This window comes from Adiantum capillus-veneris, chromosome 22 (assembly GCF_014529385.1).
Source record: "Adiantum capillus-veneris isolate H3 chromosome 22, ASM1452938v2, whole genome shotgun sequence".
Taxonomy (NCBI): Eukaryota; Viridiplantae; Streptophyta; class Polypodiopsida; order Polypodiales; family Pteridaceae; genus Adiantum; species Adiantum capillus-veneris.
Window position 1 is genome coordinate 8823006 of NC_140952.1, and position 72089 is coordinate 8895094.

Consider the following 72089-nt stretch of genomic DNA (forward strand, 5'->3'; position numbering starts at 1 on the left):
TCAAGGTGACTTGTGTATTTTGAGTTTCTATCGATTGATCTTGATTTTAGAAAGTGTTTTAGTGTGTTTTTCATTGCCAATTTTGTGTCCATTGTAAGAGGGTATTGTGGTGAGAGGTCTCCCACACCCTAAGACAGTGTGTGTGTGTTTTGGCAATGATTAGCAATCACTAAGCATTGAGTGAGTTTTTGTACAAGCTCTACGATAGCATCATAACAAACCATCTCCATTTGCAAGTCACAAATAAGGTATTACGCAAGATCCTTTTCTCTCTCTCTTCCCTTTGCTCTAGCTCTCTCTGGTCCATTTTGTGTGTGTCTTGGTGTGAGGTTGCTTGTATGTGTTGTGTGGTGCATCTTCTTGGTTGTACCAAAATCTCTCTTGCGTCCTAGTTCGCATACCATAACTAGGTGGTGCCCCTATCGTATTTGGGTTTGGCTGTGGGTTTGCTGTTTTGTTGTGCTTGTGGTTGCCCCAGCCCCAATTGAGCAGCACGGGAGCCTTGAGGGGTGTTTAGAGGTCGCCTCTCTTGTTGCCCGCCCCGTATCGCCTCACTGCCTTTGGCTTTGCTTTTGTAAAGTGTCAAATTCCAGATTTATATGCACTTCAGTGGCTTTGAGATTTGCCCTTTCACTTTCTGAGGCCATTGATTGGGCTCTTATCTCGGTTAGCTTTGTCATCACCACATTCCAATCATTGGTGGACGAGTGCAGGTCCACTGTATCAGTGGCCATATCCTTTAGCTCTACTAATCGTATGCTTTGCATTTGCTCTTTGTTTCCCATGCTTGCCAAGTCAAATGCGACTGTGGCAGCCTCTTCTTTTGTGTATCCGGATGCTAGCAGGTCTAGAAATGTGTCGTATGACTCATTTGGCTATGGTTCCCCACTTTTAGGCTTAGCCTTTTCCTTTGGTTCCTGCTCCTAGCTTTGCTCTTGCTTGGCCTCTTCTTGTTCTTCTGGTTTGTCTTGCTCCTCTTTGTCTTCTTGTGGAGGGCTACAAGGAGGTGGTGAAGGTGGTGGGCTGGACTCAGGGCTGGCCGGTGGAGTTGTCGGGTTTTTCTTGAAATCTCTGTCTGCCTTGGTCTTCCTTTCTCTCTCTTGGCCCTCCTGCTCTTCTAGCAATTTCTGTCGGACATGCTCCACTTCCTCTTCTGTAAAGGGCACATGTGGGATATTCTCTGTTGTGGCATCAAGAACCTCAAAATTCTTAATGTAATCATCAAATCTGTCTCTGTGCATCCTTCGGGATGATCCCGACATTGCTTCTAGAGACGGCTTCCATAGCTCGTCTAAATCTCCTTTGAGGTCTCTTTCTGCCCTGAAGCTTTCCATTAGCCGCTCTAGTCGTACAGCTTTCTGTGATTTCATTTCTTTTCTGGCACTTGGGGCAGATTCTTTCTTTCCTTTCTTCTGCTCTGGTTGCTCTTATTGCACGGTTTCTAACCGGCGTTTCAAACGGGTTGCCACCCTTGGTGCTTTTGGTTTCTCGTCTTCTTTATCTTCTTTGAGCCTCAGCCAGTCGTTTTGTGATGGAGGGTCAGGCCATCTTCCCTTGGCGTGCAATGCCCCATAAATCACCTTCGTGATTAGCTCACCCGGCATGATGTATGTGGGGTTCTTGTTGCCCATCTTCACCAAATTATCATGTACATAAGCTGCATAATTGATGATCTTCGGCTTGCTTTTCTGCATTGCCCAGGTGAATGTTGTGGCAATTTCTGCGGGCGGCATCCTGTACTTTTGTGGCCGCTTTGTACACATATGGAAATATTGATTGTATAGCTGGCTCATGATTGCCACTTTGGGGTTGGCAACATCTTCAAAGGTATAGTTGGCTTTCTTTTCAGTGTGCACCTTTACTTCGTTTCTTATTTTGGTTACAGTATCCCCCTTGTTGGAGAGGTCTAGTGCAGCTACCACTACTCTTTCTGTGATTAGAATCTCGGTGCCTGGCTTGCCCTGCAGATCTATTACTCTGGCCACTCTATCTTCTTTTATTGTTGTCACAAATTCCCAGACTCTTTTTATGTCAATACCTGACGGCACCGCTTCAAAGTAATTGAGGAGATCAATCTTCTCTAGATACTCTGTCATCTTGCTTCTGACAAACTCATTGAGTTCTCGCGGTAACATTGGTAGCTCTATCACGTTTCCGTCGGTGTCTTTGAACACGCCTTGGTAAATCTTTAGATCATTGGATTCCAAAAGATCTTCTTGGATCCATGTGCTTGTTGACTTTAAAGTTCCTTCTGGTATGACGAAGGGATCTACCTCTTCTAGGTAATCTTTTATGGTCATTCTTTTCTTCTTTGCCGGTGACTTTGCGGCTGCCATAGATCCTGTTGCACTCAGTAGTCTGAAGTTAGCATTTTTTCCATATTAGCTGATAAACTGAGTTTTATCTATCCAAATGACTTGAAAATTAAAAATAAAGCTTAAAAGGAACTTGTGAAACTGTGCATGTGCTCACAGTGCAATTTTGGCCAAAATTTTCCTTTTAGACATCCTACGCGTAGGATGTCTTTTTCATCAGAATTGGGTGATACTTGACATGTTGGTAGTCCTTGGCCTGTGGAACATGCCTATGTGCTTGGATTTGGATTTGGGCATCAAAAAGTGTATTTTTGGGCTGATTCATGCTTTAGGTCACAAATTGAGAAAGTCCATAACAGGTAGCAAGTGATGTCCAAATGGGTTAAAAAATGATATATGGGCTCATTGCACCATGGTATTGGCTCCCATGATGTCACTCTTTGCACAGAAGGTCAAAAAGATGCTGGAGACATCCTACGCGTAGGATGTCTTTTTCATCAAAATGGCATGGGATTTTTTCTGGGGGTAGTCCTTGGCATATGGAACATGTCCATGCTCTTGGATTTTGATTTGGACAAGAATTGATGCTGGTAAGAGCTTGTGTAGTGTTTTTGGGCTCAAAAAGTGTATCTTGAAGGTGTTGGGGGTCAAAAATGATTAGAATGGCTTCAAATTTAGTATATGAGCTCTTGAAGATGATGTGATTGGATCTGGAATGGACAAACACCCTCTGTAGGCCAAAAATGTCAAATAGACATCCTACGCGTAGGATGTCTACTTCATCAATTTTTGCTTCTGACCACACAGATTGGTTGGTTATGTGCTTGTGAATGTTTTGTGCAAGTTTCATGTGATTTGGACAAGTTTTGGTAGGTCTATGGCCCATTATTGCCTCTATGCCCTAACTTTGTGTTTTTCATGCATATGAGGTCAAGTTTGGTCCAAATGTGATGAAACTTGGTGGCTAGCATGTAAAGGTCATTTAGAAAATGTGTGTGATGAAAGATGTTGGGATCTGTGCCCAGAAATTCCCTTGAGACATACTACGCGTAGGATGTCTCCTGATGATTTTTTCATGGAATTTGTCACTAGTGCCTGCCCTTGGTCCCCCTGAGTCCCTTTTAAGCCTAATTTCAACAAAAAAGTCAAATGGATAGAAAGTAACTCCCTGTGTGGATTTAAGAGCCTTTGAGCCGTTTTCTGACTTTTGGAGTGCTTTTTGGCTATGAAATTTCTCGATGTTGGTCTCCATAGCTTCCGGATCCCTTGGGGATCCTTGTTGTATGGTTTTTGTCGACGTTGGCTTCATCGGAGCTTCATTTGGCAATTTGTCGCTCTAGAAGCACTCGTGGTTACGTTTACAGCTCTTCGATGATTTGTGGTGGTCTACCACCATAGGACTTGGTTGTTGATGGTCCAGGAAAGTCGCTCGTGATGTTTGGTGGAAAACGGACATGCGGTTTGGCCGCGAGAGCTATTTGACGCTTTCTGTGTCTGATGCTGTTTCTGACATTTAGTGCCGCTTCGGGTCACCTTTTGGTCAGGTGTGCTACATAGACTTGTCGAGCATGTCGAGATGCTCCTACCCATGAATTTTGGTAGCATTTGGGCGCCTTTTCGCCGATTTCCCATTTGGTGGCCTCTTGTAGGATTCTAGGAATTAGGGTTTTTCCCAATGGTTTTCTATTGCCTTTGGACATCCAAGACTGGTCTCCTATGCTAGGGTAAGCTGCTGATGAAGTCTCGTTGCTTTTGGGTTAGCCGTTAGGTAGCCGCTTCTACTTGTAGGTCTCTATTGCCGACTTTGTGTATGAACCCTACGCTAGTTTTCATGACAAAACGACAAACATGCGCGAAAAGCTCAAGGTGTTGAGCCTACCTCTCATGTCTGAAGCCCGTCGGGTACTCGTGCATGTCGTAGAAGCTGCTGGAAGTTCAGCTCGCTCTAGGTGGCATAAGCTCTCTCTCAAATGTCAATAGTGAAAATGAGGTGAAAATTTCTTATAATGGAGGTCCTCGAACCACTTTTCATGAAATTTGACATGTGCTCCCAACTTCTTGCGAGATACGGTTTAGGCTCAAAAATTTCTTGATTTGGACTCCATTTGCTCTGTTTACCAGAAATTTGGCATTTCAGTCAGAATCTGGTCAAAACACGCTTTCCGCTCCAGTCTCATAATTGCACTCCCACTGTACCATAGGTTTTCCTATAGTCACTGATCATCCCCATATTTTTTTTTTCATTACGATCATTTTTCACCTGCTTTTTGTATTTTTGAATTTTTTCTGTCGAAAATTAGCAAAACTAAAAGGAAAATAGTCGATCAAACCCAGAAAATCCCCAAAAATCACAAACATCACTGCAAAACATTATATACACTCACTTGCAATTTTTATGGCTGGATTTCTCCGTTTTACCAATATTTCGTCCGAAAAATGGCTATTTCTACTTATATACACACACCTAGGGGCTTGATTTGGTGTTTGACCCCATATACCTATAGATACATGTTGTATAAGGGCATATGTACTTGGGTTAATCTAGAAAATTTTGCAATCAAACAACAACCCTTAAAATAGTCAAAATTCATGCCCTTTTTTCTCTTCATGCTATTGGTTCCGCATTTGAGAATGCCTTCCCCCCTCCTAGTCGGAGTCCTCCCGGACGACCACGTATCGCCTCGGAGTATGTGCCGTGCATAGGCTGAAAAATTTGTGCTAATGCTTGGCCGATTAATATGGCCCTTATTTATGCATACTCGATCAATGCATGAAAAAAATTAATGATGTGCAAGAGAAGGCTATAAGCAAGATGCTTATTGACATTCGCCATCGAGGTTTCTTGTTTTCTTTGCAAGTAACAGCTGTAACTCTACTGTTCTCTGTTTAATTGTCTTTCTTGCAGAAGGAAGTGTCTTTGCCGCTACTGTTGATATAGCCCTAGTTGTTTCTGTGGAGAGGATTGGTTTGGCCGGAATGGCCGTGGACCGTATTTCTTTTGCTTTGCATTGGTAGCTTGTTTTTGCCGGTTTTTGTAGGTGTTTTGCTACTTCCTGTGTTGCCACTGTTTGGTTTCTGATTGGCATCCACATAAGTCGGTTTTCCTTTTGCAAATGCAGCTGTCTGCCTTTTGATGTTGCTTGTACTGAAGGGAGTTCCTTTTGCGTTTGTTTCGATATTCAAATGTGAGTAAAATTTGGATAATTACTGAGCATTTTCTTTGGGATCCATATTTGTTTTATGGCCGTGGTTTTTGGTTGAACTATCTGCTTCGGTTGAATTCTTTCATTGCATTGTTTTTGGTCTGCCATGTCATTTCGATCCTTCCGCATCCATACTTATTTCCCTTGTTTTGGTAACATAGATCTTTGCACTGCGGTCAGTGAATTCGTATGTGTGTAGTTAGCATGGTTGGCTTTTACCTGTTTGTGAGCCTTGGGTATAATCATTGTTCTTTAGTGGCACTGTTGCTTTTGAATCTTTTTCCTGTGATTGCATTGCTGGCATCTGATTATTCCGGTATTGTTGAGCAAAGGCTATTACCTGTTGTTCTTGTGCATGCTGAATTTTGAATGCATTCGCATTCCAATCTATTTGCACATTGTACTCTTTTTTCCAAGGTTGTCCTAACAGCATTGGGTGTTGTGTGCTTTCATCCTCGACTACATAAAATTTGTGTGGGTAAATATATTGATGTACTTGTACATGCAATATAGTCCGGCCCAATGTTTTCAACGAGTGTGATGTACTACTTTCCAGCATTTGAGGAGTAGGATGAAGTTGACCTGTGGACTTGAGTTGTTGGTATAATCCGTAAGAGATCAAATTTGCTTGAGCTCCAAAATCAAGCAATGCCGTCGATTCAACTTGATTGATCTCCACTTTGGCTGCAATTATGGGCTCCACTGTGTCTTTATCCAACATCGTTAGTCGAATGGCATTGATTCGCAATGGTGCTCCACCTTGTTGTTGTTGTCGTAGAAGTCTTCGTTTTGCAATGCGTTCTTTTGCTTCCGCTTGAGCTTCTTCTCGTACTCTCTATTTCTCCTTCATTCGTTGTTTTCCTTGATGGATTTGTTGAAGCATCTCCTGTGTGAGTGGTAAATGATATTTCTTCAATCGACATCCACTAATCCAATTGGGCATTTCTGCACCAGCTAGTGTAGAAAGCTTGACAACTCCACTTTGCGATAGATCATTAATCACAAAGGTTCCCATCCCTCGCTTTTTAAGTTTCTTGGCATGTTGCTTCAAAGTATAAATAAGTACATAATCACCTGTTTGGAACTCTTTAGTGCGCACATGCTTGTCAAAAAACTCTTTTCGTCTTCTCTTTTTAGCATAGATCGAAGCTACAGCTCTCAAGCGGAGTTCGTCTAGCTTTTCAAGATCATCTATTCTTGAAGAGAGCTCATGCCCTGTCCATTCTAAGCGTTTTGCTACTCGTAGAGTTGGAATTAAAAACTCAATGGGTAATATAGCATTTAGGCCAAACACCATGTTGTATGGTATCGTTCCTATCGATGTTTTGTACGCTACCCTGTATGCCCATAGTGTTGAGTGTAGCTGCTGATCCCAATCTGTTCTTGACTCTGACACAATTTTAGTGAGAACCGTGCATAGTGTTTTATTTGTGGCCTCAGTTTGTCCATTTGCTTGTGGATGGTATGGAGAAAATTTCCTATGTATGACCATGAATTCCTCTAGCAGATATTCAATGACTTCATTAAGAAAATGTGTTCCACGATCACTGACAATTTCTATTGGTAAACCGTATCGTACAAAAACATTCTCATACAAAAATTTTGCAGTGGTCCGTGCATCTGCTTTTTGCGTTGCCTTGGCTTCCGCCCATTTTGTGAGATAGTCCGTAGCCACAATGATATATTGGGTATGGGTGCAATATGCAGGGGGTGAAATAGGTCCCACAAAATCAATGCCCCATTTTGCAAATGCACTTGCTCCCGTCATTGGCCGTAGTGGCATCTCATCTCTCTTTATTGGCACCTTGGTGCGCTGACATGCGTCACAATGCTTTACAAACTCTTCAGTATCCATGTGCAATGTGGGCCACCATATTCCTGCAATTAAGATAATTTTTTCCATCTTGTCGCCCGAAAAATAGCCTCCACTTATACCTCCAGGTGCATGTTCTAGAATCAGCAGGTATTCACTTTCACTTGCACAGATTCTAAGTTGATTGTCCTTTCCTCTCTTATAGAGTTGATTCCCAATTAACTGAAAGTCGCGAGCTTCCAGTTCTATAGCCCTTTTCCGTGCTCTTGTTATGTTCTCAGGAAATGTCCTTGTGGTTAAGAAATCAATGATATATTGACTCCATGCAGGTGCAATGTTTACCTGAAACAATGTCGCGTGATCCACGGGTGGTTTGGCACGACATATAGTACAATTGGTAACATAAGAATGTGTGTCCCCATACATAGTTGGCCAATAAATCCCTAACTGTTTTAGTCTCTGGTGTGTTTTCACTCTTGAACAATGAAATGCACAATCCTGGATATGTGCTTCTTCAAGGTAACACTCGAATTCTTCTGGATTTATACATAATCGTAGGATTTGGTCCGATCCTAAATGATATAGCCGTCTTGCTATCAACTGGAAGTTTTTTGTTTGTCGAATTGTTTGTTGTTTGGATCTATATTCCCGTATGATCAAACCTACTGCCTAAGGAAAGAATGCTAACAATTTCCTTAGACCATTTGGGTATCATTTCAATATTGAAAAGATAAGCATTTGGTATGTCATCATCTACTTCTTCAGGAGCTTCCCCGTTGTGTATCCTTGAAAGATGATCCGCTCGTAGATGGCTTTTACCCTTTTTGACCACCACTATGAAATCAAACTCTAGCAATATAATAAACCAGCGTACAATTCTCCCTGTATTGCATGGTTTATTTACCAGATACAAAAGAGCTTGATGATCTGTGAAGAACACAAATTTGTTTTGCGAGCAAATAATGCCGAAATTTCTTTATAGCATAAATCATTCCTAACCCTTCTCGTTCGGTGATTGTGTAGTTCTTTTCCTCACTGTTTAACTGTCGTCTTGCATAACAAACTGAAAAATCTGGTGCTTTAAGTACATGTGCTGATACAAGGTTTTCCTTCAGCGTTTGGAATGAAGTTTCACACTCCTCGGTCCAATCGAAATTGACTAGCAAACAATATAGAGGTTGTGCGATGACCGCATACATGTATATGAATCTTCGATAATATCCACAGTGTCCCATGAAGGATTGCACTTGTTTCGCATTAGTAGGCCTGGGTAGGTCTACTATGACTTTGACTTTGTCTAGGTCAGTGGTTACGCCATTTCTTGAGACAATGTGTCTTAAGATGCGGCCTTGCTTAACCATAAAAATACACTTTTCCGTCTTAAGACAGATTCGATATGTCCTGCATTTTTCAAATACCTTTTGCAAATGGTCAAATATGTTCCTCTCGTAGAGGAGAGTGTACACAAAGATCATCCATGTATATTTCTAAGAATATTCTCAGGTATTCTTTGAACGCATGCATCATTAAACTTTGGAAGGTAGATGGGGAGTTAGTTAAGCCAAATGGCATAACTCGATACGCATAAATTCCCCATTCTGTGGCAAACGCTGTTTTGTGTTGATCCTCCCTTGCAATTGCTAGTTGGTTGTATCCTGAAAACCCCATCTAGAAAGAAATAAGCCCGTTTCCCGGCCACCCGCTCAAGTACATGTTTTGTGATTGGCAAGGGATAATTATCCCTTATGGTGGCTGCATTTACCTTTTTGAGGTTTACACACACTCGCAGTTTTTTGTTCTTTTTGGGAACTACCACAATGGGTGACACCCAATCTATATGTTCAATTTCATAGATGAATTCAGCTTCCATCAGCTTGTCAATCTCCTCTTTTGATTCGTTTAGCAAATGTATCATTATATGTATAAGGACGTTGTTTGCTAGGTTTTGCATCTGATTTCAAAGGAATTGTATGTTGGCATATAGATGGATCAACTCCTTGGAGGTCTTTATAGGACCATGCAAACACATCTTTATACTTCTTGAGAAGTTGTATTAGCCGTTCTTCTTCTTCAGGCTCTAAATCGTTTGCTATATAGACCAGCTGAGGCTTTTCACCAGGTTCCGCGAGGTCTATCCTTTTTGCATTTTCAGGCCCATAGTAAGATTCTTGGTTGGTTCTTTCCATGACTTCTGGTGTCATGATGATTTTTCTGTCCTGGATGGTAAATTTCCGATAGTGTGATGGTACATTCATGTTTCCCTTCTCTGACTCCCCTTTACCATCACTATCTTCTTCAGTAGTCCATATCTCACGTAAAGACCATTTCAGTTCTTGGTATTTCTGTTTACATTCCAGTTTGGTCCACTCTTGGTCTTTGGTCGTTTCTTTGTTTGATTTTTGAGATTTTTGTGATTTTGTTTCTGTTTTAGCTTTTCGTAATTTTTTTATTTCCTCTCGTGTTATTTCCCTTCCATCTTTTGAGAATCTTCCTGATATTTGATCTTTACACAATCCTCTGCTTTTACAAGCATCAAATAGTGAGTTTTACCGTTTATCCTGGGCATCAGGTTCTCTCTCACTTTGTTTCCTGCTCGTTTTCTCCTATAGTGTTCCTGGCGTCTAGGGTGCTGATTCGCAAAATCATAAAACTTGCTATTCTCTGTTTCCCCCCCAGGCTCACTTGAGTTTTCTGAACACTCATTATCTGCATCATTATGTACTTCCAGATGTTCAGAGGAGTTATAAAACTCTTCTTGTTCTGGTGGTTCTATCGTCTCATCTCCTCCTGGTATAATGCTTACCATGTAGTAGGGTAGCACATCATAGCCATCCTTTTCGCAAAATTTTGTTGTTGGACTATCTGTAATGGTACAGACATCAATGTTGCTAGTATGTGTTCCCATTCTAGAGATTCCAAGGCATCTTCAGGGAAAGGTTCCGGAATATACTCCTTGTCCTCAATCGCTCTTTCTAAGACGCATTCCTCTCTTCTTAAGCTTACACAATGTGAAGCTCCGTACATCCATAGCTCTTTTTGTTGCCCTAACCATGCTGAGAGTTTCGATCCTGCTAGTGTAACTGAATCAAACTCTTCCACACGTGTTTGGTTCACATCCTTGTAACTATGGTCTTTCAAGTGTATTTTAGTTGTTGTCTTGCCATGTCTGAGGTATATGTGGTCGTAACCCCAATCTTGGACCATCTTCAATTGTCGCATGAATGGTCTTCCCAAGATGATCTCATAAATGTTCTTTTTGTCGAAATCGACTATGGCAAATGTATGCTCATACGCGATTCCACACGAAGTGACAATCACTTTTTCTAAGAGTCCTAGAGGCTTCTGCATGAACCCATCTGCCAATTGCAATTCATTCTGGTAGCTCTTAAAGCTGGTTTTCCCCATTTTTTCCAGATTTCCTTGGTGGCGATAGCAACTCCCGCTCCACTATCAAGAATAGCTTTGGAAACTACTCCTTGGAATTCTACTGGTAGCATGGTGTTTCCATCTTCTCGCTCGCAATACTCTCCAACCTTGTTTAATGGTATTGGCCTAGTGTTTAGTGGAGGCATGTCCAACTCTCTAATCCCTTCCTGGAGCCTCAAGGTGGGTCCTTTCACTCCAAATTTTTCTAGGCATTTACCTATTGTGGTCCACATGTTTGGTCGTAACCTTAGGAGTTCGGCTAATGTGATTGTGCATGCCACCAGGGTGGACAATAACTCAATCAACCCTTGTGAATCCATCACTTTGTTAGAAGAAAGTCTTTGAGATGGGATTGCTTTCACTTCAGACTTGGCTTCATATTATCCTAGGTAAGAGGGTAAAGTTTTCAGCGAGTCTAGTTGGCTATGCCCCGAATTAATTGATCCCTGGTCTCCCCCTTGTGAATGTATCTCAAAGTTCATTTGTGACCTTGCCTCAAATTATTCAATAGGAGGTAAGATCACATTCTTATCTTTTCTCGTGCTATTCATGTGGTTACTCATCCTGTTAGCCTCGTTGGTCTCACGGATTTTCTTCCATAGATCATCTAGACCGTTACAGTCCTTATCCATTTCTATCAATGTTTTAGGCTAGAACTCGTCACTTGCCTCATGTTTTGTATTTGGCACTATGATAGGCTCTCCTCTGGACTCATAGGTATTCATGAGTCTTTCTTTCATTTCTACTTGTTCCTCTAAAGTTGGTTGGATAGGGGTTGGAGCTGGTACTTCATGCCCATTTGCAGGTTTACTCAGCGGGTCTTCCATCAATGATTTAGCTGTTTCAATCATCTTTCTACACATTTCCAACCTTTGTTTTTCTATTTCATCATATGGATAATTCAACCAACTTTGCTCCTGGGTTTGGTTCTTTTTGAGTCTAGCTTCATAAGCTTTCCAACTGCTCATTTACCTTGTCTGCCAGTACAGATCCTCCTGATCATGCACTTTTGGGCTCTGCTATTTCCTTGGGTGCTATGGTTTCTATGGTGTGTGAGCTTAAGCTAGCTAGATCCTCTAACCGCTCTAATCTATCCTTTGTATGTTTTAACTCCTCGGATAGAGCTGTTTCCTCTCATTCTTTCCTGGATTTTATACGCGCCTTTCTATCTTTCCAAGTGCTTCTTTGATTTTTCATTTCTGAACTTTGGGCATCGGTTTTTGGCTCTTCAATTATGGATTCGTTCGTCATTCTTTGAGCTTGGGCTCGTGTCACCGCCTGAATAGGTATGACTGTTTCATTTTCTAACCCTCCACTGGAAGGTACTATTTCTAGCATGTTAAAGGTGGTTTTTGCTCCTTTGCTCGGGTTTTTAGGGCAATCGAGAATCAGATAAGTAACTCCACACTCGGTGCAATATGCGTTGACCCTAATGATTTCCTCATGAGGACAGTCTCTTAGCCAATGGTCTCCACCACACTTGTAGCAGGATCCCTTGGGTTGTTGAGGTGCTCCTTGAGCTCCTCTTTGTTGGTATGCATGTCTCTGTCCACCCATGCCTCCATTGGCTATGAACAACAATGTTCATTCATCTAAGCTATATCTTCCTTCTCCAATTGCCTGTGCAGTTGTTGGTGGTCCTGTACTTCCTATCATGCTCCATGGTTCTGGTATCGAGGGTTCTTCCAGTGGATAATAGACAGAGTTTTCCGCATATCCATTGGGATCTTCATAATATGCATGCATAGGCACCAAAGCCTTTTCCTCTGATTCGGTTACGGTTGGTGTGTATCTTATACCGACTGGTCGTAATCCTGGTAGGGGTGGTTGTTTCCCCAGCACCGGTTGTGGTCTTTCTACACCTACAGGTCCTAGTAGGTTGCCTGCTTGATACCTAGGCATTGGTGGAACTTGAGGAGAAGCTACCTGAGCTTAGGGAGCGTAAGGTCTTCCTCTCACATATCCCTTGTTATAATAACATTCCTCTGTCCCATGGTTTGTCCATTTTTGTTCAATAGCACACCACTTGGGCTGTTTAGCCTGGGGTTGGCATACAAGTATACTTTTTTAGCACTTCATCTACAAGCAGCTCTTGGTTCACAACTACTTCTCCTTTTGGTGTTGTCTTAGAAGAATTGCTTCCACTTTGTTGTGAAGATGATCGTCGTCAAGGTCCTTGAACTCCCCCTCTTTGTAGACCGTGTCCACAAGGTAAAGAGCCTCCTTGGTCAACTCATTAAACGTCGTGCTCCTCTTCATATGTAAGTCTTTCTAGAGATCCGTATTCCTTAGTCCTTGGATGAATATAAGCATAAGTCTGGACTGAGTTGGTAGTTCTTCCACAGGGCAGAACTTAACATATCTTTTTAGTCTTAGGGATGCCTTTTGTACAGATTCCCCATCTTTCTGTTTGAATTTATGGATTTGTGAGACAGTATTATGAGCTATCCCCCTTTGTGAGAATTCCTCGATAAATTCGTCAAACACTTCCTCCATAGACTCAAAGTATCTACGCTCTACAGAGTCAAACCAAGTAGCAGCGTCATCCTCTAGGGTTAGTCCAAACCCTGCAAATTGGGTAGGGAAGTCTAACACCTCTTCAACTCTAATTACACGCACAGAGGCTGCTACATGATCTCTTGGATCTCTTTTTCCTGTGTATTTCTTGTTTACCCATTTTTGCACTTGAGAAGGTCTAATTCTACGATGGTCTACAAATCTCATCATTGGATCTCCACGTCCTAATCGATATACCTCCTCAGGTCTTCTGTAGTAGGCTGGTTCCTCTCCCAGTGGTGCTCCTAAGCCATAATTTCTAACAGTTCTTGCCATAGATGGTTCATCTCTTCGAACCCGTTCTATGGGTGGTCCTCTAGGCTCTGTTGACCCTTGAGTCTTTGGCTTACTCTCTCCTTGATACCTTGAATAGAGTGGTGGTTCTTGAAAATCCATTAGCCCTCGTGCGGCTTGATAACTATCTCAGTTTCGGTCTTGTTCCAATGTTGCACTCTGTCGAATCCATGCCTGCAATGATGGCTCAGTTGCTAGTTGGTTTTGATTGTTGACGTCTGCAGTCAGGTAGAATGTGAGGTAGCATCATAATCTTCTGAAAAGGGATTCGTCGACTTGCTAGGGGTGTAGGTGACTCTTGGCACTTCATCTGGGGAATATATTGATGCTCCTAGAATCGTCACCTTTTCTATCTCCTCTAGGAGAATACATTGGTATTCTCGTCCGTATCTATCAACAAAAACTATACCCTTCCCCATAGCAGTTTCATAAGAGAATAAGTAAAGAACCTTTTCCTTGCTTAACTCATTTAAGTATGGTTCTTTGCATCGAAAGTAAGCGACTATTCCTTCACTCTCATGCTTATAGATTCCCACATTCTCATTATTAGTTGAAACCCTGGTTGTTTTCTTATCATACATAAAAATTTCTCCAGGTCGATCAATGTTTGGTGGCGGTTCTTGAGCTTCTGAAACCATTTTCCCTTTCGCCACGTTATCTCCATATCTGTTGTAATCTTCAGGGTTACTGACTATTAGATAGTGGTTCCCTTTTTCGTCTCGGAATCTATCTCCATCATCATAGACTCAAATTATCTCCAATCTCTGATCCGGCCTTTCTTCGATACAAATGCACTTGCGTCCTCGATAGTCGGAATAGACTAGGGCTCCCCTCGTGTTTGTTCCCTCTAAGAAGATCACAGTGAGCTTGGAATCATTCAAAGGATTTAGGGAGGTGCTTCCTCCTGGCATTGGTCCGTCATAGGTGAAACCTCCTGATTGTTGACTACCCATCATGAAGAAAGATTTGTCTGACGAAGTATCAGTATCACTACCTTCCTCAATAATCGGTGCTAGTGGATCTAGCCTTGCCTGAGTTACACTCTCCTCGGTGGACACTAAGCTACCTTGGTCACCTGCCACCTTGTGGTCTCTAAAAATGTATCTTCCTGATTTTAAATTCATCAAACTTATCAATGCAATTTACCACAAATCCAACCACTCACCTGGCAAAGGATCAGCCTCCGCACAACTTCTTGCTTTGCTACTAAATATACCTGTACACAAGCGTTTAATTTCGGCAATCGAATCAAAGCATTTATTTGCTAGAGGTTATCTTAGTAATGATTGGTATATTTGGAGAGTTAATCTCAATCACTACTTATTTTATACACTGCTGATGTTCTGGATTAGGTCTGCTAATCTGGAACTGTACTCCCCTCGGATGTTGGTCAATTTACGTGAAAAATTCTAAATCTAGTCTTTGCTCCGTCAAATGGACAAACAAGGTCCAAATTCACTTCTGAAAGAAGTTCTGGAATCCTTAAGTGAAATGGAATCTCTCTGTCTAAGCCCAGTCAAATTTTCTCTCCAGTAGGCCCCAATAGACATACTACGTGTAGGATGTCTCCTGCTTTGTTTTGCCTGGATTTTGCACTATGGATTCCCTTGGATGTGCTGAGTCCACAACTGTTTTTACTTTTGATTTGGACACCCATAAGCTGGTCAATGGATCAGAAATCTGTTCTGACAGCCTGTTTTGCTGATCTTGATCAGTCATATCAACTCCAATGTGGACCAAAATTGACTAGGAGGCTTGCCACAGGCTATACAACACCTTGCTATGCCCACAAACAGTTTCTGGCTTCAATTTCTCGCGTAGGATGTCTTTTTCATTAGAATGGCTTCAAATTCAAAACACAGGCTCCCCTTGAGTTGTTGATCACTTTTGTATGCTCAAAATTAGGTTTAGAGTACAAAATCACAAAGAAGATATCCTACGCGTAGGATGTCTTTTTGGCATGTTTGACCCCAGACTTGACCCACAGATTCCCCTTGATGTCAGCAACCCAGTGGTATGCTTAGACTTTGGTTTGCGACTTTGGTTTGGATTTCAAAAGTCCCCAATTTTAGCTGTTCTTGCCTTTTTCAGTCAAAAGTGCTAAGTCTTCTTTGAACCCAATTTTCTCACCCAAATGAGATGAAACCCCTCTCAGTCACTCAATATATCATGCATATCATGCTCATATAGCCATCATATGGTTTTGGTCTTAAAATAATGCTTTGGCACAATTTGGGTAGGATGTCTGGCAATTTCAGTCTATCTAGCCTTATCCTGTCAAGATATGGTTAAATTTTCACTTTCCAATTGTAAATGGGGTAAACCCCACCTTCTCAATACACTGGTCAACTCAAAATCCCAAAATTCTGACGAGATTAGCTTGTAGATATCCTACGCGTAGGATGTCTCCTGGCTTGAAATTAATTTTTTTCCTAACAGAAATGCTCCTGATGCTCAGCAGCTCTATCAAAAACACTCACAGTAACTTTTGGACTTCACTTCAACTTTCAAACACACTTTTGCGTCTTTTACAAACTTGTGATGAATTTACCAAGCAAGTATACATGCATGAAGTGCTCTAGATCCTGAATCATGATGTCCTACTTACTCTACTCCTACTCATCATGTGAAATGGTGATAATGGTGTTTTGGTTGCTTTCTGGCCTCTCTTGCTACAAACGAGAACGTGGAAGGCCTGCAAAATACATAAAATAACACGTTGCAACCACAAAGCTGACAAATCCGCATACCTGACGAGTTTCGTAGCACGGAATCGAAGCCATATGCAAACAGAGAAAGAGGCTGTGAGCGAGAGAGTGTAAGAGAGTGTGCGCACACGCACCTCCTAGAGCGGAGTGCTACGCTTATACACAGGAGAGGAGAGGAGAGGAGAGGAGAGAAGAGAAGAACAACACAAACATTGGGTGCAATATCCCCCCGTGCAAGCGTGAGCATTTTCCTCTTGCACGTATTTATTTTATAGATTAGTGAATGCTCAAATGAATACATATTGACCGGACGGGCAATAATTGGCCATGGCTCATAAAGAGCACTTAAATGATAAATTATATTATCCTTTTTCATAACCCTTGTCCTTTTCCACCTGTCAGCTGCATAAAATATCAAAATATCAATTCCATAACATACCTCTCCGTTGGAAAGCAATTTTCCTCAGTTGCGAAAAAATCTGCAAACAATACTTGTCAAAAATAGTGATTAGAAATCTATTTTGAAATTATCACAAAGAAAATTTTTATAAAATTAGACATTATTGTTTATGCCTGTCGTCATCCACATACTACCTATTCTAGTGTCCCATACCACTAGAATAAGCAGTATATGTCATACCCTGATGAATCAAGATATCATTGGTCACACTCATCATAATCAATTCTCATAATGTCAAGTCTCATCATATAAACACTGCCGTAATAAGCAGTAGATACCAAATCCCAATCCAATTCCAATTCCACAATATAAGTCCAAATCCAAATCAATTTCATGATGTACCCGGGTAACAAAATCATACCAGTTACAGTGGTGGCCAGCCACTGTAGCATGATTTTGTGATAGGTGTTGCCTAAATCGACGAATCTACACCAATAAGACGTGCTGCCTAAATCGGCGAATGTGCACTAATGATGCCTAAATCGGTGAATCCGCATTTGATATTAAAAATTTGTGAATCTGCAGTTTGTTGGTGTGCTGCCTAAATTGGCGAATCTGCACTAGGATGAGCATTGACACACTACCTAAACCGACAAATCTGTGTGAAAGTGACCAATGGACTAGACTAGACATAAAATAGAAAACTATTTACTATCTGTTTGACACAAAACTGCATTATTCTTAGGTAAAAAAAGTACTTACAAATGGTTTGTCTAGTATCCCAAAGCACCTTAGCTCTCGTGGGAGTTGTACAACTTAATGACAATTCATCTCGATAGAAATTGCATTCAGTGTAAGCAGAAGACACAATGTTAGTGATGGTCAATTTTCACATGTCGTAAAAGAATGTAGAGAAGCAAAATATCCTTGTTGCAAACTCTTTCAGCTTATTCGGTATATATACAAAAAAAGAAACATCTTTCAAAAGAGTTGAGAAGGTGAATATTATCACAGTACTATAATAATCAAGTACATTGCAGTATGAGCAGATGAGAGATGATTTATAATGATGAGATCTTAAAGCAAGGACAATTAAAATGCTGCAGAGAACATTGCAAACAAAACTGCTACCTGGAGGTTCATTGATATGAGAGTACGGTGATTAGCTTTATAAAGAAATGAGGATCCTTAGACATGTGCACCTTGAGACGGGTAGACTCTCAATAAAATCAAAATTCCACTGATGTATGGAACATCTATATTCATGACAAACTCTAGAATTATTCAAGCGGTTAAGTACCACTAACTTCACGAAGATCCTTCTTGTCTGGAAAGAGGTTTATGAACAATGGCATCATCACATGTAATAGAAGGAACATGCATTATAAGAATGTATATCTATCTATCTATCTATATATATATATATATCTATATATATATGTGTGTGTGTGTGTGTGTGTGTGTGTGTGTGTGTGTATATATATATATATATATTATAAGTATATAACTATGTTTTCAAACCAAATTGTATTCTTGATCTCTAGGCTACACGAGCTATTTGTTTTGTACATTTTAATTATTGATGACCTTTAATTTGGGTTTGGTATTTCAAGCCCTAAGAGAAGGATGGATTTATCAAGGCAACCGTTATGCCAAGTAAAGAAAATTTAAAGAAAACTTTTATTTAAAAACAACATATATCAGAGATATTGGTCACATTATAGAGAGATTTTATTAGCGATAGTAACAAATTTTGAATGGGGAGCGAAGAGAGAGAGAGAGGGAGAGGGAGAGAGAAAGAGAAAGAGAAATGAAAGGAACTGTTATATTAAACGTGGACAAAATCCAAAGTGATATAGGAATAATGAGACCAAAGTGATACAATCCTTGTGGATCGACTCCAATGTGTGGGTGCAAAAACCAAATGAAGTAAAGGATAGTTTTAAATTAAAAGCTAAAAGTTGTAAGGATGAACGACAATATTGTCATCGACAATGCACGTGGGTCTCCGGCATTGGAGAAAGTATTATAGTGGGCGTCGAAGAGCATCCTCAATGTCTGCCACTGGAACGAGTCGTAGTGGGAGGGGGAAGAGAGATAACAAAAATGAAATGTTATATTATTGGTCTCCAGAAGACCGTGGGATCAAACTCACACAGTCCTGATGGATCTAATCCAATGTTTGGATACAAAATAAAATGAAAGACAATAAAATACTAAATGTAAGAACACTAAAGCTACAGCCCGAAATAGACTTAATCGCCAATATCATCACCGTGGATGCCCGAGAATGCACTACAGCGAGCGGCTTCGCAGAGAGTATTGCAGCGGCCAGGGAGGAGCTTCAGCAATGTCCACCTCTGTAAGCAGGCCACTTGGGGGAGAGAGGTATTGATTACACGAGGATCGAGCAGGGTCGAGACAGTGGTGGACATGCGATAAGTGGGTACACAATGGAGAGAGCTCTGGAAAGGAGGGGGAGCTAAAAATGAGAGTGCTGGCCTTCTGTTACTTTTTAATGCTGCTCCATGCACTTGTGCCACTGATGCTTGGTGGCGTCCAAAACAACCACCTCAGAGCCATCGTGTAATCGAACAAAATCTGCAATTGACGTGTCCAATGCTGCAGGTTGATAGTGAGGTAGAGGGAAGAGGCAGAGCTCTCACTAATTTTGTGGGTAACCATGGTCTGACAGTCTGACAGAAAGAGGCATTTGTGGAAATCCTTAACATGCTTGGAGAACATTGTGGAGTAGGAACGAGATGCTGCGCTTGGGAACGGGGTAACTATGAGGCACGACATTGTGTACCCTATACAATGTTTTTAATTTTTTTTTGGTGAAGTGCAAGCACAATCCAACGGCAGCCGCAAATGGAGCAATGGAGAAGTAATCCAAGCTTTGGCGTATGACGTTATACCAAAACTACGAAGACCATAAGCCTTCGGGTTTGGAATGCGAGGGCATCTGCTAATGACTTTGACCTTTATGCTTTCAACGATGATCATCGTGAAAAAGCAACCCACCTACATTCAAGGGCTTCAGGCTTATCAGACTTTTAGTATATTGTATCCTGGTGATACCACAGAGGACGGAAAGGTTTAAGCAACAGTACTTCCTATGCAACGCATCCCCAACACTAGCCATTCCTAAGCTTATGCGCCGAATTTCGATGGACATTGAAGACTTGGGATGGGATGAAGCTTGGTCCTTACCAGTAGCACAAATGGTGTCGCCAATTGAGAAGCAGAGTGAGGCGCTAACTGCTCCTGCGTAGACACACGCATAGTGAGTTGGGGTTGAAAGGGGGGGGGGGGGGGGGGGGTGCATGGCGGACTGCTTGTGGTGGTTGCGGGCAACTGAGTGAGAGCACGAGGTTGGAGAACTCCGAGAGACTGAGTAGGCGGTAACCATGATGGCTGGTCGGCATCAACCAAGAGTTAGAAAATAAAACAACTGAATGTCAAGTAAGGGAGAGAAAGTCTGCGTGCCCAATGAGTTGGTGAACAAGAAAGGGGTCGTCAGCAAAAGAGAGACAGAGAGAGACGGATTCCAGGTGGCGGCCAAAGACAGAGAAACAAAGAGAGAGATTGGGTGGTTGAGGTAGGAAAACGGGAGTCGATGCATGAGCATTGAGAGGCTGTGACTCGCATGGCCTGAGAGAGGCGGTTGTGCATGATTGGTGTGAGGGAGTCGAGCAAGGAATATTGAGAAACGACCCAAAAGGAATGGTTGGTGGCGGCTGCATGAGGAGAGAGATTTTGAGGCCCGTTGGTAGCACGAGTCGAGAGAGACTTAGTTCTTGATCACAGAGAGTTACTGCCTCGTCCACTGCTTGCGTTCTCTATTATTCTTGGCTCGCCAAAACCCTCCGTACACACACACGCTCAATAGTAGCAGCACGTGTGCTATCTCTATAGCTCGCTTGGCAGGTGGCCATTGACTGCTAGAGGGTTGGGTGTTCATGCAGCGCTGGTGTATTTTGTCAAGGTCAACTACGGCCATGCTGCATGTGAGCTCTGTCTGCCATGCTGCTCGCAATATTATGCATCTGCTTGTCACGATGGATCTTCTACGTTTGTATTACAAAAAATACCCTCCTTAATTATAAATTTCGGACCTAACCGGGGTAGATTCCCAAGAGAAAATGCGAATAGGCTAAATTTTATGTTATTTTTTTTAATTCCTCCTCCTACCTATGACAGAACACCTCCAATCCTTCTCCTACTACTGTTCTTCGTCATCTACTATACAGATCCTATGACGATATTTATGGTGCTTATTAATATATATATATATACACGTTAATATTGTGTAAACTTTGCTCATAGTATAAACTTGTCATTCCAATTGTCTGATTCAGATATCTTCCACTAATTACAAATTAATAAGGAATTAATGTCAGATTTTTATAAAAACATAAAAAATAATGTAAAACAAGGACATAGAATTATAAATTTTGAAAACCAAAAGGAAACAAGAGCACTTAGCTTTTGGTTATCCGAATCTGCAATCTCGGGAACGTAGCCGTAGCTCTGATACCACTGCTACAAATGAGAGCGTGGAAGGCCTGCAAAATACATAAAATAATACGTTGCAACCACAAAGCCGACAAATCCACATACCTGACGAGTTTCATAGCACAGAATCGAAGCCATATGCAAACAGAGAAAGAGGCCGTGAGCGAGATAGTGTAAGAGAGTGTGTGCACACGCACCTCCTAGAGCGGAGTGCTACGCTTACACACGAGAGAGCAGAGGAGAGGAGAGAAGAGAAGAGAAGAACAACACAAACATTGGGTGCAATCTCCCCCGGTGCAAGTGTGAGCATTTTCCTCTTGCACGTATTTATTTTATAGATTAGTGAATGCTCGAATGAATACATATTGACCGGACGGGCAATAATTGGCCATGGCTCATAAAGAGCACTTAAATGATAAATTATATTACGGATTCAGATTCAGAGTACTGAATACAGAGTAAGTGTAACTGGAATATCTGCCGTGATTGGAATTTCAGATAAAAGATTACAGTGAGTATGATATGATTTACAGAGAGAATACAACCGACAACAACTGCCAATGATTGACAACTCAAGTACAAATGCCGCCAGAATGCTAACCCAAATGCCAACCCGATTACAATGTAATGGGCCCTATTTATACACCTTGGGTTTACCATAGTAATTACCGGAGTAATTGCTGACTAATTCATTGTCCGTCTCATAAGAGAACGTTCCCACTTAGTGAAGCTGTCTCAGCCGTCTACAGAGAAAGCATCATGAGTTTTTCTTCCATGTAGATTTTCTCCAAATCATTCGTGACCCTACTAGAAAAGTAGATGGATCGCATCCTCGTACTGTGGGGATCTTGTTGCATAAAACAATGCCAAATGTTTCTTTCCCAGGTCATCAGACTAAACAAGTTTGACTTGCTGTGTTAATTTTTGCAAGGGATGAAGTAACTCTGAGTACAGGTGAATAAATCAGGACGTATACTTCACCTTTTGAATGAATGAGATGACCTCCTTTGAGACTTTTGGGTGATGGTTACTCAATGAGAACCTTTGCCTTCGAAGGATCCACCTCAATGACCTTGTAGGAAACCCATTGACTAAGTAAGATCACTTCATCCTCACCTATGTGGAATTTTCCAGGATTGAGCTGACCTCCCGTGTCGTAGAGTTTCTTCAATCCTTCTTCTATCCTTTGTAGATACAATGATTTTGAGCTATAAATGCAAAAATCATCAATGAGCACCCTAATTGACTTTCCAAAGAATGCTTGAAACACCATGTTCATGAAGCATTGGAAAGTTGCAGGAGCATTGGTTAGGCCAAATGGCATGACTCTAAAAGAATAACAACCCCAAGGAGTGATGAAGGTTGTTTTCAATTGATCTTCTAATTAGATCCCTATTTGAAAGTAGCCCAAGTAGCCATCACACACGGTATACTTCTCATGACCCGCTACCTCATTTAGTATCTCATCCTAAAATGGGAGAGGAAAGTGATCTCTTTTTGTCGCCTCATTGAGTGGACGGTAATCCACACACACCCTCTACTTTCCATTCTTCTTGGGAGTGACAACAGCGAGAGAGACCCACTCTGAATTCACTGAATAAATGAAACTTGCTGCTAGAAGCTTCCCTACCTCCTTGAGTAGAGCTTGTTCCTTGAACACTCCTAGCCTTTGTAGCTTCTGAGCTTTAGGTGTGGCCACAAGCTTTAAATCAATCTTGTGTTTAACAACATCTACTCCATGCACATCTATGTAGTCTTTAGCAGAAAGCCTAGGAAACTTCCTTAGCACACATTTGAATTTCTCTCTTTCGTCCTTTGTAAGTGTTGTAGACAACATACCTTCTAGCATTCCTTCATCTTTCACATTTTGGTTCTCTTGACGACCTGCCTCTTCCAAGCCTTGACAAGAGGTCTCTTGGTTTCTTGGCTTAAATCTTACCCCCATGACTTCTATGGAAGACTCCTCTTTAGTAATTTTGCCGCTAATTTCTTCTTCTAAAGTGCTATTGGCCTAGTCTTCTTCTGTCTCACTTTGAGACGATTCTTCATGGAGCTCCTCTTGGCGTTGCTCCTTCATACCAAAGACAACCTTCTTATGATTGTCATTCCTACAAATTAACTTTCCACTCTCCAAATCCTGCAAAGCTCGCATTTTCACTAACCATGGAAATGGGTAACCATTTCCTCTGGTAGATATAACATAGAAATCCACTTCCTTCTTAATGCCAAAGGCATCCCAAAAACATTTTTACAAATGCCTATGCACCTAGCCTTGCTATTGTTTTCCATTTTTACTTAGATTTTTGGTGTCTCATGGATGTACATGCCCAGTCTCTGCATGAGTCCCTCTATCATGATGCAAAATTGTGCACCCCCCATCCACTAGACCTTTCCTAAGTAACCTTCCTTGATTAATTTTTGAGCTATATCTTTTCGCAGCTCTTTGGGTGGAAAACCATTAACTAAGAAATTAACAATCTTTTCACTCTATTCAGGCATTGTCTCAACAATGAACAAAGGAGTATCAGGTAATTCATCATCAACCCCCGTAGGAGCTTCGCCATTAGGGATACGAGATAAATGATCCGCCATGACATGTTTCCTCCCAGGCCTCACAACAACGGTGAAGTCAAACTCAAGAAGAATTAGCAACCATCGTGTAATTCGACCTGTGGAACACGGCTTGTTTACCAAATATAGCAATGCTTGATGATCAACATAAAACACAAACTTGGTAGCAAGAAGGTAATAGCGAAATTTCTTTACTGCGTAAATCATAGCTAGACCTTCGCGCTCTGTAGTAGTGTAGTTCATCTCGGCATCATTTAATTGGCGACTTGCAAAGCTAATAGGGTAGTCCAATTTATGTTCTCTTGGTTGAGTTAGAACACACCCAATAGCAAAATTTGATGCATCAATATGCACATGAAAAGGTACATTCCAATCAGGTGTTCGCAGGATGGGAGCACTTGTTAGGGCCTTCTTTAATAACTCATAAGATTGATGACATTCTTCCATCCAGTGAAACTCGATAAGAAGCTTGTACAATGGACGCGCTATCTCGGCAAAGTTTAAAATAAACCTTCGATAATAACCAACATGGCCCATAAATATTTGAACTCCTTTATAGTTCGTAGGTGGTGGCAAATCGGCAATGGCTTTAATCTTACTCTCATCTGTGGATATCCCGTTCTCGGACACTATATGCCCTAGAATGACTCCATGCTTAACCCAAAATTGGCATTTGAAAGGGTTCAATGAGATGCGATAAAATCTGCACCTTTCAAATATTTTTCGTAGATATAACAAATGCTTCGCCCAAGAAGAATAAACACAAAGGTCGTCTAGGAAAGCTTCACAAAACTCCCTTAGAAATTCTTTAAACGCAGTGTTTATTAATCGTTGGAATGTAGCAGGGGCATTTGTTAAGACAAAAGCCATAACACAAAATGCAAACACTCCAAACTCTGTGATAAAAGCAGTTTTAGCTTGGTCCTCTAATGCAATTGTGATTTGATTGTAACCAGAGTACCCATCTAAAAAGCTATAAGCTTCCTTGCCCGCAACTCTTTCAAGCACATGTTCTGAATATGGCAAGGGATAATGATCTCTCCTAGTAGCTGCATTAACTTTCTTGACGTTCACGCACACTCTTAGTTTCCCATTCTTTTTTGGCACAATGACTATTGGAGAAACCCATTCTAAGTGCTCAATAGGGTATATGAATCCACATTGTATAAGTTTTTCAATCTCCTCTTGTACAATTTTGGCGTACTTAGGATTCATTGGATAGGGTCGTTGCTGGACGGGTTTAGCAGTGTTGATCATGGGAATTGTATGTTGCACCACAGAAGGTGGAACGCCCTTCATGTCATGATATGTCCAAGCAAAGATATCCTTGTATTCCTTGAGGAGCTCCTTAAGTACAGCCTCTTCAGTTTCGGTAAGGTCTTGAGCAATAAAGACTGGTTTAGACTCCTCACCTGGTTCTGCTAATTCTATCTCTTTAACTACCGCTGGACCATCATAGACTCCACTGCTTCCATTGGTAGGTATTCGTTGGGCTTTTTCATACACAACCTTTCGCTCCCCCGTGGTATAAGATTTAAAATGTTCAGGAGCCGTATGTAAGTCAGCAGGCTCTTGTCCTGACAGAGACCTTTCTTTTAGTTCTGCCTCCTTTTGTTGTTGTGCTAACTCTCTAACAATGAAAGTCTGCCTTACCTTGTGTCCCAAGACCTTGATCCTGAGATCCTTTAGCATTCCAATAGGCGTAACAATAGATCCATTAGCCATTTTTACCACTACGCTTGTGGCTTCAAGGTGAGGTCGCCCCATAGACTCCCAACAACTCTTTATCACCATGCTGACTCCCGCACCACCGTCAAGGACCCCCTTTACAGTTAATCCTTTAGTAGTGATTGGTAGAGTAGCATTAGATTCATCACCTTCAACGTATTGCCCCAACTTGTTAACGGGTACTTCAATTACAGATTCATGTCCTTCTAGGTCAGATGGTGGTGCTAAATGTTCCTCATCATTCATTACCGAGTCAGGTTTGTTCATATGTGCAAACTATGGTAATCCGGCCTGTAATTCTCCATTGAGGAAGGCTCGAAGAGCTGAGACTAGCGCGGGGTCTTTATATAGTTTGGACATGATGGTGGTTCTAACTTCTGAAGACATGAAATCCATCAATTTGGAAACATTTAATGGCATCTTGTGGGACGTAGGACCCTGACAAGAGAATGGTGAAGATGGAATCTCCACTTCCTCAAGGGGGTCGGGCATTCCCTCACCAAACATTCTCTCTAGTAGGAAAGGTGTGTGTCCACTTTGAGATGTCCTACTCTCACTCTCTTCCCGAATGATACTGGGTATAGCTAACGGCCTGTAGTTCTTGTGAGGTTGAACTTGTGAGGGAAACACTGTGTCTGACATTTGGATATGTTTGGGTTCAGGTTCTAATTTTCGTTGAGTTTCTTCCACCAAACCCCTCAGTTGTTGGACTCGTTCAATTTCCACTGTTGGGTTTGGATAGGTTCCAATCTTTCCCTTGCAATCTTCATTTTTTGTCTCTCGTGGCTTATCTTGGGGGTTCGCAACTGGGTGGTTTAACTTTGAATACTCTTTTGGTGTTCGTCGTAATTCCCTCTCGTGATCCTCCTCACTGGCTTTTTCCTTTGTAGTAATAGTTTTGGTCTCCGTGGTCTCTATCGAATCTGAGTCATCCTCAGGGTCATTCATATACACGGGATCCTCTCCTGCCTCTATGTTAGTCTTTGAACTAGGTTTTGAGCTAGAAGCATTAAGGGATTTCTTTCTTCGTGTTTTCTTCTTTCTCGCTCAGCCGATGGATGCAGCATCTCTCTCTTCGAGGATGTAATTTTGCTTTTGGAGCATCGACCATGTGAGTGCATTCATTGGTGCTATGTTTATAGTTGGTGGTGTCCCCTCAACAATCTCTATTATGTTCAATGGTGTGATTTTCGGTGCGTTTGGATTGTTAGGACACTGTGCGATCAAATAATCTATGCCACAACGATTACAAGTGAGTATTGGCATTGCCAATGCACTCCATTGACTTTTTTGCATTAGTGCGGCATTCTTTTGCATTCTAATGGGGCACTCAGCTACTCGATGTGGTCCACCACATTCGTAGCACTAAAGAGGTGGTCTCCGGGCAAAACTATTAATGTTTTGGCCTCTTGCTGCTAGCACAGTAGCTTGATATACTGGTTTGATTTTTCCCCAATGGTCTTCCATATAGTACATGGGACACTCCTCAAGCATGTCGACTCCATAGGTGACACTAGAGTCTATGTCCTCTTCGCAATCTACATAAGTACTAGATGACTCGCAACCTATTTGGTTCATAGGTGTAACTCTTGGATGAGGGGGTTGCGGTCCTAGCACTGGAGGTGGCAACGGTGTGGTTTGGACCACATTTTGGGTTCTAGGGACCATGTGCTGTAATGGCAACTGTTGCTCCATGGGTGGGGTAGGCATCAATGCAAGAACTCGAGGTGAGTCTGCCCAAGCTATAGGCGGTATATTTTCCATGATGCGTTTAAGCATTAGGTAATCCTTCGCTTGATGGCCATACCTACCACACGCGTTACAAATCCCGTTAAACTTTACTCTGAAAGTAGGGCATTCACTCGTAGTATGTGGGCCCAAGCAGATTGAGCACCATTGCTGCTCCCTTCTTAGATACATATGAGTGTTTTGTGGAGCACGATTACCCCTAAGGCTTTCTTGGATGGCCTTGGTGAGATCTGCCAAAGTCATCTCAGATATCGTTTGCTCTTTCACGATTGGCTTTATCTTCATTGGCTCATGCCCTGATGCTTGTGAGCTACTAAACTTCGGCTCAATAGACACTCTTTCTCCTGCAATCATTAAATTATCCTCCAATTGGATTGCATTCATGGTGACTGCTTCCCAAGTAGTGATACCTCTAATGACTAGGCCATTATAGATACTTTCATGTCATAGTCCCCTAATGAATCTATCGAGCGGTTGGTTGTTGTTCAATCGCTCATTTGGATTGCATCGAGAATTCAAATTCTTTAGGCAACTAATGAAGTCTCTCACGGATTCACTTTCTTCTCGTTGGGCTTTCTGGAGCTGAGAGGCTACACCCCAAAGTACTCCCTCTCGTATGTATTCTTTTAAGAACAGTCTCCTAAGAGTAGAGTAGATCGTTTTCTCTTCTACTCTTAAGGTCCTATACCAATCTCCAGCCTTTCCGCTTAGGGTCAAACTCAAAGCCTTACACTTATGTAGCTCATTGTGCTCTTCCAAGGAATCGCACACATGTTCAAAGACTTCCATATGCTTTCTAGCATCTCCGTCTCCACTGAATTTCTGTGTGAGCTTAGCTACTTGAACTGCCTTGCTCCTAGGCTCTCTATCAGGCGCACTACGCATGTTTTCCGCAATAGAGCGACCGATAGTTTGAGCAAATGCTGCCAAATCTCCTATTTGAGCAGGTATAATGGGTGTATGTGCTCCTGGAACCACATGTGAGATGGGAGTTGGCCTTGGCCTTGGCATACGCGCGGCTCTTGGGTCCCATATTTCGTATGGTGGTGTACCAGACGGTGGTCCAAAGTTTACAGGCGTGGCCCTAGGCATAGGGGGTGCCTGATATGGCATGTTATTATTAAATGGCATGGCTCCACTTGTATAAGAGCTTGGATAATGCCATTGTGGATTGTATGCTCTTGGAATAATCGGAGGTGTAGGAGCTACATGAGGCTGAGGTACGACAGGTGCACACGATTGATACATACATGTAGGTATAGTTGGGGGCACTGTGCTACTAGGCATCGGCGCAGTGTTAACAAATGAACTCCATGGTGTACTTCTTGTCATGCTCACCACTAGGATGTGCATGGTAGCCGTAGTGTCATTAAGAGAAAGATGAGCTAGATCTGGGAAGGTAAAGCTGCCACTTGTGGGCTCAGATTGTACTGAGGCTCCTGGCGAAACAACATATGGAGGATCAATGGGGCTCACTGAGGGAGTCTCCATTTGTGATAGGGTTGGTTGGTTGGCCTTTCTCGTATCCAAGAATCTCATTAGGCCTGTTAAAGTCATGTTGATCCCTGTGTTCTGTCTTTCTAACTCGACAATCCTATGGAGGACATCACAGACTTTCTGTTGTTGCTCATCTATGCTAGTAGCACCCGATGTGGATTGTAGAACATCTAACCAACCCACATGATAGGTGTGTCCTGTGTACCGATCAGTTAAAGCTTCGGCTTGTAGGTCATACTCCCAATTTTCGTTTAGGAATATCCCATCTAGGCCTGGCGTGCTGGAGGTTTCCCTCAAGGTGGAAGCATTATTGCTCCCCATCGCTTGCCCCTCCGTGACTGCTACCTTGGGGCACTCGGTTGCTTGGCTGGCATGATTGTTGTCATAGGAGCCTTTGCTTTCAGGGCTTGACTTTGTTCTAGCCTTCGTAGGTTCTCAATTTCCCTCTCCCTTGTTGCTTGCATATAGCGTTCGATCTCTTGTACTTCGGCAAGACTCCTACCATCGGGTAGTAAAACCTCAGAGGGAGATAGTCCTAAAGGATCAGGAGGTGCAGTGGATGGAACATTCACATGCACACTCTCAAGAAGCATAGGGTCTATTTTAGGCATGAATGACGAATCTACTTCCCCACTCCCTTCATTTATTTCATTAACCGCATGTTCGGAGCGAGTAGCTCTACTAAGGGTCTCTTTTAAGCGGCTAAACACGCTGGACCCGGGCCGTGGGCCCATGGCATGCATGTCTTGACTTGAACTATCAGGGTTTGGTGTAGGATACCCCTCCATGACTTTGTAGTCAGAGGAAGAATCACTAGACGCGATATGAGGATCTTGGGTCGCGCTACCTTGAGTCCCGGACGAAGGTCCAGAACCTAGGGTGGAGGAATAATGGGTGCCCTCGTAAATGGAGGCACTACCAATATGCTCGTGCTCTAACACTCGTCCAGAGCATAGGTTCATATGACTTGGATCCCCTAGAAGTGTCAGTGAGTGCCCGTGAAGGCTGCTCACCTAGTAATTTTGAGTGTTTTGCAACCCAAGTCTTTTCTTATTTATTTATTTTTTGATTTTTTGGTCCTTTTTTTTTGACCCAGCTATAGAATAGAACGTATGATAGCTCAAAACAAGCGTCTCGGTTAGAGGGACGTGCCGTGCTTTACAGCCCTCCGTTTGGTAACTTTATGCCCTCGGAATCCCTAAAACCGTCAATTTCTAGTAGGGAACTAAGCCCAAATTAGAAAGTCTAAGGGTGTAAGTGGGAAGAGAAGGGAGGAGAGTGGAGGACTTGCCCCACATGCTCTCATTCCCTCTTGAGGGGGTAGGGTATATATATAAGAGTGAGTCTAGTATATATCATAAGACTGAGGACTGAGGCCTGGGCCTGGGCTTGGGCTTGGGCTTATGATCCCGATCCCGATCAAAGTTTTAGTGTAGCCCCCCAGTCACTCACGCTTAAATATTTTTGTTTTTTTTTTTTTTTTGGCGGCGACCGCGCGCGGTTTAGGTGACCCTTTCTTGGCCACACACACTGTCAACACCTTGATAGAAAACCTTGACAAACCTTGACAAAAAAGTGCTTACTGACAGTGAGCTAACTGTCCACCTACTTCCTCTCTCACTACCTTACTGTGCAAAGACTGTGTGCAGGCAAACCTTGACAGAAAACTGTGTTTAGACTGTGTGCAAACAGAAATTGCTAACTGCCTTCCTACTTATTCATTCACTACAAACAAGCTAACAACTACTAATTGTGCAAAGACTGTGTGCAAACAGAAAACACAACATTATGCAGAAATCACAGAACTTGCAGACAATACAGAAATTAACAACTTGCAGAAAAACAACTCATTCCTCTTCCTCTCCCTCTTCTTTCCTACTACAAACAACTCATAGGAGAAGCACAAAGTGCCTCTTGGGCTTAGTGCAGGGTGATTCCTCGGCAACGGCGCCAAAAATGTGCGCTCCTTGCCGCACTATCGAAGCAAGGGACTTGCCTAACAATGTGTGCGAGCCACAGACGGCTCCAAGCACACAACTAGCTTAACTAGTAAGCTCAAAAGAGGGCAATGGTGTGTCACTCACCGCTCTATGCTCTTGCCGTGGAGGATTCCTCGCTGCGAAGAAGAAGGAGCCGCCGCTACGTCGCCCTCAACCGCTTCACCGCCGTCGTGCCGCCGCACTCTCTCTCTCTCTCTCTCTCTCTCTCACACACACACACACACACACACACACACACATACACACACACACAAGGAGGTGAAGAAGAAGGAGATGGAGATGGAGATGGAGAAAGAGCACTCTTCTATTGCACAAATGAGTGAATGAATGAATTTTAGGTTTAGTTGGCTTTTATATGATCTCACCCCATTCACACTTGGGAGCCCATGCTTAGCCAACTAATCCCTTGAATGTCCTAGTTAGAGTGCGCCTCTCATCGGCGATCACTCTTAACCTTTTCCTATTGGTCCGACAAGCCCGGTAACTGATTCTACCAAATACATAATACACGTCCGTCGTAGGTGATGGGGTGTCCATGAGCCGTGAGGGTTAACAAGGTGATTGTCATAAGGAAACACTAACTGAACCTAAAGAGGCCAAGAAGAGATATAACCATTAGCCAAGGTTAAACTGACTGTGTCATGGGGTATGACTGATGTTCACAAGTTTAAGATGAAGTGTCATCAAATTTGCATCACTTCAAGTGCAATGGAGTTGTGAATTGTCAGAGAAAAGTGAAATTTGTGAAGTGCTTGAGTTTGAGGTCAAAATAAGTCCAAACTTCATAAAACTTGGGGGATAGACTTATATGGGCACAGGGAACAAGACTATGCAAAAACAGACAAAAAATTAAGTTCCCATTACTCTCTGCCTGGTCTTTCGCGATAGACTGATGAAGGTGGTGATTGACTAGCAACAAGCAAAAAACCTTTACACCACAGGTTTAACACATCAATACAAGGGTACTCACAAAAATTGAGTGAATTTGAACACCATTTTGACCACAAAACTTCACAATTGGTGTTTAGAGTCTGAATTCAGAGACAAGGGCAAGAAGTCTTTGACCAAATGTCCAAACAGTGCCAAAATTGGTCAATGCACTACATAAGGGGAGGCTGAACCAACTGTGGTGAAAACTTGAGAAAAATGCTAAAATTGGAGAAAGTGCCTAGTCTATCGCGATAGACCAAGGAAATTGTTGCTGGGGAACTTTTCTTTCAAATTTTCCCTAGGGAGAGTTTTATCAGGGCCTAAATAGCAGACACACCAAAATTCAAGGCATTTAGAACACTGAAGGTCAATCTGAGGGTCAGATAGAGAATCAAGCTCTGACTGAAATACTAAAATGGGACCAAAACCCAACCCAAGTGTCCAAACTTCATAAAACTTGAGGGATAGGCTATAGAGGGTAACTAGAACTCAAGGGTAAAGTCACAATTTTGACTTGACTTGTGCTGAGCAAATTGTCAGTCTATCGCGATAGACTAAGAAAGTAGTGAATTAGACACTTTTTGCAATTTGTGACTATACTGCTAGGACATACTCTCTATATAGATCCCAGCCATCATTTCATATTTGAAATTGGGCCACCAGAAGACTGACTAAGGGGTTACTGTATATACTTGAAAGATTTTTGGTAATTCAGGGAAAACCCTTGTGAACAAACTAACCATCCTTGTGTAGATCCCAGAACGAGATCAGCAAAAAGCCATACAGGAAGAAGGAGTCCAGGTAAGCTTTAATTTTGCAACCAAACTTTCACTCTTATGTATTTTAGGTCAGGAGCCTTTGTTAAGTCGGGAGCTAAAAGTGTCAAAAGTCAAATTAGCACCACGTTCATCGAAGAGAGTGTAACTCACACGAGGCTAGATCCATTAGCACCAATCATTGAAGAGGGTAGTGATACTGACACTTCATCGAAAAAGTCCTTCTTCATGACGGGGAGTCAACAGCCAGGAGGTTTCAACGGTGAAGGACCAATGCCAAGGGGGAGCACCTCCCTACATCCTTTAAATGAAACCCAGTTCACTATAATCTTCTTGGAAGGAACTAACTCGAGGGGAGCCTTAGTTTATTCTGACTATCGAGGACTCAAGTGTATTTGTATTGAAGAAAGACTGGCTCAGAGACTAGAGATAATTCGAGTCTATGATGATGGTGACAGATTTCGAGATGAAAAGGGGAACCACTATCTGATAGTGAGTAACCATGATGATTACAACAGATATGGGGATAACGTGGCAAAAGGGAAAATGGTTTCAGAAACCCAAGAACCGCCTCCTAACATCGATTGACCTGGAGCGCTTTTTATGTATGATAAGAAAACAACCAAGGTCCCAACCTATAATGAGAATATAGGGATTTAGAAGCATGAAAGGGAGGGAATAGTCTCTTACTTTCGATGCAATGAACCCTACCCAAATGAATTAAGCAAAGACAAGGTTCTTTACTTATTTTCTTATGAAACTGCTATGGGGAAGGATATGGTTTTTGTTGACAGATACGGGCGAGATTACAAACGTATTCTCCCAGAAGAGGTTGAAAGGGCAACCGTTCCGGGAGCATCGACCTATGGCCCCGACGAAGTACCAAGAGCCACCTACACCCCTAGCAAGTTGACTAATCCCTTTTCAGAAGATTATGACGCTACCTCACATTCTACCCGACCACCGACGTCCAACTACCAGGACCAACCAGCTACTCAGCCATCATTGCAGGCATGGCTTCGACAGAGTGCTACATTAAAACAAGACCGAACCCGAGAGGGTTATCAAACCGCACGAGGATTAAGGGATCTACAAGAACGACCACTCTATGCACAGTATCAAGGAGAGAGTAAGCCAAAGACTCAGGGGTCAACTGAGCTTGGAAGAACACCCTGAGAACGAGTTCGGAGAGATGAACCATCTCTCACAAGAACTGTTAGAAATTATGGATTAGGAGCACCATTGGGAGAGGAACCTGGCCACTACAGAAGACCAGAGGAGGTATATCGGCTAGGACGGGGAGATCCCATGATGAGATTTGTAGACCAACGTAGATTTAGACCTTCTCAAGTGCAAAAATGGGTAAACAAGAAATATACGGGAAGCAGGGATCCGAGAGATCATGTAGCAGCCTTTGTGCGTGTAATTAGAGCTGAAGAGGTGTTAGACTTTCCTACCCAATTTGCAGGATTCAGTTTAACCTTAGAGGATGATGCTGCTACATGGTTTGACTCGGTGGAGCGAAGAGACTTTGAGTCTATGGAGGAAGTGTTTGACGAGTTTATCGAGGAATTCTCACAAAGGGGAATAGCTCATAATACAGTCTCGCAAATCCATAAATTCAAACAGAAAGATGGAGAGTCTGTGCGAAAGGCGGCCCTCCGATTAAAAAGATATGTTAAGTTCTGCCCTGTGGAAGAACTGCCAACTCAGTCCAGACTTATGCTTATATTTATCCAAGGACTAAGGAATGCAGATCTTCAAAAGGACTTACATATGAAAAGGAGCACTACGTTGAATGATTTAACCAAGGAAGCTCTATACCTTGTGGACAATTGTGCGGTCTACAAAGAGGGTGAGTTCAAGGATCTTGACGATGATTCTTCCTCGCAACAAAGCGGAAGCAAGTCTGCTAAGACAACACTAAAAGGAGAAGTAGCAATAAGCCAAGAGCAGCTTGTAGAGGAGGTGCTTAAAAAGATTAACTTGTATTCCAAACCACAAGCTAAACAACCAAAATGGTGTGCGATTGAACAAAAATGGACAAACCATGGGATGGAGGAGTGTTATTATAACAAGGGATATGTGAGAGAACGACCATATGCTCCGCAAGCTCAGGCGACATCTCCTCAAATCCCACCGATGCCTTTGATGAAATAGTCCACTGGTGTAATGTCCTCATTCATTTCAGCTTGTGCAATTTTTACAACAGGCACACTCTCTTTTACCTTTCTCCTTGTGCTAACTAACTTCATTAAATCCCTCCTAACTTGTGGACATAATGCAAGATATTGAGGCCATGAGATATCAAGACCCTTACCTTCTTCCAACAATTTGTATGGAGCCATACCATGTCAAAGAGCGAACTCTTGGAGGTTGATGCAACGTTGAGCCCTCTTTGCTTCCTTCGTCTCCTTTTCCTTCTTGCCTTGGCCATGGTCACTCTGTGATGTGACTCCTTCTTTCTCCTTACCTTTCCACGACCGCACTTAATGCCATTTGCTTCTATATCAATCTCATTTCCATTTTTCACCTCTACTACATGCACATTTGGATCTGGAAAATGTGGAACTCCTTCGTGACTCCTCGTGGAGGTGATCTTGCTTCATTTGGTCTTTGTAGAAGCATTGGTTGTTGACTAGTTCCTTAACCTGCATTCATTACTGGGTAATTCAAGTTAGGTATCCCTGGCTCCCCACGAGGCCAGAGACAATTATACATCCCATTCCAGACTCTCCGCAATTCCACCATTGCAAAATTCACCTAGGTCGTGGCTCTTGCTCCTCAACTTCCTTTATTTGTCCCTTGGGACCTACAACTTGTGCAAGGTGAATTGATAAGTTGCCTTGTAAGTTTCTCAAGGACTCATTTAGCTTCTCAATCACCTCAACTGTTACCTCAAGAATCTCTCTAGATGTTGATGCTTGCATTTTTTTTTCCTTGGATCTAGGACCCTCTATTAGAACCTCTCCCCTTAGGAACTTGTGCTTTCATACTTCTCAGTAGCCCTAGTTGCAGCTACATCAAAGGTAGTAGGTGCACCCGCCTCAACATTTATCTTGAGTGTGGGAAAGAGATCGGCTATCAACCTCTCCTTCTTTAGAAACTCTGCACCATAACCAAGGTTGGGAACATTTCTCACCCAAAGAGCCCAAAGACGTAGAAACTCTTGTTTGTACATGTAGTAGTCATCCAAGTATCTCTGCTTGTGAGAACGATGTCTTGCCATAGGTTTTGAGTGTTTTGGGGGTCAAATAAGTATTGCTTGAAATGATGAATGACTTCCTTATAGTTTCCCTTAACCTACGGAGATAGAGAGTCAAACCAAGTGCTAGCATCCTTCCTCAAAACTACCTCAAACATTTCTAAGAATTCATCATCTCCTATCACTCTTTTTATACGACAAGCCATTTAAAAATTTTCTAAAAATAGTTCGGCATCCTCACCAAGCAAAGAAGAGGGGATATCCGGACATTTGGTGTTGGGCCTGCATTAAATTGATTTCAAAGTGACACAAGGTTTTTTCTTTTTTTTTAAAAGATTTACACAATAACGTTTTCTAAATTGCAATCTTTTTTACAACAAAATAAAAATATGCATATCAAATGATCTATGATAACAAGAGGCAGGATGACAGAGTTTGGTGATGCAAGAATTTCTCCTAATCTTTGGGCACCAAACATGAACACCATATGTTGTTAAAAATGGATCTTTCTACTAATTGCACTGTTTATTCTATTGTGTGGAGTGAAATGGAAGGGAACAAGTCTATTCTTGAGCCATTATCCATGGTATATGCATGACCTAATTCTTAAAACAAAACAAAAATATAGACGTCCAAACTACGGTAGTACCTAATGAGAGGCAAAATAAAAGGATTTATTGAAGCGTTTATCTCATCCAACCGAAGATGGCCCAAAATTCTATGATTTACTCATTGAAATTGTGATTTTGTGCTTACAATGATATGCACTTTTTACCTTGCAATGCAAACAAATGGGTCATACAATTTTTTGTGATTCATACAGGCTACTTGATTACTCTAAAGGCTGAGTATTCATAACAACATACACAAGCCCTCCTCAATGGAGACACCAAAATTGAGGCAGTCCGGGGTGGGCAACAAGAGAGGCAACCTCTAAACACCCCTCAAGGCTCTCGTGCTGCTCAATTGGGGTTGGGGAAACCACAAGCAAGAAACGACAACAAAAAACCCACAGCCAAACAAGTGAAGGGGCACCACCTAGTTATGGGATGTAAACTAGGATGCAAGAGAGATTTTCTCACCACACCAAGAAGAGGCGCAACAAAAACACACAAGCAATCTCACACCAAGACCAACACCAAATGGAGCAAGAGAGAGTCAGAGCAAAGGGAATAAAGAGAGAGAGGAATGGAGACCAACACCAAATGGAGTAAGAGAGAGTCAAAGCAAAGGGAATAAAGAGAGAGAGGAATGGAGTTTGTACAAATAGCTACTTGATATTCAAGGTAACGATGTATACTATCACACTATCATAGAGCTTGCATAAACTAAGCTAGATTAGTGAATGGCAAACATTGCTAGCACACACACACTATCTTAGGGTGTAGGAAACTTCTCGCCACCAAATCCTCTTACAATGAACAAGAAACTTGGCAATGAAAACACATTAACCACTTTCTCATACAAGCTCAAATGATGAAACTTAAAAGATACAAGTCACCTTGCTTTCATTATACCATGTAGCACAAGTGAAAGGATGACGATTCTAGAACCAAGACATGCCTTCAAAGCACCAAAATCTCAATTGTTGATAGTGGAAAAGCATGTACAATAGTGGTTTGAGATAAGGCATTCACAAACTCTCACTTAGTTTGTAGATATTAATCAAGGTTTTACATGCTGAATTTTATGTATATAGAGAAGAGGTAATAGAGAGAGGCATAGAGATAGTGTATGTATATGTAGAGATCATATGAGAGTTATGGAAGTAAGGGGGGAGGTTAATGGTGAAGAGGGTGAGAGAAACCATGGAAGGTTCTGGTTTGAGTGAGGGATGGAGAGGAATGTGTGTGTGTGTGTGTGGAAGTGGGGCCCACCAAAAGTATCATATCTCACCGTTGGTATCTCCAAAAATTATATAAAACATTGAGGTGATTATTCAACTTGTGCGCTAAATGTTCCATTTTGGACACATCCTCAAATCTGGAGTGGATGTGGATGCCCAAAATCTCACCAAAATGCATATTTTTCCACCTAGAAAAGTCTTCAATGGCTCCCCTTTTGTTGAATTTGCATAATCTCCAAGAGTGAGTCCCTTCTTGCACGAGAGAATGACCTAATAGATTCTTGAGGATTTGAAAATATACATGGAGTAGGATTATTCACAAAATGATATATGGATCTGATCGGAAAAAACAAGTTAGGTTATAAACAATTTGTGGAATCTATGATAGTGTCAGCTATATATAAATATAAAATACAAAAAAGAAATATATAAAAATATAGGGAATCAAATGAGGGGGCCCTTGTTTGTTTTATTGATTAAGGACTATTTACAAGAAGTAAGGAAAAGTGCATGTAGAAAAATGATCATTTAGTAAAAGGGAATGACTAGGTCAAAGGTAATTTTGTGATTTTTTCTCGGAGTGGGTTCACACCAAGATATAGAGAGGCTTGCATGAATATATTTATTTATACACTAAAGAGTATGCAAGAAAAAAGTAGTAATGTGAGTATAACATACTTAGGAAAATAAAGCACATCCAGGTAAAAATATTTAAATAAATATCCAAATAATTATAGTAAAAATTTATTATATTTAGGCCCTATATACAATGAAATATTTACACACAAATGGGCCATGATATATTTCTATTTATTTATTTTGGCTCAACTAGACCAATGACTAACTAGCTGAGGGTTTAAAGGAGATATGGAAAACGTCCCTTAGCGCACACATGCATATGTACAATGAAAGGCTGAAGATAGCCACAATGTTTGAGTGACTTTTATAGAGTGAGATAGCTCACTATGGCAATTCCAGATAGCCAACAAATGGCTATTAGTAGCAACATAATCATTGTACTTAATTAACTTGGCATGAACAATACTTTTGCAAGAGAGAGATTTTAGAGAACTTAACAACAGTTGAGGGATAGAGATCATCTATTTTTTGATTTAGAAGAGAACATTGCTTATTTCAAAGGAAAAGGTGATGTTATTGTATTTGGGGATATGAATGCTCGCACAAAAACATTGCAACATGATACTCAACAATTTGATATGCCATACATTTCAAGGGAGTCGGAGGAAGTTCACTTGTATGATCGTACTTCAATGGATGAGAAAGAGCCGGATCACTATGGAAAGTTACTTTTACACATCTGTAATAGCACGGGATACTCATTTCCACAATGGTATATCTTTGTGGAGTGGAACCAATGGATTTACATGTAGAAAACATAATGGGATTAGTTGATTAACTATATGCTACCCTTCGAAGACATCATATAGCGCATCAAGAGTTTTATGTTTGGCTAATGGACCTCGGAATTAGACCATTGTACCTTATGTATTGACCTTGCATGTGGAGAAGCAACTAAGCATTATAATCTCAGCCGAAGGGAAGAGAAGTTATCACTAGGTAGGATTTCAAACAGACTTAATATACATTGAAATGGTTGCGCTAAAGTTATGGATGACAAAGCTTCAATATGGTGCACCATTGGAAACTAAATGGGAAGCTTCCAAGAAATTTATTTGGTTCTTGTGCCGAAGAATTCTTTTCCATAAAGCATGTCCATGGTATCAACAAAGATAGATCACGCAAAAGGTGGTTTGATAAAGAATGTCAAGATGCTCAAAAGTTCTTCATGAAGCTTGATGCAACTATGGACAAATACAACTATCAAAGTCATTTGCATACACACAAGGCATTGATTCAAAAGAAGAGAAGAAGATGGAAAGTAAAGCAGCAACGTTTTCAAGTCCAAGAAAAGGTGTGGAAGATTTTGGAGAAACTTGATGGACAAGCGGGTTGAGAATTTTGGTAACTTGAGTCTTGTGGATATGTACACACATTGTAGGCAACTGTATGAGAAACCGGCACCAAAAAAAACTCATTTTATGGTTCACTCCCATGTATGCCCTCTTTTTTTACTATTGAGGATGTATATGGTGGGCTTGAAAAGCTGGCCACTTGTAAAGCAGGAGATCTTCAAGGTATCAAGCCAGAGATGATCAAATGGACAGGAGATTTTACCCATGAGTGGATGTGTGATATGTTCAACCTTGCACTTCAACATGGTATGGATTATGATTGGACTACTAATTGGGTCAAGCCTTTGCATAAAGGAGGGGATATCAAGAATGTAAACAACTACCGGACTAAAATGATTGGGTCTCTTATGGCAAAGTTGTTTGGGTGCATAATGGAAATGAAATTGAGTGATTGGGTTGAAGAGAATGACAAGCGTGCAAAAGGACAAGCGGGTTTTTGTCAATGCCATAGTACCATTGATCATTTTTTCACTCTTTGTGTTCTCATGGAGGAAAAGTTGATTGAAAGGCAATCCATTGTATTGTTGTTTTGTGTACTTTAAGAAAGCCTTTGATATGATTCCACGTAAAAATTTGTGGAGAAGGATGGAAGAACCCCAAGTGCCAAGTGAGTTTTTGCTTGTGGTTCCTCGAATCTATGAGAAGGTGATGTGTCAATTGCGCATGGGAAGAGGAATTTCAGAAATTTTTGTAAACACTATTGGGGCTAAACAAGGATTTTTGTTGTCACCAACTCTCTTTGGTCCATGCATTCATCAATTGGAACAAATGGTACTTGACTTTATGTAAGAAGAAGGCATTGAAGAGGTCACTATTTGCAATGCGGTAATCATGGTTTTGTTGTATGCGGATGATGTAGTGCTTCTAGCACACACTTTAGAAAATGCACAAAAGCTTATGGTTGTCCTTGAGAAGTTGTGCTTTCACAATGGGCTGATTGTGAATGAATCCAAAAGAAAGGTTATTCTTGTGAAAACCAACCATAAGCAGAAGCCATGCATTGTGTACCACAATGAGAAACTTGAAGTTTTTCAGAGCTTTAAGTACCTTGACCTTGAGGTTTCGTCCAATCCCAAGTGGCATGAATGTGCTATGCATCATTTAGAAGCAGGAAAAAAGAACATATTATGCATTTGAGAACATGTGTAATGCGGGAAAAAATCAAGTGTTGGGTTCTCAAGAAGTACCTTTTTGATGCATTGGTGACACCAGCTCTTCTTTATGGAGTTGAAGTGTGGGGTGGGAGCATCTCAAAGTCTACTTGGAAAGAGTTTGAGAATGTCCAAAACCGTTTTACTACAAACTTTCTCCAAGTATAAATGCTCCTACTTCTTGAGTCCGGATCTCTTTTAATTGAGGTTATGGGCATGGAAAGGGTTGTGGAGTACATATGAATATGGTTAAAAACCCCTCACATCGACTTCCTATGATTGCATGGGAAGCAAGCAAAAAAGTTCAAAAGATGCCTAAAAGCAAGATCTTGAGCACGTGATGCATGCAAGACATAAAAAAGTGGTTTGGGATATGGAATGCACAACGCTTTCTACATGATGCTTCAATTAACTCCAAAGGGAATGAAGTTTTTCTACAATGCCAATGTATTATGGCTTGGGAGAAATTTGATGGGTTATGCTTCATGCATTATGTACCACCCATGTTGCCCCCAGCTACAAAACCATGTTCTTTGCTCAAAGAGAAAACGGTTCTCAAACTTACATGCTTGAGTCTATCCCCTTGTCGGTGATAAGACTATCACAGCCATTCAGCTTAGCTCCCATTCCCTTCGATGCAGGCATGGCATTGGGGCCATGGAGAAGAGTCAAATAACTGTGCACATTATGCTTACTTTAAGTTCAAGAGTCTGAGTACCACACACTACTAGAGTACTCAGCTTTTGGTCACATCCGAACTTTCTTCTCTCACATTTTCAGCCATGACTTAGACCTACACACTTTCCTCTTCCAGCCACAGTGAGGGCTCTCCATTGCGACTCTCATCACCACAATTTTTTAGCATGAAGAGTCACTCATCAGCCATACACATTCTACATCACATGTAACTTTGGTCCCACAGGTCATATCTAACCCTCGAGGACCATAATAAAATCTCTCTCTCTCTCTCTCTCTCTCTCTCTCTCTCTCTCTCTCTCTCTCTCTCATGCCCTCGAGAACCTTTAAGCACCTCTCATTTTGTAGCCAAATTAGCCTTCACTTTGTTGATGTATCTACAATGAACATCTCCTTTCCATTAAGATGCACACCAAAAGTACTAATAATCTCTAAAATCCATAATTTTAGAGCATTTTTTGATTATGTTTACTCACTTTACTTCCTATTAGTGCGGTTTGAGAAACCTTCTCCCAATACTACTAGAAAGGATTCATCATGTTGCATAGCTTCAATAATATACATGTGTGTGTGTGTGTGTGTGTGTGTGCGCACACACACACACACACACACACAAAAATTTTAACATCACCAAAATAAATAATTGAGTTACAAATACTATCCAATGAGTTTTGAGTGTGCGTGTGTGTGTGTGTGTGTAAGAGAGAGAGAGAGAGAGAGATAGATAGATAGATAGATAGATTTTATTATCGTCCTCGGAGGTCAAATATGACCTATGGGACCAAAGTTACATGTGATGTAGTATGTGTATGGCTGATGAGTGACTCTCGATGCTCCAAAATTGTAGTGATGAGAGTCGCAATGGAGAGCCCACACTTTGGCTGGGAGAGAAAAGTGTGTAGGTTTAAGTTATGGCTAAAAATGTGAGAGAAGCAAGTTCGGATGTGATCAAAAGCTGAGCACTCTAGTAGTGTGTGGTACTCAGACTCTCGAACTTGCAGTGAGCATAATGTGCACAATCAATTTGACTCTTCTCGATTGCCCCAACGCCCTATCTCGCATCGAAGGAAATGGGAGCTAAGCCGAATTGCTGCGATAGTGCGTATCGCGAACAAGGGAATAGGCTCAAGCATGTAAGTGTGAGTACGGTTTCCTCTCTCAGCGAAGAACATGGTTTTGTAGTTGGGGGCAATATAGGTGGTGTAATGTATGAAGCGTGACCCACCGGATTTCTCCCAAGCCGTAATACATTGGCGTTGTAGAAAAGCTTCATTCACTTGAGAGTCAATTGGTGTAATGCATCCCATCTCCCAAACCACTTCTTTATGTCTTGCATCCATCCCGTGCTCAAGATCTTGCTTTTATGCGTCTTTTGAACTTTTTTGCTTGCTTCCCATGCAATTGTAGGAAGTCGATGTGAGGGGTTTTGACGCATCTTTATCATGTACTCCACAACCCTTTCCATGCCCATAACCTCAATTGGAAGAGATCCCGACTCAAGAAGTAGGAGCATATATGGTGTTTGTGTCTTAACTTGGAGAAAGTTTGTAAGAAAACGCTTTTGGACATTCTCAAACTCTTTCCAAGTAGACTTTGAAATGCTCCCGCCCCACACTTCAACTCCATAAAGAAGAACCGGTGTCACCAATGCATCAAAAAGATACTTCTTGAGAACCCAACACTTGATGTTTCCCGCATTACACATGTTCTCAAATGCATAATATGCTCTCTTTCCCGCTTCCAAACGACGCATAGCACATTCATGCCACTTGTGATTGGATGGAACCTCAAGGCCAAGGTACTTAAAGCTCTCAACAACTTCAAGTGTCTCGTTGTTGTACACAATGCATGGCTTCTCTTTATGGTTGGTTTTCACAAGCATAACTTTTGTATTGGATTCATTTACAATCAGCCCACTATGCAAGCAAAAGTTCTCAAGGACAACCATAAGCTTTTGTGCATCTTCTAAAGTGTGTGCTAGAAGCACTACATCATCCGCATACAACAAAAGCATGATTACCGCATTGCAAATAGTGACCTCTTCAATGCCTTCTTCTTGCATAAAGTCAAGTACCATTTGTTCCAATTGATCGATGCATAGACCAAAGAGAGTTGGTGACAATGGACATCCTTGTTTAACCCCAATAGTGCTTACAAAAATTTCTGAAATTTCTCTTCCCATGCGCAATTGACAAATCACCTTCTCATAGATTCGAGAAACCGCAAGCATAAAATCACTTGGCACTTGGAGTTCTTCCATCCTTCTCCACAAATTGTTACGTGGAATCATATCAAAGGCTTTCTTAAAGTCCACAAAACAACAATACAATCGCTTGCCTTTCAACCGACTTTCCTCCATAAGAACACGAAGAGTGACAAGATGATCAATTGTGCTATGGCATCGACGAAAACCCGCTTGTCCCTTTGCACGATTGTCATTCTCTTCAGCCCAATCACTCAATTTCATCTCCATTATGCACCCAAACAACTTTGCCATAAGAGACCCAATCATTATAGTCCGGTAGTTGCTTACATTCTTTACATACCCTCCTTTATGCAAAGGCTTAACCCAATTAGTACTCCAATCATAAGGCATACCATGTTGAAGTGCAAGGTTGAACATATCACACATCCACTCATGGGTAAAATCTCCCGTCCATTTGACCATCTCCGGCTTGATACCTTGAAGATCTCCCGCTTTGCGAGTGGCCAACTTTTCAAGCCCACCCCATACATCCTCAATAGTAAAAAAAGACGGCATACATGGGAGTGAACCATAAAATGGCATTTTTTCAGTATTTGCTTGCTCATATAATTGCCTACAATGTGTGTACATATCCACTAGACTCAAGTTACCAAACTTCTCAACCCGCTTGCCTCTCAAGTTTCTCCAAAATCTTCCACATGCATGTGCCTTTTCTTGGACTTGAAATTCTTGTTGCTTTACTTCCCATCTTCTTCTCTTCTTTTGAATCAATGCCTTGTATGTATGCAAATGACTTTGATAGTTGTCTTTGTCCATAGTTGCATCAAGCTTTATCAAGGAGTTTCGAGCATCTTGACATTCTTTATCAAACCACCTTTTCCGTGATCTATCTTTGTTGATACCATGGAGATGCTTTATGGAAAAGCATTCTTCCGCACAAGAACAAATAGCTTTCTTGAAAGCTTCCCATTTAGTTTCCAATGGTGCATCACATTGAAGCTTTGTCATCCATAATTTTTGCTCAACCATTTCAATGTACATTGGTGCCCGTTTGAAATCCATACATAGTGATAACTTCTCTTTCCTTTGGCTGAGATTATCATGCTTAGTTGCTTCTCCACATGAAAGGTCAATACATAAGGTGCGATGGTCGGATTCCGGGGTCCATTGACCAAACATAAAACTCTTTATGCGATACATGATGGCTTCAGAGAGTAGCATATAGTCAATCACACTATCCCCATTATGTCTCCTACATGTAAATCCATTGGTTCCACTCCACAAAGATACACCATTGGCAATGAGCATACCCGTGCTATTACACATGTGTAAAAGTAACTTTCCATAGTGATCCGGCTCTTTCTCATCCATTGAAGTACGATCATACAGGTGAACTTTCTCCAACTCCCTTGAAATGTATGGCATATCAAATTGTTGAGTATCATATTGCAATGTTTTTGTGCGAGCATTCATATCCCCAAATACAATAACATCACCTTCACCTTTGAAATAAGCAATGTCCTCTTCCAAATCAGAAAATGGTTGATCTCTATCCATGCAAGCATAGAAGGAAGAATCATGATGAGGAATGTAGCAACTGGCTACAAAAATGGGTGCTCTTTTTGGTGTCATCATTTTCAGCCATACATAACGTTTGTACTTGTCATCTTTCACAATTGATACAAAATCTTCCAATCCTTTCTTAACCATACATGCTAAACCTCCTTGTCCTCTTCGTTGCTTGAGATTCTTTGACCACATCAATGAATGTACATTGTAATCCTCCAAGCCGTTAATCCTTTGTGTATCATGCTCCCAAGTTTCAACAAGAAGTACAACATCGTCTTTGCTTGTTAGTTCATCAATGCCAACCCCTGCATTCCATGGGTATCCATTACAATTCCAAAAGCATATTTTCAATTGTAACTCGGTCTCATAGGTCACACATCCCTATTTGCTTGAGAGACTTGCCTCCTCCTTGGGCACATTTTCTTCATGAGAGATCTCCTTGTTTTTATTATTCTTTACTTCATATGCCTTGCGACGCATATTTTGTTGCTTAATAGTGCGATCTTCACATACAAAACATTTTGTATCCCTCAAATAGATCCAACTATTATCAAGGATAATCTTTCGCTTGGTCTCATCCGGCTTGGTGCATACAATTGGCCGTTTTCCCGAGCGAGGAGCTCCTTGCTTCCCCACTCTATGTGCTCCATAGACCATAACTCCGGACATGCCAAAGTGGTTTTGAAGAAATCTTCAATAACAATGGCAAGAGAAGGAGGTGTCTCTATCTTCTCTTCGGGAATTCCACGAATGACAATGTTCTTGGAACGTCGCTCCCGTTCCTTCAACTCCTCCGCATCCACATTCTCAACATTCTTTGTTTGAACCATAGCTTGCATGAGTGAGGAATTAGAAACCACATTGCTACCACATACATCAGCCCAAGACTTATTTGTGCATACATTTTTCATGTCGCATACATCCCGGCTCATAGTGTCAAATTTCTCCTCTTTCAATACATGGTCATGCTCTACTTTGCTCATCCGCTCCTTCAAAGCATTCAAGTCCACAAGAGAGCGTTTACATTCCTTGACTTCCTCTTCAAGTTGCATCAAACGTGTTGTTTGCATCTCAAGTGTCCTCTTGAGATTCTCATTCTCAACCACAAGTACCCTTAGTGTGCCATTCTCCATTGCAAGTGGTCGTAAGTCTTCGCCTTGTTTGTTTACGGTCTCTTGCAATGATACCAAGTACGCCATGATCATGGTTTCCGATGTCGTTGGTTGGGTGGTTGTGTTGCTATCTCCACACTTAGGAGATTTTGGATCATTTTCCACAATGGTTGTGGACCTTGTTGAAGGAGAAGAACCCTTGCGAGTGCCGGAAGACATTGTATGTAAAATAGAAGATGAGAATCAATTTTGTTGAACCTGTTCACTTCGGAAATTCTACTACAGAAACGCCTTCCATAACTCTGAAAATTTCTGTCTTTACATCAATGCGTAGAGGACTTCGTGCTCTTCGATTGAGGCTATAGATCACCCAAATCAGAGTTCGGATGAAGAAGTTATGATCAAAAGAGTGGACTGCTGTCTACTAGGTCAAAAAACGGCTGCGTTTGAGAGAGAGAGAGAGAGGAGGAGGAGGAGGAGGAGGAGAAGAAGAAGGCAAGAGGCCTAAAAAATGTAGTTGCCAAGTCTCAATTCTTGAATGCAAGTTCTTACACAATCGCATACTTTCTCAAGAAGGGAGAGGGGGTGGGATTTTTTTAAAATTGTAGAAACAATCACAATGACCTCAAAGTTGGGGGGGGGGGAGAGAGAGAGAGAGTCATCGTTCTTAAACATTAGATTGATCTATGGGACCAAATACTATAGGTAGCATGCTTGAAGACCATGGACATAATGGTGGAAACTAATAAATTAAATCCATGAAGTTTTTGGGAGGCAAAGAATTGTAGGCCATGATCCATGCTAAAATGTAAGACAAGAAATTTCATGTGATCAAAAGTTGAGCACTCTAGTAAGGTATGATATCTATACTCTCCAATTTTCAAGGGACATAATGTGCATACGAGAAGAGGCTCTCCTACACTGCCTCAATGTCTGGTCTCACATTGAAGGAAGCAAGAGCTAAACCAAATGGTTGGTATGATATAGATTGTGCATAAGAGAATATGCTCAAGCATGTAAATGGTTAAATACAATCTACTCTCTCAACAAGGAACATGCTTTTATAATTTGGGGAGAGAGGGAGATAGAGATCAATGACATGCATGATTTTAGGTCACAACTTCAATTTTGCATCACATCCTTCAGTTTAACATAATGGCCAAAACTCTTGGCAAAATAAACTATTGAGTGACCTTATTTTTCTTTCTATCAAATTTTAAGGTGCATTGGCGGGAATGTGCACATGAACAAATAGTGTGCATATTATTGTACTAAGCTACTTATGCATTATTGTATTAGGTGATGACGTAAAACATTACTACACTTGTGCACAAAGAATAGATAGAGATGCAAGCAATGAATCTAGAGAGAAACATAGATGGAAGGGTCAATCATATTTTTAATATTAAAAGAAATCCAACTCATCTCTTTGAAATTGGAAGCGTTCCTGGTACATTGGAAAGTATGACCCCTAATCTCTAACCGTGCTATCTTATAGCCTCCCCCTAGCGTACACATTGTTCGGTCGTGCCAGTGGCCTTGCCCGTAGGACCCATGTCCTTACATAAACCCAAAGCTCTAACATTAAATATAAACCTAAACTCTAGCACTAACATAAACTCTAACTTAAATATAAAAACTAAATGCTAAACCTTTCACTCTCTCTCTCTCTCTCTCTCTCTTTCTCTCTTTCTCGCTCTCTTTATCTATATATGTGTCTTTATTGTTAAAGAATATATCCATTGTGCTATGGGCGGCCGGACACTGACTACACTATGTTGTAAATATACTTTGGATAATAGTTCAAAGAGATGAAGAAGAGAAGAGCAGCTCGTTGAATGGCTGCTACAGGGTAACGATTGTGTGTGTGTGTGTCTCGATGTGTGTTGGTGTGTGTGTGTAGTCTTCTTTCCTACCTTCTCCATCTTGTAAGACCATATGTTGTAGTTCTCTCTGGTCAGCTTCTCTCCAACAATCTGTGTGACTTGAGTTGAAATTTCTGCCATCTTCACTCTCTCAATTTCTTCCAAAGGATTTTGACAAAAATTCGACAGAGTTTCGTTTGTATTTGGACAATATCTCAAGTGACAATCTCAACCAAAGTGCTCATAAACACTGACAGAAAATCTCTCACTTCTAAGGAAAAATCCACTGACTCACTTTGCCACAGACTGACTCAGTACTATGTATAAATACTCTAAAACAATGTCCACATGGACCTATATGAAAATGCAATCCATACGCTGTCCTGTACCACATATCCATACATCCACCTTCTTCCCATAGTCGTAAACGACATATGAGGTCTTTCGCGGGGCTAGTCGGGGGTTCGCTCCAGTACCTAATCCACCTTGCCAAGGTACCAAAGCTCCCAAGGCAAGGCTTCAAAAAACCTCACTCGACCCTCACAAAGGCTGCAGTTTTCCAAAATACATTGACCGCATATCCATACATAACCACAAAGTGCTCAATCTGACAATATAACCGCCTCAACTTCTTTCCACAACCTTTCTTACATAGACTGCTGTCCATAACGGACCCACAACAACCAAACATAATCTTCGATAACACAATATCATGATGCAAAAGCTCTATGTCGCTCTCCAAAACCTGTGTAAATGCTGAATTCTTCACCTGTAACCTGTAAATCTACTGCCGAGTGCAAAACTGGACATCTCCTATGCTTGTGTGAACTGGCTGTTTGCTGCAGAAAATTGCAGATTTTGGCAAATCTGAGTATGCCAATCCGTCTGGAACGCCCAAAAACATAAAGATAGACTCCTGGATCACTGTATTCCGAGTTCGGGTGAGGGAGTTATGACCAAAAAACCTCTCTTTTTTGCTGTTTTCCAGAGCTGCGGAAACCTGTGTATTGACTGTAGCTCCTCAAACTGAGATCTGATACCACTTTGTAGAGTGCGCAGGTGATGGAGAAGGTAGGAAAGAAGACTACACACACACACCAACACACATCGAGACACACACACACAATCGTTACCCTGTAGCAGCCATTCAACGAGCAAAGGTTTATGGGATTATGTTACAGGTGAACAAGAGTGTCCCGAGGTTGGTTTGATACTAGCAAGAATGAACAACTCCAATACAGAACCACAAAAAGTTCACTTGAAGCAAAGGTTACATTGTGTATGGCGAGGAAATAGATCCATATCAGATTATGTGACAGAGATAAAGCAAATACAGGAAGATCTTGCGAGCATTAATGTTGAAGTTCCAGAAGATGACTTAGTTTCAGTGACATTGAATGGTTTGGGACCGGAATACAAGTCATTGGATACATCTATATCTGTTCGAGGACACATGCCTGATTTTGAAGAGTTAGTAAACCTTTGTTTGCAAGAAGAGGTGAAGTTAGGCAAGTCAGGTCCTTCTACATCAAATAGCAATTCCAGAGATCAGGTTTTTTACTCTAGAGGTCGTGGAAACAATAGAGGTGGAAGAGGAAACTATGGTCGTGGAAACAATGTTGGAAAAGGTCAATGGAAAAACCAACAAAGTCAAAGTTACAACGATTATAGCCAAAGAGGTAGGGGGAGAGCCCGAACCCGTGGACGTGGAGGTGGACGATTTGTACATCCTCAAAGAGATGGATATTGTAACAGATGTGGCATTTATGGTCACTTTGAAAGAGAATGTTACACAAAGCTAAATCAAAATCGTGATCGTGGTGGAAGAGGCCGAGGTTATGGCAGACATGGAGGAAACTTTGTTGGATACAATCCTCATGATCAAAATATATATGACAATAGGTCGAGTGGACATTTATTTCCTATGGATCATGTTGTTGGAAGCATGGTGGAGCCACATCATACAGATGATTGGTATTTAGATAGTGGTGCCACATCATATGACATATCATGGTGAATGGTTTGACAGAAAAGAGAAGTTAGAAGAGGATGAGTTTGTCGCTACAGGTGATGATACTATGCATCGGATTACACATGTTGGTTCAGTTCCATTGCTAGAAAAAGACGGGACATACAACACATTGGGAGATGTTCTATATGTGCCTTCAATCACAAATAATTTAGCATTAGTTGGACAAATGACGGATCAAGGGTTGCAAGTCCGTTTTAATCGTTATGGTTGCTTCATAGAGGAGTTTCACAAAGGCAGACCAGGCAAGATATTGGCACGTGGAAGAAAAAAAGGTCGCTTGTTCTCATTGGAAGCTGGAGATCCATGTTTACACAGTGGTATGTATGCAAACAAATCAGCCACTCAAGATGATTGGGCAGAGTTATGGCATAAGAGGATTGGTCATGTCAATTTTAGAAGACTAAAGCATATGCAATCAAATCAGATTGTACGTGGATTACCAAAGTTTGGCAGATTGAATTTTATTCATGTTTGTGAAGCTTGTCAATTTGGAAAGCAATCTCGTTTACCATTTCCAACGAGGGGGAGAACTAGCCAAAGTCCTTTGGAAATTGTTCATTCAGATATTTGGGGACCTTGTGATCATGCTACGCCAAATGGTTGTCGATATTTTATCACATTTACGGATGATTACAGCATAATGACATGGGTTTACTTTCTAAAGGCAAAGTCAGAGGCATTTGAGGTATTTTTGGAGTTCAAAGTTATGGTTGAGAAAGAGAATGGTTGTCAAATTAAATGCCTACGTACAGATGGAGGGGGAGAGTACATGTCACACAGTTTTGATGATTACTTAAGTGAACAAGGCATAAGAAGACAGATTACTTGCAGATATACACCACAACAAAATGGAGTTGCTGAGAGAAAGAATAGAGTCATAGCAGAGATTGCAAGAGCCATGATGAATGAGATGAATATGCCATTAACATATTGGGCTGAAGCAGTTCATACAGCAGTACACATTATGAATCGAACACCAACAGCTGCCATTCATGAAATTTCACCTTATGAGAGACTTTATGGGATCAAGCCAACAGTTTCCTACATGAAAGTTTTTGGATGTGTTTGCTATGTTCATGTGCCAAATGAAGCAAGAAAGAACATGGAGCCAAAGGCAGTGAAGTGTATATTCTTGGGCTACCCAGTTGAAAAGAAAGGTTACAAGTGCTATGATCCTACGACAAGAAAAGTTTATGTCAGTAGAGATGTCAGATTTTGTGAGCATGAACCATGGTATAAACCAAAGACAGTGATGATAGAAGATGAGTATGAAGAGCAAGAGAATGTGCGTCATGTTGTTGATAAGCCAGGACCATCAACAAGAACTATTTCAGGACCACATATAGCAGAGGAGAGTACAGGAAATGTCAACCCATGGAGCGGTCGTTTGCGAGATAAGAAGCAAGACGAGAAAGGCAAGAAGAAAATGGTTGAAGAGAGTTCTGGAGATGAAAGCCTCAATGAAGATCATGATTTACCACATTTGAGGACACCTGGCAGTAAGCATATTGAGAAATATGTACCCCCATATGCAAGAGTTGAAGAGAAGAGTGCACCATAGTTGAGAATATGAGAGAGGGTGCGTTATCCAGTTGATAGATTGACATACAACGGTTACATGCGTACACATTATGCATACATGGTTTCACGTGTGCAACATAAAGAGCCTACATGTTTTCAAGAGGCAATTGGAAAATCAGAATGGGAGTCAGCTATGGATGATGAGATCGATGCTCTTGTGAAGAATGACACTTGGGATTTGGTTCGCTTGCCAAGTGGAAAGAAAGCAATTGGTTCAAAATGGGTATACAAAGTCAAGTGCAAGTCAGATGGCAGTGTGGAAAGATACAAAGCGAGGCTCGTTGCTAAAGGTTATGCACAAACAAAAGGTCTTGATTATGATGAGACATTTAGTCCAGTTGCAAAGATGACAACAGTCAGATTGGTGATAGCAATGGCAAGTATGTTCGGTTGGAAGTTACGGCAAATGGATGTGGATAATGCATTCTTGAATGGTGACTTGGAAGAAGAAGTTTATATGATACAGCCAGAGGGTTATCAACATCCAGAGTTTCCATATTATGTGTGTAAGTTGAAGAAATCATTGTATGGTTTGAAGCAAGCATCTAGAGCTTGGTGTGAAAAGATAACCAGATTCTTGAAGAAGATTGGATTTAAACAATCTACTGCTGATCACTCATTATTTTTGAAGCATGTTGATGGAGAGATCGTCGTTATTGTTATCTATGTTGATGACTTGATTCTCACTGGAAGTCATGCTGAGCAAATTTTGCATGTCAAGAAGAGTTTGTTGAGAGAATTCAACATGAAGGACCTTGGTGAGTTGAGATAGTTCTTGGGAATTGAAATTGTCAATACTTTATCAGGAATTTGGATGATACAAAGACAATACGCGTTGGATATGCTTGAGAAGTATGGAATGACAGCGTGCAAACCGGTTGATACACCTCTTGATCAAAATGTGAAGTTGTTTGATGATGGACATAACATTGAGGATGTCACTATGTATCGCAAGATGGTTGGAAGCCTTATTTACTTGACAATAACAAGGCCATATTTGAGTTATGCAGTGGGTGTTGTGAGTCAGTTCATGCAAAATCCATGTAAAAGTCATCTTGATGCAGTGAGACGGATTATGAGATATGTGAAAGCCACTGTCAGTTATGGAATGTTTAATGAAAAGAATGGGAAGCTTTTTCTTTATGGTTACACAGATGCAGATTGGGCAGGAGATTTTATGGATAGAAGATCTACAAGTGGTTATGCATTTTCCATTGGCAATGGCATGATAAGTTGGAGTAGCAAGAAGCAATCAACTGTAGCATTATCAAGTACAGAAGCTGAATATCGTGGAGCAGCTTTGGCAGCATGTGTAGAGTCATGGTTGAGAGTGCTTATGGTAGAATTTGGTTTTGACTATCTTGACAGTGTCATTATATATTGTGACAATATTAGCAGCATCATGTTGGCAAAAAATCCAGTCTACCATGCTCTCACTAAACACATTGAGGTACATTATCACTTCATTAGAGAAAACGTTTTGGCAAATGAGATTGATTTGGTGTATGTGAAGACAAATGATCAAGTTGCGGATATATTCACAAAATCTCTTGGAAAGGAGAAGTTTTCCTACTTTCGTGAAGCATTGGGAATCCATCATATGCAAGCTCACTCTGAGCTTGAGGGGGAGTGTTAAAGAATATGATGTTAAAGAATATGTCCATTGTGCTATGGGCGGACGGACACTGACTACACTATGTTGTAAATATACTTTGGATGATAGTTCAAAGAGATGAAGAAGAGAAGAGCAGCTCGTTGAATGGTTGCTACAGGGTAACTATTGTGTGTGTGTGTGTCTCGATGTGTGTTGGTGTGTGTGTGTGTAGTCTTCTTTCCTACCTTCTCCATCACCTGCGCACTCTACATTTATCTCTCATTCTCTCTCTTTCTTTCTCCCTCTCTCTCAATGTATGTGTGTTTGTGTTTACGTCTCTCTCTCTCTCTCTCTCTCTCTCTCTCTCTCATATTAAAGATATATTAGTTGACAGGGCCATTGAGCTCGGGAGAGCTAGATGTCCAGGACAGCGATCGAGGCTCCATTTGAGGACTAGGACTACTCTAGCACAATATGGAAGATGCCCAGTACGTCTATTTACAAAGGCAGACATTGATGAAGCTCTTCACCAATCGATGCACTACTTTCTCGGACAACGCAGACATTAGATTAGATCCACAAGGAGTTTATTGGATTGGTCTCATAAATCATTTTGGCATTTTGAAAACTTTTAATATGACATTTCATTTCATTTCTCTCTCTCTCTCTCTCTAACTTCTTCATCTCTCTGTCTCTCTCTTTTCCTCTCTCAATGTGTGTGTGTGTGTGTTCTTTGTTTATGAATGTGCTCTCTCTCTCTCTCTCTCTCTCTCTCTCACACACACACACACACACACACACACATGTGGAACGAAACATGAGAGAGAGGAGAGGGAGGGAGCATACCTAGATCTCCCTCCTCTCATCATATGTGTGTGTGTGACAGAGAGAGAGAGAGAGAGAGGAGGCAGGTATACTTGTTTTGTAGAGAGCGTCAAAACTCAAATCTACAGATCTGCGTTTTTGGCGCTCTCATATTATTTCTACAGGGTTGGCGTTGCTATAGGCATTGTTATAAGCGTTGTTATAGTCTTTTTTATATAACGATGCCAAGATTTTTCCACATCTGAGCCTTGCAGTACGAGTGTCGCTACGTTGAAGAACCTCTTGTAGTGAAACTTTCACGTAAATTAATAATCCAATCGTGTGCGTAGTATTTATCAAGAGCTAACAACACCTATTGACTCAAATAAAAAATGAAGACTAGTACGTCTACCAAATGTGACAAGTCAAGAGCATCATCAACATGTGGAGACTCAATGAAATTGAGCTCCTCTATCTTCACACTACTTTTAGAAGGTGTAGAACATACGACAATGGATTTACCCTTCTCTCTTTGCAACAAATGGCAATACTTTTTCTTGTGTCCTTTCTTGTGATGATGGTTACATTCAATGCTCCTCGTGTCACGTCCATGGATTTTGCTACGTGCATTCTTCCAATCTTGCGAATGACCGCAACTATGACTTTAACTCTCTCCCTTTGATTATTCTTCCGATTACTTCCACTTGTCATATACACATCATCATGCCCACTAGTGTTAAGATACACATCATCATGCCCACTAGTGTTACTTCCACTTGTCATATACACATCATCATGCCCACTAGTGTTAAGATACACATCATCATGCCCACTAGTGTTACTTCCACTTGTCATATACACATCATCATGCCCACTAGTGTTAAGATATTTATGTTGAATCTCTTTTGTGAGTAAAGCACATGTGACATCACTAAAACCAAGCTGGATCTTATAGGTAGAGTTACTAGTGGCGGTATTAAATGTATCCCATGATACCGTGAAGAAGATAGCAAGAAAATGGCTTTTATTTCATCATTCAAATTAAGACCCTTTGATGTCAATTGAGTAAACAAACTATTAAACTTGTTCACGTATGAACTGATAGTGCTATCTTCTTTCATCTTAAAATGCATTAGCTTCTTCATCAAAAATACTTTGTTAGATGCATTATTACCATCCTATGCTGAGCATAAAGACTCCCATAGTCCTTTAGCATTGTTCTTGTCCATAATTGTGAAGAATATAGATTTAACAAGATGTAATTAATCAAACTTAATTCTTATCGGATTGGTCTCATAAATCATTTTGGCATTTTGAAAACTTTTAATATAATATTTTATTTCATTTTTCTCTCTCTTTACTTTCTTTATCTCTCTCTCTCTCTCTCTAACTTCTTTATCTCTCTTTTTGCCTCTCTCAATGTGTGTGTGTGCTCTTTGTTTATGCATGTGTGTTTACTCTCTCTCTCTCTCTCTCTCTCTCTCTCTCTCTCACACACACACACACACACACACGTCTATGTATGCGCGCTTGTGTGGGGGTGTGGGGGTGTGCTTGTGAGTGTGCGTGTGTGTCTGTGTATGTATGTGTGTGTGGGGGGGAGGGAGGAGAGAGAAAGAAAGAGGGAATGGAACATGAGAGATAGGAGAGGGAGGGAGCATACCTAGCTCTCCCTCCTCTCCTCATGTGTGTGTGTGTGTGTGTGTGTGTGTGTGTGTGTGTGTGTGTGTGAGAGAGAGAGAGAGAGAGAGAGAGAGGAGAGGAGGCAGTTATACCTGTTTCGTAGAGAGCGTCGAAACTCAAATCTATAAATCTAAGTTTTTGGAGCTCTCGTATTGTTTTTACAGGGTTGGCATCGCTATAGGCATCGTTATAAGCGTTGTTATAGTCTTTGTTATATAACTACGCCGAGATTTTTCCACATTTGAGCATTGCAATACGAGCATCACTACGTTGAAGAAACTCTTGTAGTGAAACTCACACATAAATTAATAATCCAATTGTGTGCATAGTATTTACCAAGAGCTAACAACACCTATTGACTCAAATAAAAAGTGAAGACTAGTACATCTACCAAATATGACAAGTCAAGAGCATCATCAACATGTGGAGACTCAATGAAATTGAGCTCCTCTATCTTCACACTACTTTTAGAAGGTGTAGAACATACGAAAATGGATTTACCCTTCTCTCTTTGCAACAAATGGCATTACTTTTTTCTTGTGTCCTTTCTTGTGATGATGGTTACATTCAATGCTCCTCGTGTCACATCCATGGATTTTTCTACGTGCATTCTTCCAATCTTGAGAATGACCGCAACTATGACTATAACTCTCTCCCTTTGATTATTCTTCCGGTTACTTCCACTTGTCGTGTACACATCATCATGCCCACTAGTGTCAAGATATTTATTTTGAATCTCTTTTGTGAGTAAAGCACACGTGAAATCACTAAAACTAAGCTTGCTCTTATGGGTAGAGTTACTAACACTACAAGAGGTTGTGTGCACTTGTGACGTTGTTAGCGATGGAAATACATTGGGTTTTTATACTCCCCGGCGTCGCTAAGACCGTCGCTACCAGCATCGATACGGGAACGTCACTATGAGCATTTCTATAACGATCGCTATATGCGTCGCTATATAGCGATGCCTATAGCGACGATCATAGCTATGTTTACAGGCCACCTATAGCGACGTGTATAGCTACGTTTATACTGTCGCTATAGGTGGCCTGTAAACGTAGGTATGATCGTCACTATAGGCGTTCGCTATAACAATATTGTCTTGTGGGTGACTTAATACAACAAATAGAAAAGAGTAAACCTTAATACTAACCATGCCGTCGTGAGAACTCAGAATGTTCATCAGGGCGTTTAAGCCCTTCCTGCCTGCGTACTCGCGCTCGTACGGTGTGGGGTCATGTCCTGTCATCGACCACTGTCAAAACATACAAAGAATCCATTATGTTAGAATTTAAAAACCCCTAAACTCTTGTAAGGTCTCTGACCCCGACCAAAAATGGCACCCTTGTACCATGAAATGAACATAATGGAAAAAAGTTACTATTTTTAACAGTTTTCCGAATTCTGTCAGTGCCATGATGTTTAGAATGTTTTAAAGCTTTGAAATATGAATTAAAATAATTTTTGTTAAAAAATTCCAAAAATAGTAAGTTTTTGGTCACCCGACCCGTCGAGTTTTGGCCGTCTCGAAAAATTGCACCCACACCCCAAATTTGAAAAAAATGCATTTTTCGGACCTCGGGGACTGCTAAATATGGCAGGTACTCGGACCAGTACGCCTTAGTTAGGGCTTGGTATAGCAATTTTCGGCATCAAATTCCCACTCGTATGACCCGTTTTAGCCTAAAACCAAATTTTCCCAAAATTGTCCGGGGAGGCACCCGGGGCTCGAGGCTGTGTGGGAGCAGGTTCCAGGCCACTCTGAGCCAGCTTTAGCAGCTAGGGGGCGCCCTCTTTCCTTGTGGGAGTTGTAGGAGTGTTTCCATGCTAGAGAGTGGGTGTGAGAGCCATTAAACTAACCAACTGGACACTTGGTGGGTAGGCAACTAGACTTGCCAATGCATTCACTGAGTGCTCACCCAGTTGCTTATAGCAACCCAGATCGATTTTCAGCCTGGTGAGTCTATTTAAAGGTGTTCTCTCTCTCACACACACACACACACCCAGTACACACACACACCTTGGGAAGGTGCTGCCGGTACTCACACAGTTTTTGAAGGAGAAGCAAGGAGGGAGGTGCTGCCAAAATTCTCATCTTGAGGATTCATTGGATCAGAAAAATCAGGGGATTCTCAGCCCCTAATCACGGTAATTATGGTTTAATTTCGGTTCTTCTTAATTCTCATCATTATTCTCCCAAATTCTTCGTCTACTATGCCTACTCTTAGCTATAATTCCCAATAGCTACTCTCTAAGATTCTGAATTCTGAATTAGTTCTGAATTTCTTAATCATCTAGGCCAAGTGATTAACTTTAGAGACAGTTCCCATAGGGCAAGTAAAGAATTACCCATAAAACTGCTAGGTCTCGAAGGAAAAATCTAATCTCTTGCATAAGGAGGATTCTTTAATGATTCTAATCTGCCAATTGATTTGTTATGATGCTCTCGGACTTTAGCTCTTTTCTTCAAGTTTATCATTTAAAGTAGTGAGTAAAATGGCCCCGGTTAACAGAACTCGCTTCGGTGGTGCCTATGACCGCAAGGCGGGAACGAGCAATGTGAATGGAAAGGGAAAAGCTCCCATGGACGAACAAGCACCGGCCATGTCACGGGCCATTGACGAAGAAATGGAAGAGGCAGGTCAGAATTTTATTCAGTTGTTTAATTTAACATTGCACATGTTTAGCTAGGAAAGAACATACCCCCAAACATGTTGGAGAAATCTGACGAAGACCTCGGCATTTGAATTCATTTGTACATTAAGTCTAAAGTAGGAAAGAATTGATTGACGAATATACTGTTTGCAATAGGAAAGAATGTCTACTAGGGAAAATTTAGCTCGACATGTTCATTCTATTTCCAGTGTTGAATTAGTCCTAATCACACTCCTGATCACAGGGGGCAGAGTTCCTCGTTAAGGGCTCTTGAATCCACGACTTGCTTTCTATGCAGTGGATACCCATGACTTGCTTTCTATGCGGTGGGAACCCACGTCTTTCTTTCTATGCGGTGGGAGTGTCCATGTCGTGCTTTCTATGCGGTGGACATACCTAGTTGTATAGGCAGCTAGGCGACAACGAGAGGAGTAAACTCTCGCTGGAGGGGAGATGTTGTACCTTCAGAACATTGGAATTTTAATGAATCAGTTTGAGTAGAATTTTTACTAGAATACTGTCTTGGTGCCGTTTGTAATACTGGTTGAAGGGCTGTCTCAACGAACATTGTGATTCGGAATTTAATCAAGCAATGTTTATGTTGAACAATCATTGTGGTAGTAAATTAGGACACACAAGGAGGTGAGAGTGTGGGGGTGGAAAGTGGGGGCTTGGCTCAGGTTGCCAATGCCTAAAGACCATATTAGGTAAAGTGGGAAAATCCCAATTCCCAGGTTGGACAACTTTCAATATATCATGTATAAAATATAGAGATTTTGTCAAAAATTTGAGTTTTCTTTAGGTCTCATTCCACTTTATGCACATACAATACACAATGAAAAAAACTAAAATATCATGGTTTCAATCAATTGGATTATTAGGAGAGGAGTATATTGCATCCATTATCGTTGTCTATGTTCTACTGTCCTACCTACAACTTATCTCAACATGGAGAGCTTGGTTTCTAGGTCCACCACTTGTCCAAGTTAATGTAAAAGTGACTCAAGGTTCACAACTTGTGAAAGCAAGGATCCATTGAGGAATACAATCCACTTGGCTATTTTTCCTTAATTTATTGCATGTGACATTTAAGCAAGGTCCACTTCTAATCTATAACTTCTTAATTTGAGGCATGGGGCATACATAAAATATGTAGCATATGCTCTATTGCCTCATAGGAAGGTTGGTTTCAAGGTGCACTTATCCATGCTAGCCTATCTTGGAGAAATGATGGAGCTTGCTTCTCTCCTTGTTTCAATGGAGACTAGCTTGGACAAGTGGTGGACCTTTGCTTCTCTCTATGTTTCAATAGAGTTAGCTTGGACAAGTGGTGATCTTGGAACAAAACCCCCATGTAAAACATATCATGGGTATTCCAAGTGATTAGAAAGATTACCATTTAAGATATAACCTTATAGGTTGGACAACTAGATCTTGGCTTGGAGAAATGGTGGACCTTTGATTCTCTCCATGTTTCAATGGAGTCTATCTTGGAGAAATGGTGGAGCTTGCTTCTGTCCATGTTTCAATGGAGCCTAGCTTGAATAGTTGGTGGACCTTTGCTTCTCTCTATGTTTCAATAGAGTTAGCTTAGACACGTGGTGGATCTTCAAAATAAACCAACTACTATCAATGTTGCCTAGCTTGGACAAGTGGTGGAGTGTTTCTCTACTCCATGTTTCAATGGATCTTAGCTTGGACAAGTGTTGGACCTTAAAACAAAAACCCCATGTACAACATAGAATGGATTTTCTAGATTTCAATGGAGTCTAGATTTAACAAATGGTGGAGCTTGTCTTCATCCATGTTTCAATGAAACTAGCTTGGACAAGTGGTGGACCTTGTAACAAACCCTCCCATGTACAACATATCATTGGTTTTCTAAGTGATGGGAAGGAATACCATTCAAGATATAAACTTATAGCTTGGATAAGTAGTTGACTTTAAAACCAAATTCATCATAATACAATGAAATACAGGTCAGCCAATTCCTAGATCTTGAGACCAAACCTCCCATGCTATTAGAGATAATATATTGGATAAGTGGTGGACCTTCTATTATTTTCCCATGCCTAGTTTAGACAACCGGTACACTTCGCAGCTATAAAGGTTGGACGAGTTGTGGAGCCTTGTTTCTATCCATGTTTTAATGGATCCTAGCTTGGACAAGTGGTGGACCTTGGAAAAAAGCTTCCATGTACAACATATATGAGGTTTTCCATGTTTTAATGGAACCTATCTTGGACAAATGGTGAAGCTTTCTTCTCTCCATGTTGATTTTGGAACTACCTTAGACAAGTGGTGGAGATTTTCTTTTCTACTCTTCATAATACAATGAAGTATATGTTGGTTACATGGTGAATCTTAAGGCCAAACCTCCCATTTTACTAGAGATGATAGGTTGGACAAGTGGATCAACCTTCTATCATTTCTCCATGACTATATTGGACAATTAGTAGACATAACATCTCTCTATGTTGTCTAGAGATGAGCTTGGACAAGTGATGGACCCTGCTTCTCTCTTCCCTTGGTTTACTAGTTTGAAAACTCAGTATATATACTTTCTTAGATCTAGCTTGAACAAGTGGTGGACCTTGCATCCACAATCTTAATTCAGTACAAAAAAGTATATGAAAAAATAACATAGGAATCTTGGTTTGAAGGTCAAGCAATTAGGTTCCAAATGCACATAATAATATATTTTCCACCCATATTAAAAGAAAGTTAAATATGTTATTACCAAATTGACAAAGGTAACGTCCAAGAATTATATCTTTCCATCTTGTCAGATCTAAATCTTCATCAAGGCGACATGCATGTATACATCAACTTTCAAGCCATTCAAGAATACATGCACTTAGATTCCATAGTTTTGTTTTCAAAGTCTTTTAGGTTCTAAAACTCTTTCACATAAAGTATGTAATGACAAAATTCTTGAAGCAAACATTTGTGCCCAAGAAAAAGATCCCTCTCACATATTTAAAGTCCATGAATTCTCTGATCCACACTTACAAGTTTTATTTTGACATCAAACATCAATTCTTTCATAGTTCCAAATAAATGCAACCTCGATATGAATTGACAAAAAATGAATTTCTTTTACTATATGACCCAACATAGGCCCCAATCAAATAAAAAATGAGTCCCCAAAAAATTGGGTGCACTCTAGCAATACATCAGAGTCCCCTTACAATAGGATGCACTCCAATAGTACATTGAAGTCCCCTTAGAGTAGGGTGCACTCCATTCAAGTGTTCATAAAATTGACACACCTTTAAAAAAAAAAAAAAAGACTATATCAAATTATACAAATGTTGAAAGATACACACTAGAATAAAAAAAGCATCTTATAGCCATATTTATTCAATGCTTTCGTGTTGACAAGTACACACCAAGGACATAATTTGTCTCAGAATCACTATACTGATTTACAATTGTGTTGTATGTATAGACTCTCTTATCTCTTGCATACAACCATCCTACCAACCATGGAATTATGGTTCTCTGCAAGAAGTTTTGAAGTTGCTCGGAAGTTTGCCTCCACATCTTTGGAAATATAAGATATGTCCCTGGCATGTTCCACATCACCCTATATGGAGTGTCATCAAAAATTAAGGTATTGTTTGCATCCAAATCCTCAAATATCTTCCAAATATCACTCAGATTTTTGTGATAAACCCTTGTAAATCCTAACATGATATTTGGATTTTGGCAATTTTTGTTACTCATAAACACCTTGAACTTGGTATACTGCTCAGGAAAACACTTTTGTGTGATGCGTTGCACCCTTGTTAAGTTATAGCAACTCCATATCCATAGCTCAAAGTATTCAGCACAAAAATCCAAAAAACTTTGTGCGTCTGGTCGCACCACATGATAAACTTCATCTTTGTCCTCCACAAGTCGCATGTGTTGAGCCCAAGATGGCATAGAATCTCCATGTTTCATTTCAACTGTCTTGAGAAGTAACCCCTCTAGATCCAAGATAAGTACTCTTTTGATGTCCTTGAAAGCAAGTGGTAGGTGATAAGGAGGTGATTCATTCCTTGGACAAGGTCTTGGAGGAGGTTGGATGGGTAATTCAATAGTTTTCTTCAATTTATGCCAACATATAGCCAATCCATTTTTCTGTAATGGTTCTGAAATTAAAGAACAAGAACACTTAATGCAAACACAACAATAGACATGAGTTTTACATTGTCTACCCTAAGGTTTTATTAGATACCAAAATCCATCTATGATCTACTCATTAATAGAAAGAAAGTCAAATTAAAATCCTGACTCTTTTTTATGCTACACTCTCTCTTAGTCTCAATACCATGGAGTTCAACTAGACTTAAGTCAACTAATAACTACTACTTGTTGTTAAAGGTATTCTTGAAGTGTATAAGGCTTAACCAATGCTCTAGTGTAGAATGGGTATTTAGGTCTCAAGGTCTACCACTTATCCAAGCAAAGATCCATTTAGATATGGAAACCCAATTTTTCTTAATATAATGATATAGAGTGGACAAGTGGTGAATCCTGAGACCAAGCCACTCATGCTACTAGGGATAATAGGTTGGACAAGTGGTGGACCTTGAATGTAAACCCCCCATGTACAAAGTATCAGGGGTTTTGGGTATTTCAATGGACTCTAGCATCTTGGAAACATGGTGGAGCTTACTTCTCTCCATGTTTCAATGGAGTCTATCTTGGATAAATGGTGGAGCATCATTCTCTCCATGTTTCAATGGAGCCTACCTTGGACAAGTGGTGCACGTTTGTTTCTCTCTATGTTTGAACAGATTTAGCTTGGACAAGTGGTGGACCTTGGAACAAAATCCCCATGTAAAACATATCATGGACATTACAAGTGGTGAGAAAAAATACCATTCAATATATAACCTTATAGGTTGGAAAAGTGGTGGACCTTAACACCCAATTATTATTAATATAATGACATAGAGTGGACAAGTGGTGAATCTTGCGACCAAACCTACTAGGAAAAGTACGTTGGACAAGTGGTGGACCTTGAATGCAAACCCCCCATGTACAAAATATTACTCATGCTACTAGGAATAATTTGGTATTAAGGTCCATGTTTCAATGGAGCCTAGCTTGGAAAAGTGGTGGACCTTTGTTTCTCTCTATGTTTCAATAGAATTTGCTTGGACAAGTGGTGAACCTTGGAACAAAACCCCCATGTAAAGCATGTCATGGGCATTACAAGTGGTGAGAAAAAACACCATTCAAGGTATAACCTTATAGGCTGGACAAGTGGTGGACCTTAGCACCCAATTCCTCTTATTATAATGACATATAGTGGAAAAGTGGTGAATTGTGAGACCAAACCTACTAGGGATAATAGGTTGGAGAAATGGTTGACCTTGAATGTAAATCACCCATGTACAAAATATCATGGGTTTTGCGTATTTCAATGGAGCCTAGCATCTTGGATACATGGTGGAACTTACTTCTCTCCATGTTTTAATGGAGCCTATCTAGGAGAAATGGTGGAGGTTCCTTCTCTCCATGTTTCAATGGAGCCTAGCTTGGACAAGTCGTGGACCTTTGTTTCTCTCTATGTTTGAATATGGTTAGCTTGGACAAGTGGTGGATCTTGGAATGAAACTCCCATGTAAAACATATCATGGGCATTTCAAGTGGCGAGAAAGGATACCATTTAAGATATAACCTTATAGGTTGGACAAGTGGTGGACCTTAACACAATAGAATGACATAGAGTGTACAAGTGGTGAATCTTGAAACCAAACCACTCATGCTACTAGGGATAATAGGTTAAACAAGTGGTGGGCCTTGAAATAAAACCCCCTAGAGTGTTTCAATGGAGCCTAGCTTGGAAACATGGTAAAGCTTGCTTCTCTCCATGTTTCAATGCAGCCTATCTTGGATAAATGGTGCAGCATCATTCTCTCCATGTTTCAATGGAGCCTAGCTTGGACAAGTGGTGGACCTTTGTTTCTCTCTATGTTTGAATAGAGTTATCTTGGAAAAGTGGTGGACCTTGGAACAAAAACCCCATGTAAAACATATCATGGGCATTACAAGTGGTGAGAAAAAATACCATTCAATATATAACCTTATAGGTTGGACAAGTGGTGGACCTTAACACCCAATTATTCTTAATATAATGACATAGAGTGGATAAGTGGTGAAATTGGGACCAAACCTACTAGGGAAATAGGTTGGACAAGTGGTGGACCTTGAATGTAAACGCCCCATGTACAAAATATCACTCATGCTACTAGAAATAATTTGGTATTAAGGTCCATGTTTCAATGCAGCCTAGCTTGGAAAAGTGGTGGACCTTTGTTTCTCTCTATGTTTCAATAGATTTATCTTGGACAAGTGGTGTACCTTGGAACAAAACCCCCATGTAAATCATGTCATGGGCATTACAAGTGGTGAGAAAAAATACCATTCAAGCTATAACATTATAGGTTGGACAAGTGGTGGACCTTAACACCTAATTCCTCTTAATATAATGACATAGAGTGGACAAGTGGTGAATCATGAGACCAAACCTACTAGGGATAATAGGTTGTACAAGTGGTGAACCTTGAATGTAAACCCCCCATTTACAAAAAATTATGGGTATTGGGTATTTCAATGGAGCCTAGCAACTTGGAGGCATGGTGGAGCTTATTTCTCTCCATGTTTCAATGGAGCCTATCTAGGAGAAACAGTGGAGGTTCCTTCTCTCCATGTTTCAATGAGCCTAGCTTGGACAAGTGGTGGACCTCTCTTTCTCTATATGTTTTAATAGAGTTAGCTTGGACAAGTGGTGGACCTTGGAATGAAACCCCCATGTAAAACATATCATGGGCATTTCAAGTGGTGAGAAAGGATACTATTTAAAATATAACCTTATAGGCTGGACAAGTGGTGGACTTTAACACATATTTCTTCTTCATATAATGACAGAGTGTACAAGTGGTGAATCTTGAGACCAAACCACTCTTGCTACTAGGGATAATAGGTTGGACAAGTGGTGGACCTTGAATGTAAACCCCTCATGTACAAAATTATGGGTTTAGGGTATTTCAATGGAGCCTAGCTTGGAGACATGGTGGAGATTACTTCTCTCAATGTTTCAATGGAACCTATCTTGGAGAAATGGTGGATCATCCTTCTCTCCATGTTTCAATGGAGCCTATCTTGGACAAGTGGTGGACCTTTGCTTCTCTCTATGTTTTAATGGAGTTAGCTTGGACAAGTGGTGGGTCTTGGAACAAAACCCCTTTGTAAAACATAGCATGGACATTACAAGTGATGAGGAAAAATATCATTCAAGATATAACCTTATAGGTTGGAAAAGTGGTGATGGACCTTGAAAAGTGGTGAAGGATACCATTTAAGATAGACCCTTATAGGTTGGACAAGTGGTGGACCTTAACACCCAGTTATTCTTAATATAATGACATAGAGTGGATAAGTGGTGAATCTTAAGACCAAATCACTCATGCTACTAGGTATAATACGTTAGAGAAGTGGTAGACCTTGAATGTAAACACCCCATGTACAAAATATCATGGTTTTAGGGTGTTTCAATGGAGCCTAGAATCTCGGAGACATGGTAGATCTTGATTCTTTCCATGTTTGAATGGCACCTATCTTGGAAAAATGATGGAGGTTACTTCTCTCCATACTTCAACGGAGCCTAGCTTTGACAAGTGGTGAACCTTTGCTTCTCTCTATGTTTGAATAGAGTTAGCTTGGACAAGTGGTGGACCTTTGCTTCTCTCTATGTTTGAATAGAGTTAGCTTGGACAAGTGGTGGACCTTGGAATGAAACCCCCGTGTAAAACATATCATGGGCATTTCAAGTAGTGAGAAAGGATACCATTTAAGATATAACCTTATAGGTTGGACAAGTGGTGGACCTTAATACATAGTTCTTCTTAATATAATGACATAGAGTGTACAAGTGGTGTATCTTGAGACCAAACCACTCGTGCTACTAGGGATCCTAGCTTGGACAAGTGGTGGACCTTGGAAAAAAGTCCCCCTATACAACATAGATGAGTTTTTTCATGTTTTAATGGAAGAGAGATTCGACAAATGGTGGAGCTTGCTTATCTCCATGTGGATTTTAGAACTAGCTTGGACAAGTGGTGGAGCTTTGCTTTTTTACTCTTCATAATACAATGATGTATAGGTTGGTTACATGGTGAATCTTAAGGCCAAACCTCCCATCTTACTAGAGATGATAGGTTGGACAAGTGGTCAACCTTCTATCATTTCTCCATGCCTATAATTAGACAATTAGTAGAACTAGCATCTTTCTATGTTGTCTAGAGCTGAGCTTGGACAAGTAGTGGACCTTGCTACTCTCTTCCCTTGGATTATTAGTTTGAAGACTCATTATATATACTTGCTTAGATCTATATAATTACTCATTAGTTAGGTTACAAGTGGGTATGTAATTTGTTAGCCTCAAGGGACTTTGAATATTGAATAGTAAGAAAGTCAAGTGCTGGTTTGAAGATCTTTTGCTTATCTAAACTAGACTCTAACTCAATAATAAGTTTCATAAGTTCCACGAATTGTCCTATCTAGGCTCCAAAAGAGTCTTAATTGGTTTGTGCTAGATTCTAACTTCCTTGATGGGGTAGAATCCTAGAAAAATGAGGCACTATAAGTTTTACCTTAGCTCAAATGGATTTTTCACTTAAACTCGACTGCAATTTGGCTATCTAGTCTTTGTCTCGATGGAGTTTAACACTAGATACATAGTAGTGATATTTAAGCTTCATGTCTCTTCACTTGATCGAGATATGAGACCATACTTTCAAGGTCACCACTTGTCTTACCTAAAGACCAATGTGAGACATGGGAGCAAGAAAGCCATCCGATATTGTTTTAAGGACTATTACATAGGCAATCAATAACTTAAGTAAAGCAAAAAGACTTGGATCTTTCACAATTAATAACTTAAGTAAAGCCAAAAAGACTTGGATCTTTGACAGTTTTTTTCAAACTAAAAAAGCACAATCTCATGCTAACAAAACTATAAATCACAATTGAAAGGTTTGAACAAGAAAAAGATCAACAATCTTAATAAGAAGGATACTTTTCATTTCATTTGATGATTACAAACTAAAATAAAGTCTCTCAAGAAATTGATAAACAAAAAATGTAGGTGACTGCTTCATTATTTTGAGCAAAAATATCAAAATCTCTATTGATTGAGCTCCATCTAGTAGTATCCTTTGTAAGATCCTGCAAGAAGGAATAAAAAGAAAGATTTGTTAGATACCATGCACATGAGTGTTCAAGCATGTGTATCAAGAATATATGACATGTCACTAGTACCTTAGGGTTGCTTTCTATCCAGCCTTAGAAGATTGTTCTCAGCTTTCACCTTATTTATATAAGCCTTTGCTGTGGTTGCCTTCAAAACTCCTTTTGTGTTACAACCCAATTGCCTAGCTAAAGTGGTCAATTGTGACGCCTTCATGCTTTCAATGGGTGTACGCTCCTTTGCCAAGATCTCTTGTATTTGGGCTCTTCTCATTTCATTGTGGTGGCTTGTGTCACTTGCATCTTCAATGATAGTTTCATCTCTGTCACCTTTTGCAGGTGGTATTCTTCTTGTAAAGAACACCTTAGCTGACCAAACATCATTTTTCTGCTTCCAATACTCCATGATTTGTTTGTATTCACTATCATTTGTCACTATAGGTTGTCCATAACGATTAGAAGCAATTAAATCACGCACATCCCTTCTCTCATCAAGCTGAATCAAGTATGGCAGTAGCTCCTCCAAGAGCATATTGTCAACCATCTTCTCAGCATCAAATTGTGGTGGAAAAATGCAATTGTTTGCTGGTGAAATACATCCCTTGTAAGGAGAGTCATCAATAAGCACTGTTCTTTGTGGATCACATTCAAACCCCATGGCAATTTTGGCTAGAGGCTTGAACATTGCCTCAACGTTTGGATTGTCGGGTCTAAACAATTTTTGAGTTTGAGCGGTGTAGCAAACATCTTGCGACCAAATTGCAAAGAAAGGCAATGTATCCTCAGCTAAGTTGTTTAGTGCTGCAAGGATTTGATACACATTATTCCTAGTAGCTGTCGACCAAATTGCAACATTAAACCTTTGTAAAATAGTCTTCAAGAATTGGATGCAACCTGGCCTGAGTATAATATATCTTTTTGAATCCATTTGCACTGAGTTGTGGTGTGAGGATGGTTGAGGGGAACGTTTCAACAATAGACCATTTAAATCCAATATAATTGTAAGCATGGATTTCTCAACATCTACGCTACATGACGTAGTACCAATTGGCAATAGCTCGTGAGTGGACTTTTCAGTCTCTTTTGATGTATGTTGCATTTTTGAAGCATCGATTTCTTGGTTCTCATTATTGGAAGCTTGCTCAAGTTGCACAACACTAGACTCTAGTATAGAAATATCATCCATCTTGGGCACTTTAGAAACCATAGAATCTATGGATTCTATAGTTGTTGACTGAACCATAGGAGCATTATCCATCCCAGTTTGTGAATCTAAGAAAACACACACACAAATGGTATCTCAAAACCACTAGAATTTTATTCACCATATTTATATGTAGAACTCCTAGTAAGAAATTTATTTAAGGTAAAGTCGTTGTTAGAATCCTTGCAACCATTTTCAGCATTCGTACACCAAACACCACTTGTCTAAAATACAATCTACTAACTCAACATTTTCCATCCTACACTTTATTAAAGATGAGTACTTAAAGTGAAAACTAAAAGCCACCCTTGTTGAGGAAACATGGATACAAGGTCCACCAAATGTCCAACCTAGACTACAAGAAAATAATTAGAGATTTGGCTTAGATTTGGATTCAAAGGCCACCACTTATTCAAGTAAGATAACTCCACTTGTTTAAGACAGTAATGTTTGAAGCCCCACCACTTGTCCAACCTAGACATTGATTAAATTTTGGTAAGATTTATCACAAATCTAGAGTAGAATCAAGATTCTATGGCCAAGGTAGTCAAATATGTTAGACAACACACAAAGCATAAGAGCACTCTAGATTCTCGTTGAGCATAAACTAAACAATAATCAAATGTTATATTTACTTGAGATTTCATCCATGAAAAATGAAAATGATGCATGTACTTGAGATTTCCATCCATGTACAATACTTTACAATGTCAAGTAAAGTTATAGTCAGCAAACAACTCTTCTCCTGCTTCAACTTGACAAATAGTCTCAATGCATACATGGCCATATTCTTCTGACTTGATGTGTGAAGAGGTGCATTTATGCCAAGGTGGCAAATTTGGATCAAATGTATAGCGTACGTTAGAATAGTCAAACCACTTTCCAGGGTAGTATGCACAAATAGCCCATAACCAGCTCCTTCAATACATGAAAGTCGCACTTCAAAATCCACACCGTTAATATGGAAAATTACATCTTTGGGAATAGGAAAAGTTGGTGTCCCAAAAGGATCTTCATGCCAATCATAGTGTGAAATACATCTAGTTTTTATATCACTTAACTCCTTTGTGTCTGCAAAAAGAAGAAAATATTATGCATAAAATAATGACAATATCAAAGAAAGATATCATTATTTTATAGTCCAATAGGTCCATTGTATGGAAGACTTAGAGTGCCTCTTACATGGTGCCTCCAAGGTTTCCAAAAAATAAAATCATTGGAAAAAAAAGGCCACTGTGTCTCCAATCTATTGCCCATTTGAAGCATAGAGAGAACCAAGGTCCACCACTTGTCCAAGCTAGACATGGAGCATTGACACAAGATCCAACACTTATCCAAGAACCCTATAGTATATGTGGTAACATGGGATGCATTGATGCAACAAAAGTAGTCTAGCCTCCTCATCCATCTCTTTTTTCTTGTAGCCTAGAGGGATTAGTTTCAAGGTCTATCACTAGTCAAAAACTACACATAGAACATTGATACAAGGTTCCACCACATGTGAAACCTATCATCTCTAGTAGCATGGATGGTTTGATATCAAGGTTCATCGCGTGTCCTACCTATACTCTATTGTAGCATATAGATTCTGGTTTGGTGGTACTACACTTGTCCAAACTTGGCTTGTTGTTGATATCTGGAGGTAATCAAGGGTCCTCCACTTGTCCAAGTTAGGCATATAAAACAATTGCAAGGTCCACCATGTGTACAACATATGATTGATTATAGCATGCATGGTCTTATTTCATGGGCAACCATCTTCTCTCCAACATGTGTCCAACCTCGGCTCCATTGAAGCATGGAGAGAAGCAAGGTCCACCACTTATCAAAGCTATTATTTTCTCCCAGTGCTTTCAAAACCCATAATACGTTGTACAGGGGGGGGGGGGGGATTCTTGTTTCAAGGTCCACCACTTGGCTAAGATTGGATCCATTGAAACATAAAGAGAAGCAAGCTCTACCATTTGTCCAAGCTAGGAGCCATTGAAACATGAAAACCCCATAATATGTTGTATACGGGGGGTGTTTTTCAAGGTCTACCACTTGTCTAAGCTATGGTCCATTGGAACATGGAGAGAAGCAAAGCTCCACCACTTTTCTAAGCTAGGATCCATTGAAACATGGAGAGAAGCAAGCTCCATTGTTTGTCTAAGCTAGGCTCCATTGGAACATGGAGAAAACAAGCTCCACCACTTGCCTATTATTGCATAGAGATTCTGGTTTGAAGGTCCACCACTTGTCCAACCTTGCCTTCATGTATGGAGATAATCAAGAGTGCAATGCTTCTCTAAGCTAGGGACATAAAAGAGTTTCAAGGTCCACTACATATACGATCTATGATGGGTTGTAGCATGGGAGGTTTCATTTTAAGGTTGACCACTTCTCCAGCTCCGCTTGTCCAACCTCAGATCCATTGAAGAATGGAGAATAAAGGTGTACCAACTCTCCAAAATAGGCAAGACAATCTCTATAAAACCCATGAATTGTTAATATATGCTATGCTGTGGAGTTTTGTTTGAAGTTCCACTCCTTATCCAAGCTACAATCCATTGAAGCATGGAACTAAGTAAGATATATCTCTAGTCCAAGATAGGATCCATTGAAACATAGAGAGAATCAAGGTCCACCACTTGTCCAAGCTATGCATGGGTAATTGATATAAGGACCACTACGTTTTCACCTATACTATGCTCTATCATGGATGGTTTCATATCCCACCAATTTTCCAACCTATTTAGTAGGTTGTATTATGGGGGTTTGGTTTCAAGGTACTTCACTTGTCTAAGGTGGGTTCCATTGAACCATGGAGAGAAACTATGTCTACCACTTGTCCGAAATATGCTCCTTTAAAACATAAAAACAAGGTCCACCACTTGTCCAAGCTAAAGTTTCTCTCCATTGAAGCATGGAGAGAAACAAGGTCTACCACCTGTCCAAAATATGCTCCATTGAAACATAAAAGCAAGGTCCACCACTTGTCCAAGCTAATATAACAAATGGGTGTTGGTTACAAGGTGTACCACACTTGTCTAAACTAGTCTTCATGCAAGGTCTACCACATGTCCAAGCTATATGAGCTTGTTTTGAAGGTCTACCACACCTCTTGAAATTAGGATCCATGTAAGGTCCACCTTTTGTCAAGCTATGCATTTAATGAGTACT